This window comes from Eublepharis macularius, chromosome 5 (assembly GCF_028583425.1).
Source record: "Eublepharis macularius isolate TG4126 chromosome 5, MPM_Emac_v1.0, whole genome shotgun sequence".
In the NCBI taxonomy this organism is placed as follows: domain Eukaryota; kingdom Metazoa; phylum Chordata; class Lepidosauria; order Squamata; family Eublepharidae; genus Eublepharis; species Eublepharis macularius.
Window position 1 is genome coordinate 150,562,365 of NC_072794.1, and position 72,089 is coordinate 150,634,453.

The window sequence follows — 72,089 nt, forward strand, 5'->3', positions numbered from 1 at the left end:
TGCCACTGTCTCTGATGGAGGGTTGCCAGATCCTCCCAGCAAGTGGCAGGAGATTAACCTTTTGGGGTGCCCTTGCTATCAATGCCATGATGTCACTGGCGATGTGCTGATATCACCAGTGACATGCTGATGCCTGGAAGTGACCATGTGCCTGGAAATGACATCAGCATGTAGCCAGGGACACTGGCATTTTTTATAAACTCTATGGTTTTACCACAGAGTTTTTGTGAAATGCCTTGCCACTTTGGGTTTAAACCAGAAGTGATGCTGGCGTGCTGGCATGACACCACAGTGCCAGGCCTCCCCCTCCCAGTTTCTCCCACCAGTGCCTCAGGAACTGGTGAGTACTGAGGAGAATTGTTGGGAGATCTCCTGTGATACCAGGAGGCCGGAAAGATCCCTACTCTGATGACAGCTCATCAGGCTTAATGTCCTCCTGACGTTATCAACAGTCACCAATATTATTTCTTCAGTTAGTGAGTGATTAATTGTGAAATTCACTGCCAATGTACATAATGATGGCCACAAACATAGGTCTTTAACATCGTGCAGAATTGCACAAAACTCATGGAATGCGGGTGTCTTCATGGCAGAATTTCTGATGACATCATGCCACAAAAACGGAATCATGATGGGGTCAGAATTCATGGATCATGATAGTGTAATTAAATTTTGATATATATAGTATACAGTTGAGGGGTTCCTGGGAGTTTTCCCTTTGTATCTTGGTGTTTTGGAATCCATCCCATTTAGTATTGTAGTCAGAATTCATGCCATGAAGATGCCCTCCTTCCGTGAGTTTTGCATGATTTTGTGCGATGTTAAAGACGTGTGAAAATGAGCATAGATGGCTTAACGAGGGGATTGGAATGCCTGTGCTACATAGTAACACTAAGAAGCCTTGGCCTCTATGATAGGTTTGTTGCCCCTGTATGGAACTGGGTGCTGGAGGAAATGGACCACTAGCAGCCCCGATATCAGCATACTCTTTGGTGGGCTATCTGCCAAGGCCGATGGCATCTGCAGGGACCACTGCCATTGACCCCCCCCTCGCCTGTCTCCTCTGCTGTCCACTTGTGCAACTTTCCGCCATCCTCTTGTTGTAAGCATGCCACATCCTATGCTCCTGTTTGCCTTGGCTGTGCAGCACTACCCAGGGAAAGTATAAATGTGGTGCAAGCAGTGCTCCTGATGGTCACAGTGGTGGCATTCCCAGTTGCACACACTGCCCAGAGCTGTTGGGAAAAAGGGGGTGCATAAGACCGAGCATGGGCAGTGGGATGGGGTCCAGAGCAGGCCAGTGAAGGATACACAGGCAGGTGAGGAGCTAAGAAGGGAAGTGTGAATGGGGTGGGGGAGCCTTGACCTCTCTCTGCCCAGTGCTCCTCAGGTACTACAGTTTTTTGGATACTGAGTTATGTTATCTTCTCACATAATCAACTATTCTTTCGTAATTCCTGAAATCCTGTAACCTGAAGTTAATGCCAAGTGAGCTGAGTGAGAATCAGTCAGTCTGCAAAATATCAGTCCTCTTCTTTGTCTCTGGATAATTAAGGTATGCTTTACAAAATTCCCAAGCTGAAAATATTACACAAAAATTTCTGTTTTAGGTTGTTACTGGGATTTTCCTCAATGGTAACACAAGTCTGAGATTCTTGGGAACTATAAAAACCCCTCCCTGAAAAAAATCTGTGTTGTTTTTCAGGTTTGGGTGTTTACCATCAAGAATGCAGCAGGCATCTTTTTTTTCTTTGCTTCTTCGAACTTGTTAGATGGGGAAGGCAGCTCCCATCTGACAGAAGCCAGGTGCAGGTCCTGGCAGAGCTGTAGGTCTGCCTTGCTCCTTTTCTTCCCTCCCTCCTTTGTGGAGGCAAAGCCCTTTCCCCCTCTGCAAGTCAGATGGCTGGGGACATCTTGTGCATGGCCCTGTAGTCCAATTGGTCCAATGGTCCCTTGGTCCAATTGGCTTGAAATTTGGGGTTCTTTAGTGGCCAGGAAGCACTAGCTCCCCTGCAGTTTTGGGGTCATTTGGTTGAAAAATAGCCACTCCAGCTCCCCCCCCCCTGAAAAAGTCCCCCATAGGGAATGATGGCAGAGCTGTGGTCTCCTTCCCTCCCTCCCTCCTCACTTTGTGAAAGGAAACAAACAACAGACCTCAACAAAGAAGTTTTAAGCAGAAAGGTTAAAAAAAAATTGCCAGTCAATCTCTGTCGGAGTAAGAAATTAAATTAATCCAGACAGGTTTTTTGAATACTAGTGGCCAGCCTGCACTCTCCCACTAGGCTATTGCTTGACTGCCATTTTCCCTTCATAGGAATCAGTAGAGAAAAATGCTCCTGTGCTGAGAGGGATCTACTTTAGTGTTTGGTAAAATTGAACTCATTTGTTCAATCTGCTAGAATATTTGGTGGTCTTTAGATTAGAGGAGGGTTACCAGTCCCTTGCTGGGGGCAGGGCATCCCCTGTTCCCACCCTCCACCCATGACCCCTCTTACCTGACCAGTGGGGGAAAAGGCGGGGGAATGCACCTCTTGGGGTGCATTCCCGAGCCGTGCAACATGCTTCCACCTCCTACCCAGAGGGTAAAGGGATCTGGTAACCTTAAATTAGAGGGAAGATTATATTCATGATCCTTACAAACAGCTGATCCAGACCCTTGAATAGGTTTCCCATTGGAAATAATGGTCCCGAAACTTCAAAATCTGAAAAACCACGTGGATTTGAATCCTGAACTGATAATTAGTTTACTTTTATTTACTTCAATTATACTCCACCTTCCTTCTCAATGGGCACTCAAGGTGGCTTACATAATTCTCCTTTCCTCTATTTTATCCTCACAACAACCCTGTGAGGTAGGTTAGGCTGAGAGGATGAGACTGGCCCAAGGTCACCCAGCAAGCTTCCATGTCAGAGTGGGGATTCAAACCTGGTTATCCCAGATCCTAGTCCAACACTCTAAAAACTGAAACACTGGCTTTCTAATGTCCTACCCCAAAAGACAAACTTACCTGTGTAACAATGGAGATTTACAGCATTTTATTTAAACCTGGCTTACAGCTGCTACGCATGCAATGTTAGCTTACCAGCATATCATCCATCCGGGTGACAGATTTCTGGTATGCTAACATTGTACCCATAGTGGTTGAGAGCACATTTTATACATTGGATGTGTGCAAAATCACACGACCAAGTTCCTCTTATACAGGGCTTTTTTTCTGTGAAAAGAGGTGGTGGAACTCAGTGGTGGAACTCAGGACTGCACAATGATGTCACTTTGGGTCAGCTGGAACAAGGGGGGAGTTTTTTAAAGTTTAAATCACCCTCAGTGAAAATGGTCACATGGCCGGTGGCCCCGCCCCCTGATCTCCAGCCAGAGGGGAGTTTAGATTGCCCTCCGTGCTGCTCCAGCACCGTTGCCCTCCAGCCACGCGGAGGGCAATCTAAACTCCCCTCTGGCTGGAGATCAGGGGGCGGGGCCACCGGCCATGTGACCATTTTCAAGAGGTGCCGGAACTCCGTTCTATCGCGTTCCTGCTGAAAAAAAGCCCTGCTCTTATAACCCCCTCCCCATGTCACGTTTAAATCAAGCCTCGGACTACCTGAAGACACATTTTCAGTGCATGAGGCTATCCGAAAATGTTTTTCAGCAACTTCTGAAATCCAACAGTCATTGCTCTCCCTCTTTAAAACATATACATGCCTTTCATGAATAGAACCTTGCTTTTCCTCCCCAAATGAAAGTCAAGATTTCCAGCTGAATTCTGTGTCCATTACCCTGCTCTGTGTCCCCAAAGAATCACAGCCCTCATCTTGTTCTCCTCTTATTCCAGGATCTGAAGACTTTTGTAGACAAGAGTGGTAACCTTCTTACACAATCCTGCACAGAGTTACTTCATTCTAAGCCCACTGAAACAAGGAGCCTTAGTCCAGAGGAAGTCTGCTTAGCATTGCATAGTAACAAGACCTTTGCTCTCGTCAAGAAGGCAACTGTTTGGTTTCGCTTCTGATCGATGTGTCATCCTTCAGCTTTGTATATCAGAAGAAAGCTGTATGGCACAGACGTTGGTTTACCTTAGCTGGAATGACTCATCATTTCCCCACAATTAATTTTTGTGTGTGCTGTAATGCAAAACAGACTTATCTGCTTTGACAGAACACTACAGAATAAACAGAAAAGACTAAATTTGTATTGGCAGCTACCACTGTGTTGTAGTTATGAGTAATACAACATAACTAGAAAGGACACTGAGAAATCAAAATAGATTATGGTTGCTGGAGAACCAGAGAAAATATGAAGAAAAAATTATACTTAGTACTTCCTAGCAAATCTGATTTTTCTCTGCTTTACGAAGTCAACGGATGATAATGGTTTATAGCTATGCTTTCCCGAAATGATTCTTCATTTTATTAGTTTTATTTGACATGCGCTTGGGTTGTATTCATGCACAGTGAAATAACTGTACTGTTCCCTTAAGCACAGTTTAAACTCTTGGCTTCAACCCTCTTCCTCATCCTTCAGCTAAGATAATCTGCAAAAGTTTTCAGGCAGTGAATCCCAGCACAGGAACAGCTTGTTAACAGTACATCTCAGTTCAAATAGCTTTTGTGGGGCGCTGTAGCTCTTCAAAATGCTAGTGTGGTATAGTGGTTAGAGAGTCGGACTACCATCTCAGAGGCCCAGATTCAGGTCCCCGTTCTGTCATGCCCCTCATTCTGCAGAGTGACCTTAAGACAGTCAATCTCCCTGAGCATAACTGACCTCTGATGAAGAGAGCTGTGACTCTTGAAAGCTTATACCCTGAAAATCTTGTTGGTCTTTAAGGTGCTACTGAACTCAAATCTTGCTGTTCCACTGCAGACCAGCATGGGTACCCACCTGAAATTACCTCAATGGGAAGTTCTTGCAAGGATAAGATGGAGGAGGAGAGAACAACATTGTAAACTTTTTTTGATATTCATTGGGAGGAAAAGCGGTGTATAAAGCTCTAAACAAATAAAAGGTTCAACAGATGGCAGAGCCCAAATAGGAATGTAGCAGGAGCAAACTTTGGCGAAGAGCACCTTAGAATATGAAAAGGGTACTGTAGCCACAACCACCCCAAACCACTCCAAACTGTTTATGCAAGAGGTTCCTTTGGACACAGCTCTTTCAACATCAGGCCTGCTCAGTCCTTAGGCAGGATGAGGGTCCCACTTAAGGCCACCTGCTTGCTTTGGGAGAGGGCACTGGGCAAAATGTCTTCATTGGGTTACCCAGCTAGTGCATCTATTTCGAGTCCTATGGAGAATTTATCAAAAATATTTTAATACTACCTTTTCACCCAACTCAGGGTCTCCTTGTGTCTCATAAATCCTGCTGGCCCCAACAGGACTTAGAGGAGTGCAGAAGAGCCGCATTTCATCTTTGCTAAGCTGAGCTACTCCCTGAAACAAAGGCAGACCACCCTCTTTCTCAGGGTGGGAAGATCAGTCAAGACGAGTCTATAGTGAGCCCTCTGCTGGCCTGTGGATCTTAGTAGCTGCCAGATGATGCCTGCCTTTGATACTGGACTTGGGTTCTTTTCAGGTGACAGATTTTGAGGCACATGTAAAAAATGTCAAGGGGTCAATTATTTAGTTTACCTTTACGGGCACCCCATTTAAATTTCTACCTTAGGCACCCAAATGCCTTGATCAATTTGCAAGATAATTTGTTTTCACGAATTCTGTGAGTCCGCCTCCATTTTGTTTCTATCCCCCCCACTCACCCCGTCCTTCTTAGTCCTGACTCCTGAGCTAAGATTCCTTCTATGTTTGTATCTAAGCAAGTAAACACATCTCTGGCCATCACCACAAAACCACACGGCAGACAGCCAGCAGAAGAAGCAGGACTTAGCCTAATTGAATCACACTAAATGGAGTTGAATAGAAATTCCAGAGGGACACCAGGAAGAAGCCTCACTTCACCCACTGCATGACATTCAGACCATTAACCCAGGCCTCTGGTAATTCATCTGTGTGCCTTTAGACATTAGCAGAGCTTATCCATTATCTTGGTCTATCTCCATTTTATTTCAGCCTTGGACTATTTATCCAGCAGTTCTGAACTGGACGAATTGCCCATCGAATCCCATCTCTTTGCCCAGACTAAGCCTGCCTCCAAACAGCCTTCCTTCTTTGACCTTTGGAATTGTTCCCAGGACCCCTGGCCAGTCTCACTCGTCCTTTTGACTACACCTGATTCCTATTTACGCCAATCTCCCCCTTTCAAATCTGGAAACAAAAGATTCTTGGGGGAAGGCGTTTCTGCCACTTATCCTATAATTGTGGACCAAATGTGTGTGTGTGCGTGTGTGTGTGTGTATGTGTAGAGGTGTATTTGGGAATTTTTTGTATTTTGCAGGGGGTTGGACTAGATGACCCTAGAGGTCCCTTCTAACCCTGTAATTCTATGACTCATGACCACTGTGAAGACTCATGGTAGACAGGACGTGTTTCTTCCCTTGCTTCCTCATATTGGATTCATCCAGCAGCTTCATTGTTTTAGGAACACATGCCCTCAAGATGCAAAACTGCCATTTTTTAGTTCACAAATCACCTGTATTATATGGGAGGGCTGGTGGGGTGTCGTGGTGAGAGTGTTGGACTAGGATTTGGGAAACCCAGACCAAAATTTCCACTCTGATATGGAAACTCAGTAGGTGAACTTGGGCTTGTCACAGCCTAACCTACCTTACAGAGTTGCTGTAAGGAGAGAAAAGTAACCCCAACTGAGGAGAAAGGCAGGGTTAAAAAGTAAGTAAATACATAAATGTTATGCTATCCCATAATCCTTTGGAGCTAGCTCATGGTTTGTGGAGACATGTTGATCCCACTTGCTGAAGTCTCATCGCTGCTGGCTCTGGGAAGGGTCACCGCCTGAGGGATGAAGTACGTGGCATGCACAAATGCGTGCCTGGAAACCTCAATGGCCATTTTTAAAAGTGAATAACAGTTTCCATGCAATCAGCTCATGTCTCTACCTAAAGGTTCTGTAGCATATCTAGAGATTCTATTTATTTATTTAAAGCGTTTATTCACCGTCTTTCCTTCAAAGGTGCTGAAGGAGGCTTACAAAGTAAAATATAAACATAAACATGTCAACAAACCACAGTTAAAAACACAGTGAAAACAGAGTTCAACTCCAGCCCACATTTTGTCCTAAATGAAAAACTCTTCAGCTGCCTCCTGAAGCTAGAGCGTGAGGGGGCCAGGTGGACCTCCCTGGGGGGGGGGGTTGTTCCATAATCATGGGACTGCCACTAGAAACAAGGCCCTCTCCTGTGTACCCACCAATCAAGCCTCTTTAGTTGAAGGGACAGTCAGGAGGGCCTCTCCTTGTGATTGTAACTTCTAGGCAGGAACGTATAATAGACAAGATTATCCTGGTCCAAAGCTCTGTAGAACTTTAAAGAATAGAATCAGTGCCTTGAAATGGGTTCAGGAGTAGATCAGAAACCAGTGTAGTTGCTGAAATATTGGGGCCACATATTCCTGATAGGTGGCTCAGACCAGCAGTCTAGCTGCAGCTTCTGAACCATCTTCAAGGGTAGCCCCAAGTAGGGTATATTACAGTAGTCCAGTTGATATGTAACTAAGGCATGGAGAGCTGCTGTAGCATAGGGGTTAAGTGGTTAGGTTACAAACCAGTGATCTGCTAGTTTGAATCCCGCTACTACTATGAGCTCTGTAGGTGGCCTTGGGTCACCTTGGGCCACTCTTCTCAGCCTCAGCTCCCCAGCTGTATTGTGGGGATAATAATAACACTGACTATGTTCACTGCTCTAAGTAGGCGCTAATTTATGTAGAAGAGCAGTATATATGCACGTTGTTATTGTTATGGATCATTGTGGCTAGATCTGACTGAACCAGGAATGGACGTAGCTAACACACCAGTCAAAGCTAAGTAAATGCACTCTGAGCCATTGCAGCCGCCTGGCTTTCTAAGATAACCACTGTGTCCAACAAGCTGTGAACCTGACTTTTCAGGGGGCATGTAACCCCATCCAAACAAGGGGAGATCTCACATTGCTTGGTCAGCATTTCAGCTAATCCAGAGAACTTCTGTCTTGTCAAGATTAAGTCTCAGAATTTCTGTTTCAGGAATAATAATAATTGACATGATTATGTGAATGCAGGCAGAAGCCTGCACATAGCCAGAGGTTCTGCATTTTGAATTTTAGCCATTGGGTACCTATCTGACACTGCATCAGTTACATGTGCTTCTGCCTATTGTGGCTTTTGAGCCATTTTGCGCTTCTTATCATCAAGCGTCTCTAAGGCCATGAGGGAATTTGTACTTTTCAGCTGCAGCTGTATTTATGCAGAGTCTGCAATTGGAGGGGAAAAATATGACAGGCATTTTTAACAGCAGGTGACCAAGAACACATACCGAAGCAGCAAAATTGTAGGCAGCTAGAGAAACTGGGATGCAATAGAAAAGCAGTGGCCAAATACACACTCCTTTTGCAGAAACCTGAAAGGAGGTATTGCTGGAAAGCTACACGGAAATAGTTATCCTCAAATGCTAAGAAATAATCTAAATAGTGTCTAAAAAAGCAAAGCTCCTTTCTTTTTCAATGGCTTTCACAGCTGCTGCGAAGGAGAGCCATACATGTTACAATTACAGTGCAAACTGCTGGGGGTGGACAGGACAGGAGCCATGGTTCCTCGGTTGAGTACCTGCTTTACATGCGGAAGATCCCACTTTCAATCCATTAAAAGTTACCAGGTGACAGCTGTTAGAAAATATCTTCCTCTGCCTAGGATTTTAGACAGCTGCTGACAGAGTAGGCAATACTTACTGCTTTCCATTGCAAACACATGGAGGGTAGAAGTAATTTATGGGTAATAAACACATCTTTAAACTCCTGGGAAAGCTGCTGGGACTAGGTTTCCCCAAAGGAATGACATGGGTGTTCAGTTTCATGTGAGTTTTAGATATTTGTTGCAGAAAACACCAATGTGACCCTAGTGGTCGGGAACCTTAATGTAAGCAAAGCAGCACTTGAAGGGTGAACTTTCTTGCTTCTCCTTCCCCTCTGCGGCCTGCTGTGTCAGGCCAAAATCATGTACTAGGAGTGGGCCAAATCTGGAGACCCTTGCAAACAGTATAAGACAGGGGTCCCCAACATGGAGCCAATGGGCACCATCATGTCCACTGACACTTTTCCTGGTGCTCACCAAGTGTTTTTAGGAAATGGGTGGGGCAAAGTGGGGCTTTTGCCCAGCAAGGCTTCTGATTGGCCAGTGGAGATTTGCTTGACTATGCAGATTTTTTTCAGGAGCCTTGCCACCACAACACAAGGATCTTCACTGTGTGACTAAAGGTAAAATGCAGCAGCCATTATATGGCAGACTCCACTTTCTGCAGCAGCCATTTTGTATCTATGCTCACCATGCTGTGTCAGGATTCCAAAGGAGCTCACAGACTTCAAAAAGGTTGGGGACCCTGGTATAAGGGATGAAGTGGGATGTTGGCAGTGGGATGGGGGAACTGGCAAAATTGTTCTCTCTTTTCTGCATGTGGAAGTATGTTCAACCAACTGAAAACATGGTTAGAATCCACCCCAGTGTTTCCTGCAGCAATCACAATGGATGCTGCTCCCCTAAACAAACAGACACTTTCAGCCAGTTCACATGGATACATTTTCATGGTCTAATTTTTTCCACACAATCTCAGTTTGACCCAGTTGGATGCATATTGTGGTTTGATTCCTGCACAAAATCTTTGTTGCCAGAATGGATTTCCATCAACAGAGTATAATTTTCTGGCTCCCTCCCCTATTGCAGCCCAAACTGTCCCCTGAAATTCTGCTCCTGGAGGACAGAGGACCCTCAAGAACAGTATGGGAAAGAAATCGGAGCTCTGCTGTGGAAGGCAAGTATCAGCAAAACTAGACACTTGTTTTATCTGAAGAAGTGTGTGTGTGTGTGTGTGTGTGTGTGTGTGTGTGTGTGTGAGAGAGAGAGAGAGAGAGAGAGAGAGAGAGAGAGAGAGAGAGAGAGAGAGAGAGAGATCATGATTGCGATACATTTTATTGAGCAGAGTTGCCTGGGAAGTATCAATAGCCTAGCTGAAAAGTTATATAGAAATGGCCAAATTAGAACCAACATATGAGGCAACTCAAAGAATATAGATGAGCCTGAGTCCCTCTTGAAATTAGTAAATTAAAACCCATTTCCTACTGGTTTTCTGTGGAATTTAAGCTTGGATTATTTTCGCCAGGTATCATCTACAATAGACAAGATTGATCATCAGAGTTCACACATCTTCTCTGGTTTGCAACACTATTTGAAGGTTTGAAAGATTTGGGGAAAGATGTGATTTGTTTTAGGTCCCTTTGAGATATTTCACTGCACTTTTTTTTCCTGGATTGCCCCAATTCATTTCTTAGCTGATTGTATCACCGTAACCCAAGACAAGGCAATAGTATCCTGTACGAAAACTGCTGGATTACAAGTGTACTTACTTGTTTGCTATTACTTCTTCCTCCACTTATCATCCTCAGCTTCAGTTGGAAATGTCCATGAAGCACAAGGGGATGTGAGCCCCACTTTGAGAAGACAACAAGGCACATATGATGAATGATAGACACCAATATGACGAATGATAGACACCAATGTGGATGAGCAGACTCTCAAAAGATTCAACCAATCAGTTCATGGGGATTCAAATGAGCACTGCATTCTCATGGGGAAGCACACCCACAAACACAAAATGTTTGACGGCTCTGAACTTGGAAACGTTGAGTTCAAATCTACATAAAGCGGTACGTCATTTTGAGCGACGGCAATTAATAGGTTCTCAAATGCTTTTCAATAAACAAATAGTTCTAATAATAAAACCTCAGCATGCGTCTCATCTACAAAGTACTGCCTGAGTCAGGTTATAAGGCTTTGGAAGGTCAACGAAGTTCTCGATTGAGATACTTACCTATTCATCTTTGGAGATGAGCCATAATCACTTTGCGAGATAGGAAAGTCAACTCCTATTTTCATTTTTAAAAGGAGGTTGCTTCTGTTTTTGCTTTCAGAGTCTTTCTTAATAAGGAATAATGAACATCAACACCCAAGTTATTCAGTAAACCCCTGCATATAAGCAATTAAATTAAATTAAATTAAATTAGCACAGCCAAGCAAACAAAGAAGCAGTCGTTCACGTCTGCCATTTAAGCAGGAGACACAATAACAGAATAAAGGCTAACAATAGATCCTATGAAAAAACACAGTTAATATTAAATTTTTATTTTAGGAAGCTTTAAGCGCTCCACAAAACACTAATTTTGCTACAAAAGACTCTCTTCTTTATTGTTCGCCTTTCCCTTCTCAACATGACAAATCCATCTAGAATTAGCTTTTTATATGCTTTCTCTGATCAATGTAGATTCAGTGCTATCCTTTATATGAAATTTTAGTTTCTCACCTCCCAGGAATCCCCATTGCTTTCTCTGACTGTACTAACACAAGGATTGGCCAGTCCAGAATTGTAAAGGAGATGGTATTACAGAATGGTCTTGGGTCAAGAATTATGATTGCGAAAGGCCCACAAAACCTAGTTATAGGTTTCCACATGCCCTATGGGCTCTTATGATAATCTCTTTCTTCAGTATTATTGTTATCTGACATTAAATCAGTCAGATTCATGAGCAACAAGAGGTCAATGTCTGATTGAAATGCATGAGGTCAAAAAGGAAACTAAAAATCAATTTATAAGATATGAAGATTTAGGTTCAAACTATATCCACAAGCAATAAAATTTCACATCCATAACTGTAAGAAATCAGTTATTAAACTTGGATGGGGGAAAGTATGGGGGGAAAGAACGGGAAGGGAGGAGAGAGGAAGACTTATTAAGTTTTACGCACACATAAGGCAGCTAACACATAATTTTATCAGACATTACTGAAATCCTGTGTGTAATATAAGAGATGATGGGCTAAAATGCTAAATGGTTTAACACTAAATTATTAAGCGATGTATCCCCAAGGTATTGAAGAGATATGAAATGCAGAGCAGGTGTCTCTCCTTGCTGGAGCTTGATCACTAGTTTAAGTGCACATTGATAACAAATGCACTATGGAGACAAAATAGTATTAGTAATATTTTTGCTGTACGAAAGCTGCATGTCATAGTGACTAAAAGCTTTTACCTGACAATGAAATATTCCCTTCTTTGTTAAAATAGCATTTTAAAAGTTAGTTCCCTATGGGCCATAAGCATAGAAATAAGCACAGAAGCTGAGTATTATTTGTGTGTTGCGTGCGTGCGTGCGTGTGGAAAGAGAGAGAATTTAGACTTGAAATCAGAAGAACCCCATTTCCCCCACTGAAATGAATACAGTATGTTAGTACTAAATACTAATTGAATATCATGAAACCCTTGATAAGGAGACATAATAGTACACACAAGAGGCTCATACCGTGATAAAGTAGGCCTTTGAAGTAATTTAAAATATGGTTGATTGTCCTCAAACTTTCTAAGGATGGAGGCAGGCAGTAATGTTTAAGAGAGTTGAAAGCAGTTTCTTTTTTTTTTTTAATATATATTTTTATTCAATTTTAGAACTGTAACAATAATTAAACAACAAACCAATATAATACATTGCATTTACAAATATTAACACAGTGCTTCAACTTTAATACATTAACAATGAGTGGTGTGAAGAGGGAGGTTGCAGATCTCTTGCTTCTATGAATTCATAAAATGGGATCCATTTTTCCCAGAAGTTTGATCCCGAAGACTGATATTCCGTCTGATGTAGATTATCAGTTATTTTTTCCATTATCAAATGGTTCCAGATTTTTGTAAACCAAAGTTCTGTAGTAGGTGGAGATTGGTCTTTCCATTTGGTTGCTATTGCACTCCTAGCTGCCACCAGGAGAGAGTTGATAAGGTCTCTTCTAACATTTGGGATCGATGTCTGATCCCACAGTCCCAAGAAGATTACTTTTGGCGACATAGGGACACTGTACCCTGTTACTTCCTTAATAATATTTAGTATTTCTGACCAAAATCGAGATATCAAGGGACATTCCCACCAACAGTGAGCAAAATTACCCTCATTATTGCATTTCTTCCAACAAGAGGGCGATGCTGAAGAATAAATTAAGGAGATTGAGTTGAAAGCAGTTTCAAAGAGGCTTTGCAGATTATTGGAATAGCATTGAAAACTGCAATGACCCATTTATGCAATGCAGAAATAGGAGGAGTGGACTTAGCCATTCTCTTTCCGATGCCTCCACCTCTCTCTCTAGCCTACATCATGTCTAGCCTACATCATTGGAGGCAAATTTGAAATGAGAGGGAAACAAATGTTAAAAGAAGGAATACTGGCATTCTGCGTTCCTGCGTGGTCACTACAATCTTTCTTCAAACATAACTTTTACAGACTCCGGAGAGCTGACATATGAAACACTGATGTAACTTTGGGGGAAAACATGGAAGTAGCATCACCCATCTCTTGGAATCACCAAAAACTCTATAGTATTACCATAGAGATTGGGTCAATTTCTTGAGAGATGTGACTAGACATGGGCATGATCGGAATTACGGACTGAAAATTGCCCCGATTTTGGCGTTTGCGCCATCGGGACTGGGCTGATCAGTTCCGCCCACGGCTCCCGGTTCAGTGCTCGGGTGGGGCGCTCTATCAGGTCTCGATCGGATCGATTGGTTTACGTTCAGGATTGCAGTCTGCAGACAGTCTGGTGCCAGCCATCTGTTCCTGAGGGAATGGAGCCTGGGGAATGCCGGAGCTGTTTGCCCTCCTTCTGTCGCCCTGGAAACGCGAATGGAAGCCCAGCTTTCCTTGATCAGCAGGGCTTCCTTCCAACCACGGAGCAGCCAGAAAAGCGCGCACCCGTCTCGTCCATTTGGGAGAAAAGAGGGGGGGGGCGGGGAAAGGGGGTGTTCTTCTGTAGCCATGGGCACTCGAATCTCATCCCTGCAAAGCCTGAGTGGCAGCTCTTACAGCCAAACACAGCCTTCCTGTGTAGCAGACCCAGGCTTTATAAATAGCCATGTGCTGCGCAACAAAGTTTCACTTTCCGCTCGCGGGTGGAGTGGGACAGAGGCGAGCTCTTGCTTGCCGCTTTTCAAGAGAGAAAGTGCAAGGAGAGAGAGAGGGACCTTTATCTTTGGGCTTCAGTGGATAGAGAATTAGGGAATAGGGAGCTATCTCCTCTGGTTCCCTCCCCCCCCCGTGACAGTACTGGCACACTCCCGTGGGGACAGACCCCCCCCACTCCCTCAGGGGAGGTGGCTCGCCGCCGCCTTCATGGGCCTTCCGGGCCCGGCGGCTGCCATCCTCCTCACCCACCATTCCTTTAGCGCTGGAAACCGTGGGGCGCCCTCCCGCGTCAGCCTTCCTGATTCCCGATTCCCAATTCTGTATCGGAAACGGGACTTGATCGGTGAGGTTCGGGTACCTGGGTTCGGCGCCACCGCGGAATCACGATCAGCTAAATCGGGATTATTATTTGGATCGTGCCCATGTCTAGATGTGACATTGCTTTCTGGTTTTTCCAGCTGCTGGCCAGCGGTGGGAAACACCATCTGGGTGGGGAGATGCCCAACCCCCATTGAGGGGCAGGCAACTAAATAAAAAATCCCTAGACAGCTGCCATTTTAAAATTAACTTTTGGGAGAATTTGCTGCTGGCACACATACTCTGAACCTCAGCTTGCTCCTCATTATGGTATACCTTTTAGTGCTCAGCTTCTGTTTCTTCTCCCTGGCTCTCTTCGTTTGCCGCCAACAGTTTCAGCCCTGACAACAGTGAGGTCATAACTCTGCCCCCTTTTCCCAGTCACCTGATTCTTATGTCACATGACTTCCTATCACATGTTCACAGCACAATGGTTCTTAAGTCTGGAAAGACTGAAGACCGCTGCCCTAGTGCATGCCTGGGCACACTAACAAAATGGTTAAAAATGGCATCTACTCCCAAAGGTAAACATAGGGATATTCTTTTATTTTTTAAAAAGTATTCTCTAAACAGAGCTCCTATTCACATGGTGGCTAATTAGTTGCCCCAACAAAGAGATGCAGAGGCCAAGGTCTTCCCCTGATCTTGCCTCCTAGCTTTCAAGTGTCAAAGCAGGGAGCTTTAACTCTCAAAAACTCATGCCTCGGAAATTTAGTTGGTATTTAAGGTGCTATTGGATCCAGATCTCGCTCTTCAACTGCAGACCTAAAATTGCATCTGTCTGCATGGAGGTTCTCTTTAGTCACCATGTCTAATAGATACTGATGGACCTATCCTCCACAAATGTGTCTAATCTCCTTTTAAAACCTGTTATGTTCATTGCCTCCACTGGCAGTGAATTCCAGACAATAATTACCTTGTCTTTTTATCAAATGAACCTCAAAGTGACTTATAAACAACGATAATACCAAAAACAATCCCAGCACCCTTGGACTTTTGGCCCAATGGCTGAGGCCAGAATGTCCCTCCACTCAGATTAACAGATCCCATGTAACAGGTACTAGGAAATAGGGACCATACCTGGTAAATAGGGTCTTCTGAAGTGTATGAGTCTGAAGTGTGGGGAATACTCTAAGGCTGTGATTACAAAGCCTGTGAGGTTTTAACTGGGAGTTGCCCCCCTCCCCAGCCAATGATCCAGTATCTAGGAGCCTCAGCATTAAAAAGCTTCCTTTATATAATATCAGCAATCAGTCCAGTTCTTCCTGTCTTCCTTATTTGTATGTTTGACAGTTCCAAACTCTAAATGCCAAGTCAAGTCATTCTAAAGACTTTCAAACGTTGCTTAAACAGTACAGCTTTAGACTAGACCAAGCTTAACTAGAAAACAAATTACACCATGATTATCTAACTACACTGATGGAGTGCTAAGTCAGTCATATAAACCTATAATTCAATCTTTGAAATATATACCATCAGAAAATCATCAAACATCAAGCAGGTAAGAATCAAATGTACCATCAAAGAATCTAAATACAGTCATATTAACAGGTGGACCAATGCATACACTGGGGAGCTAAAGTCACAGCTTCCAGGTTTTTGGGCAATCACACAAAATCTCTTGTATATTATACCAAGAGGACAAACTCACCTATTAAACTGGAAATGATGTCATCAATGCTCTAGAATTTCAAAATTCTTGTAATTTGTGTAAATGCTAGAGCAACTAATGATATCACATCTGGTTTTTACCAGAAGGCATCTTTTAAAGTGGCAGAAGGTAAGATTTTATCTTGGTTTTAATTTGGAAATTTTAAAATCATTTTGTAAGCCACCTTGAACTATGTGGAAAGGTGGGATATAAATGCTTTAATAAATAAATGTCAGTATGCCAGTGCAACACTGGTGTGCCAGGCCCTGCCACCCAGTTTATCCAAGGGGCTGTAGCCTACTGAGAGACAAGCTACAAGTGACACCTTACACAGGTTGGACACTTGTCAGCTTCTCTCAAGTTTTGATGGGAAATGTAGGCGTCCTGGTTTTACAGCTTGGCTCTCCATTACAGCTGCAAGACCAGGATGCCGACATTTCCCAACAAAACTTGAGGGAAGCTGACAAGTGTCCAACCTGTGTCAGATGTCACTTGTAGCTTGGCTCTAACTCTACCACCTGTACATTTTAATGCAGGTTTCCATCATGGTGGGCAAAGCACTAGTCTATAAATAATGTTATGGCAACAGAACAAAGGGAAGCTCTGAGATTTCACTGGCAATATCCAGAGTGTTAATTTGATTTTTGATCCACCCTGAGGATGGGGGGTTTATAAATCAAAATAATAAATAAATAAATAAAAATTCAATCATTTATGTGTACAGTTGTGAATTGTCCAGAGTAACAAAAGAGTGGGATATGAAGGAAGGTTTACATGTATCTCAAAATACAAACTGCTGTATTCTTTTTCTTTAACTAAAACACACAAGAAGCTTTCAGTGATATGCTGCAACAAAAGAAAAGTTTGTTCTAAATCCAGCAACATGGTAATATACAAAGAAAGATGTTTTGATAAAAATTATTGAGAATTATGTGGCTGTTATTACATTATGTGCATTAGATTATATTAAAATATAATTTCCATTATGAAACCTATAAACTCTTATGGAAAATTATATGTAGTATAATTCACAGGAAAGCCAAATATAACTATTAAAAATGAAATAAAAATCTATTAATGCCATAAACCTACTTAATAAAAGTTGCTTTCACAGTTAAAAAAACCCAAAACAAAATATTAAACCATGTTCCGCATCTGAATGACAAGAAAAATGAAGGAATAAATTAACAAAGGTTAAGAACTTTGAAGCAGTGACTAGGGAAGCTCTGGGGGATTATAAAATTTCACGGTTTCACAAAAAAAGGATAAAAGATTGGATAGAAGACTAGAAAAAGTTAAAATAAATGAATATAAAGAAGCTGAAGAAGCTTGATGTGACAGAACTCACAACTGTGGAAAGACCAAAGACAAAGTTTTAAAGTGTGAGAAGCCCAAATTAAATGCAAAGTGAATATTATTTGTAGAATAACTGGAAATTACAAAGATAAACAAATTCTGTTTCATGGTTATTGAAAATATATTTAAAGAATATTATTTTCTCTCCTTGGTACTTGAAAATGTACAGTGAATATGACTTCAGCTCAGATATTATCCCAGTTTACAGACAGTCCCCGTATTGTTTCTTCAGAAAGAACCATAGCTCCAGAAATCCACGTATACTCGGGTGCACATATTGGTTGACTCTCCCTTCCAGCAGTGGGAACTGCTCCTGAAGATCCCATTCAGCAATGAGGATGGAACACCTCTGAGCATATACTGGCTGTCTTCTTTCTGACTATTGTGATTGGATATTTCTGATTATTGTGATTGGCTATTATAACTTTTGTATTGAATTTTGTATGCACTTTAAATAGTTTTGATTTTTTTAAAAATAAAAATTCATTATATTTCTAGTTCTATCTCCTTGGATTTGTAGTTGGTTTAGCTTGTCTTCTTTCTGACGGCAACAAATATACATTTTCCATATGCATTGGCCCGTTTCCTCCAAAGGGAACAAACTCTGGTTTTTAAAAAGTGGATCAAAGGATACACTACCCCTGAGTATGCACAGAGGTCTCTTGCTCTCCCACAATTTTGAGAACATTGAAAACATTTGAGTCCGTACAATTGAGAAATTGATCGCCCCCTTAAAACATTTCTAAAGCCCTTTCACACAATCCCACATAATTTATCCTAAGCACAATGTTTCTTAGCATAATTCTAATGGTAAAGCCCCATTCTAATTGTAAAGCCCCTTATGATGAGTCTCCCTACACAAGACATCTTATATGGGAACTCTCAAGTGAAAGATCTTACACTTGGTCTCCCATTGTAGATACTAGGGATGGGCATGAATTGCAAGACGAACTGAAGCCCATTTTCAATGAACTTCCACGAACTGGTCTGCTAGTTCGTTGGGTTCGTGTTAAACCCCAGATCAGCTGCTTGTCGGGGATCTCTTCGACAAGCAGCTGATCCAAGCCAGCTGGGGTGAAATGCCCCTTTCCCTACCACTTCAAAACAGCAGAGAAAGAGGCATTTAAACCCCCGGATCACCTGCTTGTCTGGGATCTCTCCAAAAAGCAGCTAATCCAAGCTGGCTGGGGTGAAATGCCCCTTTCCCTGCCACTTCAAAACAGCAGGAAAAGAGGCATTTAAACCCCTGGATCAGCTGTCTGTCAGGGATCTCCCCAACAAGCAGCTGATCCTTTTGTAATAGTAGAGTTTGTCTTAGATGGTTTATAGTTTGCATTGCTCTCTAATTCTATAATCCTATTTCCACTGCATTGTTCATTGGCTGTTTTATGCTGTGTGATGGTATTATTTCCTGTAGTCCACCTTGCATCCATGGTTCAGTATTAACTTGAAAAGTTAAAACACACAATCTATGATTCAACCAAAAGTTTAGCAATAACTGGGGAAGATTTAAGATACACTGAACATTGAGAATCACATTGTAACAAATGCCTCATAAAATATTTCATATAACATTAGTTTGTTAAAGGATTATTGTCACTTCCCTCTGATCAACGTCTGAAATACAGTATTAATAAAGGCCAATGGAGTGTAGGGATTAGCTGCCGTGGTAGGAACAGAGAAATCTAGGTTCAAATCGCCAATCAGACGTGAAGTTCATTGGAAAGCTTGGTGGCATTCACCATCTTTCAGTCTAACTGCCTCACAGGGCCATAATGAGGAGAACGTGGAAGAAGAGGCTATTACGTTGTCCGGTGCTCCTGAGAAGGAGGGCGAGTTAGAAATCATATGAAGTTCATAGAGAGCATTTCATCTTAATACATGAATAAAACAGCTGCCACCTTATACATTAGCCTGTAATCTTGATCTCTCATATTTAGTTGTTACCAAAACGGCCTTCTACTGTGGAATTCCGTTCCCAAGTAGTCTCATCTAGTCTCAGAACTGATCAGGACTAGATTAGATTTATGTTTCTTTTCTATTCTTTCTTGTAACCTTTTACAGTCTGAAATCCAGACTATACATAAAGTAAATAAATAAGTAAAAAGAAAGTGAGACGTGCAAAAAATTGCACTCGGCCAAACCTGTGCCTTTTAATGCAACCTCCTGTGCTCAAACCACAGTATCAATCCCCCTACAAAAATGCCTTCTAGAACATTTCCTGAACAAAGAATCCCTCCCAAATAACCTAATCTAATGTCTTCAGAAAAAAGAGGCTGCTTCCAAAAGGGTTAAACAAAGATTTATTGTAACTTCATGGTTAACAGGACAAACCAACAACTGCAGTTGCACAGAGAATAAGCAAAAACTCTAGAACAGAGATAAGGCCTAGGAGAGTGGCTCAGAGCCAAGCTACAAGAGATGAACTACATGAGGAGGAGCACATGAAGGGAGTTACGTTAGCTGGGAAGCTGAGTTTTAAAAGAGATTGGAAAGTTTTGTGAATTTCCCCTCTCTACAGAGACAGGGAGATCTCTGCTGAGATGGTTTGTTAATTTCCTCTTTGCCTCCCAAAGGCTCTGTCAAGGCTCTGTCTTCTAGGAGGCAAAGAGGAAATAAACAAACCTTCTGAGCAGCCATCTCCCTGGCTCTGTAGAGAAGGGAAATTGACAAAGCCTTCCGATCTCTTTTAAAACTCAGCTTCCCGGCTAACATTATGGCTCCCTTCATGTGCTCCTCCTTGTGTAATTCATCTCTTGTAGCTTGGCTCTCAGCCTAACTAAAGTTGAGCTCCACCCCACCACCTATGGTGAGCCAAGAGGACCAATACGCTATACCTAACAAAGGCATAATATGCTCCAGGAGGCATTGAATGATGGCAGCAGCTGAGAGTCAGTGAAAGGAAATAGTGAGAAGTAAATTTACACAGACATGCCACCAGGGAGACCACTGCCCCTGTTTCCCCTTCTAAAGGCTCTTTCCTAGTCACAGGGGGCTCTTTTATTGTTAATTTGCACTTCTTAAATTGCAGCAGCAGCAAATGCAATGGGACAGATAATGTAGCAAAGAGAAACGGTAAGGGGGAGAGGTCCAATTATGCAAAGTAATACTAGGATTTATCTTTACACCTTAACAAAGGAAACCATTCCATATCCTTTAGTTACAGAGTGATCAAATCTGACCCCAAGGACTTGTGTGCAGAGGAAGGTCTTGAGAAATTAGGGTCCCTGTTAATATAAGCAGTAAAATAATGCCATTTTATTTGAAAAGCATTTGGCTTGACTAGGCCCTTTTAATTGAAACATTAATTTTTCCATAAGGGCAAAATCCCAAAGGCTTAGAGACTAGGAACTGAGCAATCTCCATTCAAGTCACAGTGATGACTGAAGGCCAAACTAGATGAGAAGCTAGGCAATCCATGAACAGATTTGTTTTCAAGTAATTTGCAGTTATGGAGTGAGAGTGGATTCAGATCAGAGTTATAATACAGGAGGAGAGTTTTACACTTGCTCCCCAAATGGTTTTGTCAGTTAGGGTTGCCAATCTCCAGGTGGGGCCTGGCCTTCTCTCAGAATTATGACTAATCTCAGACTACATTAGGGCTGCCAGTCTCCCAGTGGGATAGGGTGGGACCTAGCCCGGTGGGAGGGGGGACCTAGCACTTACCTTGTGTCACTTGCATGGTCATTCTTCGTGCTTGCGCAAAGTACGTATGCACTCTGGTGCATGTGCAATGACCTCACTTCCAGAAATGAAGTCATCACGTCACCCAACATGCTTCCATGTTCTGCATGGGATCAATCCAGCTCATCTATCAAGTAGCTCCAAAAAAAGTGTGGGAATGCTCCTGTGGATGGTGCAATGATGTCACTTCGGGAAGTGACATCGCCATATCCTCTGGGAACACACACACCCCTGCAGGAGGCGGGCAGCCTCCGGGGGGCATACCACCTCCTGCCGATTGCTGGCAGATCAGCAGGTGAGGGGGCAAATCCCTGGGAGTTTGCTCACCACCGGCAGGCACCTGGGAACCCTACAGTGGGAACAGAGCATCCCCCATTCCCAGCCTCCGGCCTGGCCTGCAGTCGGAAAAGGCATAGGGAATGGGCCCAGGAGCTCCGAAGCATGATCCCACATGCTCTGGAGCCTCCCTTGTCATGCCAGGACTGATGTCATTCCTGGCACAACAAGAAAGTTAAGGCCAAATTGCCCTTCGCAGGGGACGTCACTTCTTTTGTCGTGCTGGGAGTGATGTAGATTGTTGCGATTACTAATAAAGAATTTGCAAGAAAATTTCAATTTGTAGGCCTTTTTGGGGAAACCATGCCCTTTAAACTATTTTCAAATGCTTCCAGTGCAGTTGTGCCCTCAGAAGACTAATAACACAATCTATCCAGAATTATACCCTCCTAAACCCATTGAAGTCAATTGGTTAAGAAGGGTGTAACTTTTCTTAGGACTGTACTGTAAGAGAGCTCAGACTCTACTCAGAATCTTACTTAGATCTATTGAGAAGGGCTTAGCCTAAGAAGGTGTTTTTTTGGTGGTGGTGGTGGGGAGGGAGATTAAACCATTACTGATTTCTTTTAATTTTTAAGGAGCTTTCTGTGGCAAGATTTGAAAATTCCTCTTCTAAGGGCTTAATCTTTCATAATGGGCTCATCTATCAAATAGAAAATGCAGGGGCAGGGGCTGAACTATACCAATGGGAATGGACACAGTACCCGTGTCCGAGACTGCCAGGGTATAGCAAGACTACCGAGTACTCATCATTAATAAAATCCACACACATCCTTTCCTGAGTCCAAAGCTAACACATCAATCTGGCCATTTCTAATGAGATATAGGATAATACTGCATGGTCCAGACTTGCTGTCAGCCACTGCCTAATGGGTTTAGAGTAAGAAACGATCCTTCATTAATTAACCTTCAGTTTCTATGTAGATTCACTCATTGAGATGCAGGTAATTAAACCAAGGTCATTTCAAGGACTGACACGGGGGAAAGCAGCAGTGCAAAGGAAGCTCAGTTCTTTGGCTGGAGAGGACTTTTAGTACCATTTTAAGTGAAATCTGGTAGGCAGCTGTTAAGAAAATCAGTTCTTGTTTTAATGACATACCTTGTCTCTCTTTGGTGCCATGCCGTTTTCTAAGCTGGAGAAGTAACAAGAAGGCAGAGCCTGATTTGGGTTGATTTTTGATTGCCCTCTTGTGTAATCCTGATGGTGATGATACATCGTATGTCAGAATTTGGGGTCAAAACAGACAGGAGATCAAGAGATACGTGAAAGGATTTTCCATGGGTTTATTTAGGCTTAATAGCAGACTTGGGGATAAAAAAAAATCCAGATTCAGGCTTCAGTGCCAGGGAATGGCAAGCAATTAACCCTTTCTTAATTTAATCTCCAAAGTGTCTACATTCTCTGCCATAGAGGATACCTACATGTTTTTCCCCCATGGGGCAAATAGCAGGCGATTGAGGTCAGAAGCCAACATGGGAGGGGTCAGACTTAAGCCCTCTCTCCTATACTACAGCTCTAAAATGAATGAGACTCCCTTGAAGCTGTTAAATCCCAAAAAACCTACATCTTCATTGGACCGTTGTACTCCCAAAGAAGACTTGGGGTGATGGCTGTGAATAAAATCCGTAACATAAGACCTGAGATTTCATTAGCTTTTATATATATATTGCCAGCACGATGACATCACTTCCAGGAAGTGACTTCTGTTTGGGGCCCAAATCAGCCTGCTGCAAAGCATGGGAGTTCTCTCAGGGCGGCACGTTGATGTCAGTGATGTCATCGTGTGGCCCCGGGAGTGTGTCTGAGAGGCCTGTTCTTTGCCTTCCTCCTCCCTTGCTCTCACCAGGAGAATGGGAACCCTATATGCAAATGGAACTACAGTTAGGTCACTGGCAGTGCAATCCTAAGAACACTTTTTTGGGAGTAAACCCCATTGAACAGACTTGAGCAGGATTCTGTGTATGATGACACTATAAATGCTCTACACAGTATCCATGCCATAAGATGCAGCTTTTTGGAGGGGGAAGAAGGACTTGAATCAACAATAGAATGTCCTCAGAATCCTACTTCTAGAACATTTCTTAATGCGTTTACTATTTAAGAATGCCTATAACAATTTCACTAGCCATTTAAAAACAGAAATTGATTTTATATATTGCAAAAAAACCCTTCAAAAGCACGAAGATTCTACCCCCCCCATGCCTAAGCATTATAGAATACTTGGACATGCATGGATACTTGCATAACATGCACATGCCCAATGCTGGTGTGTGTATACCAACATATATTTCATACCTATTTAAAGACAAACACTTGCAAGTTACTTGTATTTGGCAAATCTACTGGGATATCCAGTTGACCTCCAAATGTGATCTAGTCCTATTAGAACCATATGAATTCTCTGAGTAAGCTGTTCCACAGTTTTTAAAAATTGCTATGGTGGCAAAGTTTCAGTTGAGTACGTGTGTTGGTCTATAACAGAAGAACAAGATTTAGGTCTAGCAGCATCTTAAAGACCAATTAGATTTCCAGGTTATCACCTTGCAAGAGTCAGAGCTCCTGTTGTCAGATACGAGGAGTGAAAAAAAGAAGTAGTTCTTATAATGCAGGCAGAGGGTGGAAGAGGTATTGTAAATTAGAGTGTCAGGAAGCTAGCTATAATACATGTTGTAATTAGAGATGGGCACAAACAGAAAAAAACCCGAACATGATATTAGTTGTTTGTTGCCATCCACGAACAGGGACTCATGAACAACCACAAACATGGCCCTGTTCATGAACATGTTCGTGGTTGGCTGTTCGTGGGGGCCAGCAGGCTCTCCTCCAGCCATCATCCAAGTCAAGATCCCTACTGCACCATTCCCAGAAACCTGACCTGAGCAGGCAGCAGGAAAGGTACCAATAATAAATAATAGCTTGGCAGCAGCCCTGGAACTTGAAGGGGTAGATCCCTATCCCACCACACGCAAAGAAAATTCAAGATCCAATGCGCACTCTCTATCAAAATGCCAACAGCAACTGTCTCTCCACTGTCTGCAGAGTCAGAGCTGGGAGCCCCCCTCCCCCCTGGTCTTTGCTCTCTTGTAACAAATTTGGAGCTCCACACTTGAAAAGAAGACTTGCCTATCAAGCGAAATTGGGCTTAGATTGGGGTTTCCAGGCCAACAGCAGGAGTTCAGACAGAGTTCAGGCAGTCCCTGCCTCTGGTTGCCAAGGGAATTGATTGCAGGTGCCAGATTGTCTGGCTTCATGAACAGCAATGAACAAGGCTTGTGACAACCACCTGTTCATTTAGAATGGGGCCTCATGAACAACTTGTTCATGAACACCTGATTGGGCTGTTCGTGGCTTTTTTTTGTTTGTATTGCTGTTAGTGCCCATCTCTAGTTGTAATTCGCTTAATATCCAGTCTTTTACATTTGATAAAAAAGTTATATCAATCTGTACCTGTGCAAATTTTTTTGTAAGGTTGATGGATTTCCACTCTAGGTGGCTGAATGTGGTACCTTCCATACAGATAATTACAGGTGGATAACCTTTTTAGTATGTAGTAGAAGAGCTAGATTTGGATCCAGTAGCACCTTAAAGATCAAGTAGATTTCCAGGGTATGAGCTTTTGAGGATCAGAGCTCTTTTTGTCAGATACAAGGGGAATGGAAAAAGGAAGGAGTCCTTTTAATCCAGTCAGAGGGTGGGAGAGGTAGTGTAAATTAGAAGTGTCAGAAAGGATGGTGAAGTGTTTTTTTGCTTCCGTGCTCAGAAACAAAACATGCAATCCATTCACATCTGAACTAGAATGGAGCTCCAATTACTCCCAAGATTTCCCCCCCTCAACCTGCCAAAAGTGTTTGTGCTTAATTAGGTTAAGCCATTTCAAAGTGTGCACAGTTGTAATTTGTTTATGATACAGAGCAGTTCTTTGATCACGCGAGCACTCACTTTTTAGAGCAACCCCGTCACTGGGATGAGAACTAACATGAATTAGGAAATGAGAAAAGTGCATTGACAATCTGGATTTTTTTTTAAAAAAAAGCCACGCTGTTTATGTTTTTCAGGTCACAATGGATTGCAAAAGGTAAAAAAAATTAAAACTTAAGATGGTCATCCAGTTAAAGAAATCTTAGACAATCATCAAGATGCCACTGGACTCAAATCCTGCTGTTAGACAATCAAGACAAGAGACATTCAGAGGTGGTTTGCCATTTCCTGCCTCTGCACAGCAACCCTAAACTGGTCTCTCATCCTTGCTTAGCTTCCAAATCTGATGAGATCAAGCCTAGCCTGGGCTACCTAGGTCAGGGAATGCATATATCTGAACGGAAGTAAGGGTTACTCAGCCCTGCTTCTTCCTATTCTTTACCTTGCTGTGCTTTACTGATTGAAGCATTTTATCTCAGCTCACTGTCAATATGTGAATTGGACTGGGAGAAAAATAATATGAATAACAGAGTGCACACAGTAAAGGAGGAAGAGGAAGAAACTTTTAGTTTTCTTCACCCCCATGTTTAGTTTCTGGCTAAAAATTCACCCTCCCACCTTTACTTTATACACATGAATATGTGAATACATACAAGTAGATGTCACCAACACCTCTAGTTTGTGATTGAAGCCTGTCTTCTAAGATGGTGCCAGACAAGGGTTGCCAGCCCGCATTAACGCCCTGGTGGGAGGGGGGAGACCCAGTGTTTATCTTTTCGGCAGTGCTCATATGACCCCACATCAATGTGATGACGTCACTTCTGGGAAGATTACATCACTTCCAGGAAGTTGCAAAGTGCGAGTGAGATCTCAGGGTGGTACAATGACGTCAGTGATGTTATCACGCCAGCCCTGGGAGTGCACCCAGGAGGCTTGTTCCCTGCCTTTACCCCCACCAGCCAGCGAAGTGGTGGCAGGGGGCAAGAGGTGGGTGCATGGGATCTTCCGTAGGGATCGCTATGCAAAGCATCTGCAGTTCTCATGTCATTTGATTATTTGTTTAGTTGTATTTCAAAAAGACGAAGTATTTTTAAAAAAATACCTTGGTACAATTGCTATTTATGCTGAGACATCAATTAAGATCAGGAGGTATTATTAACTATTTTCTGTGCAATCCTAAACAGAGTTATTCTAAGCATTAATGGGCTTAGACAGGTGTAACTGGGCTTAGCACTGCATGGTTAGTTTTTTTTTTTAATTCATAATCTGATGAGTACTATTTTCTGAGCTGAAGGGAAAATGCATGAGTTCACAAGAAGAAAATTAAACATGTGAGAGAGATCCCTTAGGAATTAACATTGGGTATCAGTGCAGACCCCATATGACTTCCCTGTATAATTGTACTCTTTACTTCACAAATAATCCTTAATTCAATTTCATAGGAGTTTTAAAAAAAATATTAACTTGGAGTCATTGTTAAATACAGTTCATTAATTTTTTTTGAGAAGTCTGACTTAATTAAAGTCTATGTGACCTTAACATCAGATGAAAAAAAAATTCCCCCCAATTGTAGGAGGGCTAAATAAAAGAAATGATTTAATGGCATTGGGTCAAGAATGACTTGGATTTCTCAGAAGTCAGGGACTTGCTTTAGGAAAAAAAAGAAGCTAGGAGTCACATTTGTCTTTGAAAATATGTTTATCACCTCTCGGCAAGAATTCTCCCAGTCCTTGGGAAAAAACACACATAATATTCACTGACATCTCCTACTCTTACAGAGCCTACTATTAATTCTGCTCGAAATAAAGGAGCTCACCCATTGTGATATTTCTATGTCAAGGGCTGCAAACATACAATATGTAAGTGGACATAAGATAGCACTCGGATTCTTCATTGCAAAGCAAACAACAAAAAATCCCCAGATGTTGGTACAATTGGTTATTGATTTATATATTCGTAAGAGGTATGAATCAAGGTTTAAAGTTTTAGCCCAGGACTTGGGTCTTATCTCCTGTTCATTTCTTCTTCCCCCTCCCACACTCTAAATCATTCTCATGATAAGAATGGGTGCCATTAGCCACATAGTCTTCTATTTCCTGCTGAAGAGAACCCAGAATTAATGAAGGCATTTGGGCCTCTGGGAAGGGCTTGCATTTACAGTACCCTGAAATGAGGTTTTTGAAATATGGCATCAAGATGGATTTGGGGATGGAAAAAAGAATAGGGCAGTTCTTCATAAGATACACTAGAGCCACAGAAATATTATTCAGCTGTAATAGTATGGAAGACAAGATAGAGAGAAAGAGAGAGAGAGACCCAAGAAAAGCTCTGATCTGAGGAGTTTCTGGGTGGCCCTGGGTGAATTAAAAATTTGGTTCTCTTTCCCCCATGTTTCTTATTTTATGCCATGGGATGTAACAGGAGCACACTGATAGTGCAAATCGAGCAAAGGTAAAGGTAGTCCCTTGTGCAAGTACCAAGTCATTACTGACCCATGGGAGGATGTCACATCACAACATTTTCTTGGCAGACTTTTTGTTATGGGGTTGTTTGCCATTGCCCTCCCCAGTCATCTACACTTTACCCCCAGGAAACTGGGTACTCATTTTACTGACCTCGGAAGGATAGAAGGCTGAGGGCCAAGCTACAAGTGACGAATGACACTTGAACGGCAAGTGGATTGAGTGGAGGGCAAGTGAACAGGGAGAAATACACTTGCTGTTCAAGTGTCATTCGTCACTTGTAGCTTGGCCCTGAGTCAACCTTGAGCTGGCTACATGAACCCAGCTTCCGCCAGGATCGAATTCAGGTGAGTAGAGATGGGCACGAACAGCAATACAAACTAAAAAAAAGCCATGAACAGTCCAACCAGCTGTTCGCAAACAAGCTGTTCATGAGGCCCCATTCTAAATAAACAGGTGGTCGTTGCAAGCCTTGTTCGTTGCTGTTCGTCAAGCCTGACAATCTGGCACCTGCAATCAATTCCTTTGGCAACCGGAGGCATGGACTACCTGAACTCTGTCTGAACTCCTGCTGTTGCCCTGCAAACCCCAATCTAAGCCCAATTTAGCTTGATAGGCAGGTCTTCCTTTCAAGTGTGGTACTCCAAATTTGTTACAACAAGGGAGCAAAGTGCAGGGGGCAGGGAAGCTCCCAGCTCTAGTTCTGCAGACAGTGAGGGAGAGACAGTTGCTGTTGGCATTTTGAGAGAGAGACAGGAAGAGTGCATTGGAGCTTGAATTTTCTTTCTGTGTGGTGGGATAGGGATCTACCTCTTCAAGTTCCAGGGCTGCTGCCAGGCTCTGGACAAAGCTATTATTTATTACTGGTACCTTTCCTGCTGCCTGCTCAGGTCAGGTTTCTGGGAGTGGTGTGGTAGGGATCTACCCCTTCAGGTTCCAAGGCTGCTGCCAGGCTCTGGGGCCAAGCTATTATGTATTATTGGTACATTTCCTGCTGCCTGCTCAGGTAGGGGTTCTGGGAGTGGTGTGGTAGGGATCCTGATGGCTGGAGGAGAGCCTGCTGGCCCCCACGAACAACAAACATGTTCGTGAACAGGATCATGTTCATCAATGTTTGTTGTTCGTGGATGGCAACGAACAACAAACACCATGTTCATGTTTTTTTTCTGTTCGTGCCCATGTCTAGTTGTGAGCAGAGCTTGGACTGCAGTACTACAGCTTACCAAATTGGGCTTAAAAAGATGTAGTGTGGTTAGGGCTGCACTGTGGCAGGTCAATTCTGTGGTGAGTGACTTCAGTCTAAGTCCATCAATTTCAAGTGATACTTGAGCAAACTCTGCACTGTAAACAATCAAACATTTAACTGATTACTATTGCCTCATTTTCACCATTAATTTTTGCATCTTCTTACCTTTCTTCCTTTTACCACAATGTCACATCCAGAGGGGCTGGAGGAGTTGAAAGGTTGTATGTGTCCTTGTCATGACTCAAGGGCTGTTTTCACACGTCTAATTTTTCTGCTAATTTTCTGCTGTGATCCTGTTTGTTGTGATCCCGCTATCATGGCACACCGTTCACATTGCCTTGACTTATGCCGCTTCGTTGAACTTCCAGAAGTTCACATTCTGTAGAAAAAGTGCAATTTTGGGCAGTGGATTTTGGGCTTACATCACAGTTGGGGAAAGCACCTTCCTGCCTATTTTGCCATTTTTTTTTGCTTCGCTGTTGCCATGAGCCCACAAAGGCTTCCGGGATTCCTGGTTGTGGGTGGGAAAATCTCTTCCTAGAGTGCAGAAAATGAAAAAGGAGAAGGGGTTAAGTGGGTGGTCTCTGGAGAAGTATTTCCAAGTGTTCTCATGCAGATGAAAAAAGCTCTAAAGAAGCGTTACACAGTGGAATAAACAGGAAATCTGTGTTCTCAAAGAAAGTGCAACAATTATGGGAGGATGATGGGTTTTCACGGGTGGATTACGAGGATGTGTGTACAACTGTCAGTATAGCGGAACAATTGAGATAGTATGGCACTACAATAAGGACGTGTGAAAACAGCCAAGATTCAACCCTTCTCTATTAGAGGGTATGTCCAAAGAGAGCTGTAGAGATTGTGGTAGCAAATTAATAATGTGGGGTTTCTTTGTTTTATTGTACCAATCATTTTGACACCCAAGACAGCCATTGTTAGTATTCTGGTGGGGGAATCCATTCCACAGAGCAGCTAGAAATTTATTTTGTCATATAGCCAAAGCCTGTCATAGACAGCCTCTATAAAAGTCAGAGAGTTGGACCAAAACTGGGTTCAAATCCCCACTCAGGGCCAAACTAAAGAAGACAGTAGCCCTGTTCACATGTTACGGTGAACACATGTACACCTACATATATGCAGTACATCTGTTTGTAAGAAACAGCCAATAAGTGTCCACTTTACAAATGCAACTGGAGACCAGTACCTGAATAAGTACAGGGGTTGTCACACATTCGGCCTCACATGAGTTGAACGTAACATGAGATTTACACAACAAATGTATAAAGAAAAATCAAGTGTATGTTATACACAGATGGTACATGAATTCTCTGTAAATTGTGAACAAGGCTAGTGAGAGCTAATTTCATGGCACTAGATGGGTACTTGTGCGTTTTCCTCCTAAAATCCAAATAACAGTTCCAGAGGAACCATTTCCATGGGTGAAAAAGAAACAGGTAGAAAAGGCTAAACCAACCTCAATACCACAGTCCCCATTTCTCCTTCCCCACAGCTGTGTTTAAAAATCTATAGATTACTCCTTCATAAATCTCCCTATAGTACATTTATTTTGGAGATGAAGCTCAGTGAGATACCTGAGGCCCATCTCTTAGCCCAACGTCACTCCTAGAGTTGATGTAAGAATAAAGATAGAAAGGAGAACCGTGGGTGTCACAGTGAGTTTCTTGGAGGAAAGGAAGGTTACAGATTTAGAAATTAAATGTGTGTGTGTATTATGTGCCATCAAGTCGCCTCCAACATATATATGACCATGCAGTTCCAAAGACTTAATGCTACTTAAGTCTTCAGAAGTGGTGGCGGTGTTTTCCTCCAATTCTCCCCTCCTACACAGACCTCAACATTGTTGCAGATGCTGCACCTGAGGGTAGAAGACCACCAGGAACAAAATTGCATGCAGCTTCAAAGCCTGCAACAAAAGGAGAAAACTAGGGATGCCAAGCTGACCTGGCAACCAGTGAGAGGGCTGGGGCAGGCTAGGACAAGGGGGCATGCATGTGATGTCACCAATGTTGCCAATGTCATTACATCTTGGAAGTGACTAAGAGTAACTCTAGGAATTTCCAGAAATTCTGTGGCAAAGCCGTGTTTTATATTTTATTTTTCTTCTGCCACTGATCTGAGCAGCAGGCTGCAATATGACTTGCCAGCAGGAGGCCTTCCACCATAGCGGGCAGCCTGGCAAGCCATTCCACAAGGTTCATGGATGACTGGACAAACCCTGTGTCTCCAAGTAGTTGTTGGCCAAAGTATTATATATGAAATACTAAAGGAAGTCTACATTTTCCACAGCTTTTGAAAAACCATTTTCTAATCCTTAAATGTCAATTCATTGATGAATTTTGCATTGCACCTGGATTACTATTTGGCAAAGCGTCTGGGGGCTGGATAAAAACACTACACAGGCCAAAGTTCACCCAAGGCTATCCTTGCTTTAAACACAAACCTAGTGTCTATGAACCTAACAGAACTCTCCCAAAGTCTGTATATAGTCTGTGCTATTCTTCCTATTAAAAAGCACCTTTAGCATTTTTGGCCTCTCTCTGTATGTATTTGCATAATGACTTTTCACATCTGGTTGCGGGGAGTTAAATATCCAGGATGTCTCCCTTGCCCCGCTCTAGCTGCCTAAGGGGAAAACCAGCCCTTTAGGAATTAACTTAATATGCTAGTATAATGTTACTGTTTGCGCAAATATGCTTTCCAAGCTCCTGTGCCGTTGATTGTTTTGAGTGGGATTACAACTGCCTTAAATAAATTACTCCCCAAAGTACAGATTATGATCCTATACCATGTTGAGTTTCACACCAGCATTTTGCAATTGACTTGCAAGTGCAGTATTCATTGAAGAAGATTGATAGGCCCCAACACCAAAATCAGCTATGGGGGTGCTACTTCCACTGAGTTGCACCTTGTAATTGAAAGCATAATTGAGCCAATTTTCTATAATCTACCATACATAGCAAAGTAAATTCTCAGGTGCTCCACGGGAGCTTTGGGGTAAAATGTTTCTCTATGTTTTTTTTCTTCACAAATGCTTTCATTCTGGAGTTCAGTTTACAGGGGTGCCATTAGAAAGTTCTGCCACTTTCAAGATCTGTTTTAGAAATATTTTCATTGAACATGTAATTGGGGCATTGCAAAATCCAATTACTAGCTGCTTTCCCCACCCTGTTTGCAATATTAACGTTATCATAAATCATCCCCAATGATTTTTGTTAGCAATGTAAGATTGTAACACTTGTTTGGCTGGGATAACAAGAGTTCATTTTCCATGAAAAGAGCTCAACAGAAGAACATGAGCCACTGGAATGTAGTCCAAAGGAAACCCCTTTTGAAATTAATGGTGTGGCTCAAGAAAATGGTGGATCACTTGCAAAATCCCATTCAATTCAACACAGTGAGAGCAGGAAAAGTTCTTGGTAGAGACCACCCATAATTGCCAGACTGTTTAAAGTATGGCTCAGATCAGACAAAATTCAAAGCCATGATTTAATTAAACTACATATGGTGAGTGGGATCATCTGAGCTTAGGCCGCTACTCTAGCAATGATTAATTAGGGTACAACATCAAGCCAATATTTATAACTTTGATCTGAAGTTGATAGGTTAACTATGGTTTTGCAAGACATACAAACATGGATATTCTGATTTATCCAAGAACTGAACTAGATGAAATGAAATACACGAGTCTATGTGAGTGTCTAGAATTGTGTCTGTTCCTACTTGCCAGTGTCCATTTTGACCAAGGTGACCACGTGTCCTGTAGTCCCAGTCCGCTATATGTATGGTCGTATTGGCAAGTGTCTGTGGACCGTATCATTGAGTCGCTGTTGCAGAGTGGTGATTCTGTTTTGCTTCTGCTTCCCTCTTCCTGCATATAAAGGCAATAGGGGACAGGGGACGGTTTAAGCATGCGCAAACTAGTGGTGCATGATGGGATACCATTCCTGCTTGGAGGAACACAGAAGAAACCTGTGCCAGCACAAACATGGGATCAAGAGCAATCTGGCCATGCTGGTGAGTGTACAGGAAAGCAATAGGGAGAGACATGTAAGTCTGTTCGCGTGTCAGTCACGACTAATTCATCTCGTGTAGTTGGGCTCCAAGATTTCTTCTCCAGAACTGTCCTTACCAGTATGCAAATTAACCATGGTTAAAATAAACTAGAGTTTCATATTATGTTTGAACTGAACAATATAACATTCTAGGTATTGAACTCAGAGGTCCAAATTAATATGCTGCCTTTGAAGTATGATGATTCAGATTCTTATCAGGGATCACTGATTACTCGCCAGGCTAGCAATCATATTCCTCACCGGATATATTTATTTATTTATTTATTTATTCAATTTATATACTGCCCATCCCCAGGGGCTCTGGGCGGTGAACAGTTAAAATCGATAAAAACAAGAACTAAAATCAATATACAAATAATAAAACAAATTAACAAAGTGCAGTGGTGGGGAGAACCACCACTGCAATTGGTATAGGAAGTATACCAATTGTTCTAAAGGCTGTGCATCTGAACAGTTTGGATATATGCTTTTGCATGTTTACAGACTGATTTCTTGTAGTTTCCTTCCTCTGCTGCTATTGCCTCCTCTAATTGTTAAAAGCCCTGACCTGGATAGCTCAGGTGATCCTGATCTCATCATATCTCAGAAGCTAAGTAGGGTCGGACTTGGTTAGTAATTGGATGGGAGACCTCCAGCCAAGATTGAGGTTGCAGAGCCAGGCAATGGCAAAACCACCTCTGTTAGTCTCTTGCCATGAAAACTACACCAGGGGTTGCCATAAGTCAACTCTGACTTGAGGGCAGTCTCCTCTCCAATTGTTAAAAAGGCTCATTGCTAAAAGTATGCTTGATGTTTTACTATTTAAGTGACTCTGTAATGCTTCTGATACTTAGAAATGCCCACTCAATCTCTGCCCATTGCATTAGGTAACTAACCTTTCAATCAGTTCTTGCAAGCATTTTACTATAGATGCTGACTGTACAGGTGCAAAAAGCAGGCAGTGTATCCTCTGGAGGGTTATTTAAAGGATTGTTAGGGTGTGTATACAAAAAGAGGAAATGAATTGGAACTGATTCTGCCCTCAATAAGGAGGTCACTTTAATGACCTGACTATACATGCTTGTTCCTTGGTGACTGAGAAGATCTAGTTTGTTGATTGTGCAAGCACAAAAGGTGCCACCAGCTGCAACACAAATTTGTTACTTATTACAAGAGATAAGCAGCACCTTGTAGCACAAGCTGGCACTTCTCAGGCACAAAGCTGTTCAGCAGGGTGCGCAAGAGGAATTCTGATAAAAATCAGCGAGACAATCCACTAACAAGCTTACTTTGCTTATAATTTATGGAGTTCAGTCAACGTATGTTCAACTGGGGAATATTTTTTTTTGAAAAGGGGCTTATAATTATATGTGTCTTTTGTAAAATTCAAAACAGTAATCAATGCAATAAAAATGAAATAAAACCAATTTTGAGTGGCACTGAAGAAGAAAAAAGAAAAAGAATGAAGAGGACAGGAGTGAGAGCAAGGGGGGCCGGTGGTAGTAAATATAAAAGAAGAACATCCCCAACTGTATTGTGGGTAAGTCTTTATTTCTCTTTGATAACATACATTACCAACCTAGTCTCAGTTTGGCAACTGCTTTCCCCAGAGCAGGCTGCAGCTGAGAAGAAAAGCTGTAATCACATGTTCTGGAGTTGTTTGGAGCTCTTGAAATATTGAACTATGAAATACTTTGTCATCTTACTATAGAATAATTAGTTAAAAGGAGCATGCAGGTTATATAGCATCATTCAAAGGCTAACCAACAGCTGATGTGGCCCAGAACCCCCATCAAATAGCTGTTGGAGCAAGATCTGTCAAGCGCTACGCAGCTTTTTAGAACATAGGATCTGCCATAACAGGTCTGACAAATGGTCTACTCAGAGCATACAAATTCCTTGCTGGTTTCAACCACTGGTTTATTTCATCAAACATCCTGTCACCTCTGCTAATCAGCCAGATGCCTCTGGGAAGTGGGGCATGATGCTAATATCCATTCCTTGTGTTTTGTGCCCAGCACCTGCTAATCAAAGATATATTTCCTTTGAACATAGAGATTTTCTCAAGTTATTGTCTTGGTCATTGGTGGGATAGGGGGCTCCCTGCCCCCAGGGCCCATTGCCTACCTCATCTCAAAGTGGTGATGAGAGAATTTTTTTAATGCAGCCTTGTGTATTTACCAGAAGTGACAAAGGGTAGCTCTAGGAATCTCTGGAAACTCTATGGGCTTACCATGAAGTTTCTGGCAATTCTGGTTAAGACACGTATTAATGATGCAGAACAATCTGGACTGAGATGCAAGGGACACTTAACATGGCAGGTGTCTGTGAGAGAGGCACACCTTTGCCATCTGAGCTTTCTTACCATACAGAGTGTGAAGCCAATGTTTACCAAAATATGGCAATCTACATGGAAAGCCATTGGCCAGGAAGTAACATTTAAGCTGCCTCTGGTCTGCTTGAACTAACAGCTTGAAGCAGGCAGCCCCTTTCTCTAAGGTTCAGTGACAGGCTGAACATTTTTAACAATACTGCGGTTGATTAATAAACTTGTGACATTCTGCAAAACCCAAAACTAGTATCCTCCCAGGGGCCAAGAGGCACAGTCAGTTCAATAATAAGTGGCTGCTGTGAGCTAACTGGTTATGTGAAGAAGCCACATACATGAAGTTAATGGGTTTGTGAAACTGAATCAATGGTTAATGCTAACACTATGTGTGCCTTTGAAAAACAGTCTCAAACAAAGGCAAATTTTAACAACAACAACATTTGATTTACATACTGCCCTTCAGGACTACGGAATGCCCACTCAGAGTGGTTTACAAAGTATGTCATTATTATCCTCACAACGTTCACCCTGTGAGGTGGGTGGGGCTGAGAAAGTCACCCAGCTGGCTTCAATTGGAGGAGTGGGGAATCAAGCCTAGTTCTTCAGATTAGAGTCCCACGCTCTTAACCACTACACCAAACTGGCTCTCGTACCAGTTTGTACCAGTGCAGTGACTGATGATGAGCTGTCTTTATAGCTTCATAATTGGTTCAAACTTTTATGTTCCTTCTTTGATGACTAGAATATTCTTGTTTTTACTTGCTTATCTGAGAGCAAATGTGTTGCAAAATGGTTAGTGTGTTGGACAAGGACATGGGAGACCCATGTCCATTACTATTCAGCCATGAAGTTCATCGAGTGAACATTCACTCTCTTTTCCAGCTTAAATTACCTTACAGATTGTTGTGAAAGTAAGATTGAGCAGGGGAGAACTATACATGGTGCCCTGGACTCTTGTAAGAGGATGGGATAAAAATGTAATAGATATTGAATGAGTAGGTATCAGCCCCAAATGGAAATGCTGTTTTTATTTTATATATATATTATGGAATGAAAAGTAATCCAAAATGGATGTGGTAACAAACTACTTAGTGCTTCCACCATTTTTGATATACCACCAAGGTAATGACAGGGTCTGTTTTTCTATTGATAGTTTAATCAATATATACTTTCTAAAGCATAACTTCCAACAAAAGTTTATGGACAAACTGGAGCCAGTAATGTAGTACACCAATCCAAAATGTTTTGTGACAAACAGAGACTGTCATGGTTAATAGGGTAGTAGATGGGAAGAGATACAAATGTAACAGATGAATTGATAGGCAGCTCTGTGTATCTCTCCGCCTATACCTCTTTGATCTTCTGGTACCCTTGTCCTCCTCATTGCCCCTTACCATTGGAACTCTTACAATGAAACTCTCCTCCAGCCAGACATGAACTTGGCTGCCTGTTGGACACCCCCTTCCACCCCCAGGTTATTCAGGTAGAGAATGGAACAGCCTGATAAAAAGACTCACCTTTCACTTCAGTGATTTTGAATTAACATCACACACCAGTCGTGGTGCTGCAGCAACCATCAGTGCCATTCTCATTTACATAAAAGAAGGTGCCTCTGTAAAAATGTAGGAAGGGCCCTATTGGACCAGACCAAAGGTCCATTTAACCCAGTTTTCATAGTGCCCCATGAGGTGCCTCCAAGAAGACCCCAAGCAAGGCGAGAAGGCAACTGGTATTCAGGTTCATACAACTTCTGATCATGGAGGCTCTCCTCAGCCATCATGTTTAATATAAATGGCCTCTGTGGTTCTTATAAATCCGTGTATTAAAACTAATTCATACAAAAAGAATTAATAATCTGCTACCCTCTTAACAGATGACATGTCTTTAGTTGATGAGAATGTTTGAGTGGCTTGTTTTAATCGACCCCCAATCAAATAATCAAATGGTTTGGTGTGTACATGAGCCATCACAGACAACCTGTATTTTCCTTTACTTCAACTCCAACACTTACAAGAATGATGTTTAGATATTCAGAGCCAGGTTACACAATAGACTTACCATTTACTCACTGATGGCGGGCCAATTCCTGGGGATTTGATCCATTGCTTGCCATGGCTCCAAGCAGCAGCAGAGGAAAAATAAAGGGGAGGAAAAGGTTCCAGCCTAGTTGCTGGCACATCACTTACATGTAAAACCCAGAAGTGACAATGACCATGCTAGGAATCACTGGAAACTCTAAGCTAAAACCATAGAGTTTTACCATAGAGTTGTGATACCTAGAGTTTACTATAGAGTTGTGGTGATTCCTAGAATTACTCTAGATTCCTAGTGTTATCCTAGAGAGCTACAGCCTCAAGCCCCAAACCTTCTCTTTGGTAGTCAGGCTCAGCTGCTAACCCTAGTACACTTTACTCCTGTAAAATGGTGCTCCAGATAGTGTTTTTTTGGTGGTCATTCTCTCTTCCTTGCTGTAACTTTGAGGATACAGCATTGTCAGATTGTGAGTTTCCATCATCTCCATACCACTGGTTGGCAGGGGTGGAAAAACTTGCTGTGGCTCTCTGGTAGAGCATCTGCTTTGCATGTAAAAGGTCACAGGTTGAATCCCTGGCATCTCCAGTTAAAATGATCAGGTAGGACATGATGTGAAAGACCTCATCCTGAGACCCTGGAAAGCTGTTATCAATCAGAATAGACAATACTGATCTTGATAGATCAATGGTCTGACTAGATAGAAGTATTTATTGTTCACATGGGAAGTACTGCTAGATGTTATGTCAAGGAGCCACGGCTCCTTTTAACAGCTGGCTTACAGCAGTAAGTCCTCTAATGCTGAGCCATTGAGTTCTGATTAATGGAGTGATGTATTTATTTATTTATTTATTAGATTAGATTTTTAGTCCGCCTTCCCCGCTGAGCGGGCTCAGGGCAGAGAGCCCTGCATATATGCATCCTAACTGAAATGGCTTGGGAGATATTTTCAGAAGTTATAGTCCCATGTACTTGTAGCCATGTACCATATTGCAAGAAACATCAATGAATGCTGAGTAACTCACCCAATGTGCATGGTCAGCAGATTGTGAGAATAGGGACAATGGACATATATACGATGCATGCACAGCCTCAGTATGTGCAAACGGATTACTGGATTTTTTCAGTGTTCAAGTTCCGGTGTATCAAGGCTCTAAGTAAATACTCAGATCGCCCCCTTTCATACAACATGCCTCTTGGTAGGTTTGCAGGTAGCAAATGTACAGTTGGTGGTACTGTCCAAAATGAATTGTGGTCAAGAACACAATATGGCTGCCATTGGCTGAGAACCAAAGCTGACTCCAAATGCCTATAGTATCAGTTTTCAGTCCAGGTTAGCTCTTTACTGACTATTGGGACTTTTGAATGGTATCCATAAAGCATGTCCATAAAGAGTATCTCTATCCATAAAGGATACCATGGACACCATTGGCATCTATGGTTGCCATTGTTTTTGAAAATGCTAATATAAAATTGTCCCAGTATTACTGGCCCATTGCTTTTTCCTGCTCATGTTCCTCCTGCCACAAGCCCTAACAGTTCTTGACAAAGCTCCAGTTTGCCTGGATCTGATGGGATTTGCTAAGAATGGAATGGTTTGGGTAAGAATGAAGGGTGCTATCAAACCCGAAGCCGTAATTATTACGATCACTAGAACAGGATAGCCTCCTCTTTTTGTTCCATTGGCAATAACACTGCTCAGTAGTAGGGATAAACTATGAAGTCAAAGTGAGCCAGGTTATTGCCTCATAAAAAGGGGACACCTGCCCTATTATCCCTTCAATAATAAGTACATAAAACAAATTTGACTGTAATAATAAACTATAATGGTGAAATGTTTATGGGTAATTTTTCAGTGCAGCCTGGGAGGATTAAGCCATGCAATTCCTGTTGGCATTTTCTAGTGTCTTACAGCTAAATCCTTTTTTGTTTTTTTTGTCTTTTGCGTGCCACTAGAAATTGATCAGTAGGCTTCAGATGAATGTCTAGTGGGCCGTGCTAAATATCATAACGCTATTTCCAAGTGCCAACTCGACCACCCCCTTTTTATCATAGATTCCAAAGAGCTCTTGCAAAGACGGGAAGGGGCAATGCCTTTCCAAGGATTCAGACAAGGGAAGTGAAGGGATGCATGGCACAGGGGGAGGGGGATTGCCATGTTGTTCATAAAGAAAACACTTTAGGGGTCCCCTTTTCAGATTCGCCCAAGCAGTCATTATGAATCTTGGTGGCTAATTACATACTCACAATGTAGATTAGACAGGATTTCAAAGTGCAATTAATTATGACTGCATGCCAGCACAACAAATGAATACCAGAGCACTGAATACTAGAGGTGCAAACTGCACATTCATGCATCCATCCATTCATTCAAACACTGATTTACAGTTGTGGGGTGCACCTCCTTTCCCATTAAAAACGATAGGGGTTTTGTCACTGACTCTAATGGGAGCTTTGCCACTTAAGAATTCAGGCTTCTTTGGGGTAAATGCAGGACAATTGTAAGAGCAAGGATTCTTGGTTAGACATTCAGGGGTTAGGAAGAATTTTTCATCCTTGAAAAAGGCTGATTTCCCCTTCCCTCCCACCCCGTGTATCATATTTGGCCATAAATGGAAATGAAAATGAAATGCTTTGAATCTCGAACATTTCCTTTCATAGGTCTGTTAAATATAGGGCAGGAGTGCAAAAAAATCTTACCATCTGGTTGCTAATGACAATTTAAAAATTGAGCACAGTGCCTAGATTCCTGAAGAGAGCAGGAAGCAGGTTTTGACTTCTCTTGTGTGCCAGGCCAAACCACAGAAGGTGTAGGAAAGGGTACGTGGTTTACCAGTCCATAGGAGTCTAGGGGGGCTTGGCCCAGGCGTAAGCCCACTACCATGATGTGGTCATTCCCTCTATATTTTTGATGAAATAAAAGTGACTTTTTTCATTCATGTGCATCGGGATGACATGTACAACGGGCACTCAACAAGTTTGCACTCAGCTCACAAAAAGGTAGATCCTGGCCTCCTTCAGCCCTCTCGTGTTCAGGCCAGCCACATGAATAACCATCAGAGGAGAAAAAGAGAGAGAAACTGCACAAGCTGGTGAGAGGGGAGGTTGAGTGCTCACATTTTGCTTATTTAGTCTTAACATGGAGGGCTAAAATAATGCTAATGTGTACCAGCATGATGTGATAGTTAGTGTTGGACTAGGATTTGGAAGACACGTTTGAGTCCATTCTCAACCATGGAAGCTTGCTGGGTGACTTTGGGCCAGTCACTTGCTCTCACCCCTTTGAAGTTTAAAGGACCAATGGTCTGCAACCAGCTAGGGTACACACTGTGCTCCCTCTTCCATTGGCCCTCCTGCTGCCCCCCTAAACCCTCCCTAAATTCCAGGAGATAAATTATTGTTACTTCAGGAATTTCAAGAGTGTTTGGGGGTTGTTTTGGATGTCTCCATGCTGAAATGAAACTGGGAAATTCAGGTTTAATTTCTGCTTGGGGAATATCCAATTGTACACCCCTAAAAGTCATATTTTTATGTATTTATTTATGACATTTATAGTCTGCCCTTGTCACTGAGACTCAAGGCGGATTACACAGTGTGAGATTAGCACAGTCAATATCAAGAACATTTCCATAAATGATGCCATAGGGTAAATAGATACAAGTTCACAAAGGGCCAAGCTACACATGACAAATGACACTTGAACGGCAAGTGGATTGAGTGGAGGGCAAGTGAACAGGGAGAAATACACTTGCCATTCAAGTGTCATTCGTCATGTGTAGCTTGGCCCAAAGACATAGCATTAGCAGGAATCTAATACAACATAGTGGTGAAGCCTGTGTGTGTCATAACTCATTAGCGGATCATCTGAGATCTCCTCCCTACAATACAGCCCTCCTATGCAGTCCTCTTATCTGAAAACTAAAAAGCCAAATTGAATAATTTAGTTTTGCATTGTTTGTAGAGGTCAGGAGAGTGGGAGCTCTCCTGATCTCCTCAGACAGTTCATTCCACAGTGTAGGGGCCACCACAGAGAAAGCCCATGAATGCACTGCTATTGATCTCACCCACGTGCAGGGTGGCACCTGCAGGAGACCCTGTCCAGAAGAGCAAAACTGCTGTGGAGGCACATAGGGAGGGAGGTGGTATGCTGGACCAAGGCCATGAAGAGCTTTGTAAGTGATAACCAATACCTTGAACTGAGCACTTTAACTAATGAGCAGCAAATGGAGTGACTGTAGGATGAGAGTAATGTTGATGCTCTTGCTCACTCCTGATAACAGTCGAGCTATAGCCTTTTATACAAATTGAAGTCTCCTAGTTAGTTTAGATGGAAGATCTATGTACAGTGCATTGCAATAGTCAAGTCTTGATGTTGCCGTAGCATGGATCCAGGTGGCCAGGTCAGCCTGGTCAAGGTAAGAAGCCATTTTTCAGGCTAGGAGAGGTTGTAGAAAGCATTTTTTGCAGCTGCCTTAACTTGTTTTTCTAGTAATAGTGCTAGATCCAGTATAATCCCTAGGTTCTTAACAGAGGGCCAAGCTACAAGTGACGAATGACACTTGAACAGCAAGTGGATTGAGTGGAGGGCAAGTGAACAGGGAGAAATACACTTGCTGTTCAAGTGTCATTAGTCACTTGTAGCTTGGCCCAGAGTCTGCAAGGATCAGACAATCTCCATCAAAAGTGAGGAGTACAATGTCCCTCAGGATCCCTGCCTTCCCAACAAGCATCACTTCCATCTTGTCTGGGTTTAATTTCAATTTGTTCGTTTTTAGCCATTTCACCACAACTGTCAGGCAGCGATCCACGATTTCTACTGAATCTTGTGGGGACCTGGGTAGCGAGATATAGAGTTGGGTGTCCTCTGCATATTGATGACATCCCACTCCTTAGCTGCGAATGAGTTCTCCTAAAGGTTTTACATGTGTGTGTGTTATGTGCCGTCAAGTCGTCTCCAACCTATGGCGACCCTATGACCACCAAAACGAATGATTCTCTTAAAAGCTTTATGTAGAGGTTGAATAAGGTGAGAAAGGTGAGATTCAAATGAAGCAAATAAACAAGCAAGCAAGCAAACAAACAAACAACTAATAGCCACTATGATATTTTTAAAACTGGAAAAAAGTTATGTAATAGTGTGGGGAGCCACCCTCCCCCTTGTATGGGTGTTCTATTGTGAAGACCACAACAGTTGTGGGGGTAATAATAACATACTCTGAGTGGGTGTTAAGTTGTCCTGAAGAGCGGTATATAAATTGAACATTGTTGTTGTTGTTAAGGCATTTGCAGCAGCAATAAGTACACAACAAAGAATGGCCTCCATATGAAGGAAGCAGCCTCCCTTTTTCTGGACTGTATCTATAATCTGTAAGTGAAATCCAAGTTATTTAACAACAACAACAACATTTGATTTATATACCACCCTTCAGGACAACTTAATACTGACTCAGAGCGGTTTACAAAGTCTGTTGTTATTATCCTCACGACAATCACCCTGTAAGGTAGGTGAGTCTGAGAGAGCTCTGGGAGAGCTGTGACTGACACAAGGTCACCTAGCTGGCTTCAAGTGGAGGAGTGAGAATTAAACCTGATTCTCCAGATTAGAGTCCTGCTGCTCTTAACTAGAGATGGGCACAAACAGCAATACAAACCAAAAAAAAGCCACGACCAGCCCAATCTGCTGTTCATGAACAAGCTGTTTGTGAGGCCCCATTCTAAATGAACAAGTGGTCATTACAAGCCTCGTTTGTTGCATTTGTCAGCTGTTGGTCAAGCCAGACAGTCTGGCACCTGCAATCAATTCCTTTGGCAACTTAGGCAGGGATTGTCTGAACTCTTTCTGAACTCCTGCTGTTGCCCTGGAAACCCCAATCTAAGCCCAATTTAGCTTGATAGGCAGGTCTTCCTTTCAAGTGTGGAGCTCCAAATTTGTTACAAGGGAGCAAGGGAGGGAGGGGGGCTCCCAGCTCTGGCTTTGCAGACAGTGGAGAGGGAGAGACAGTTGCTGTTGACATTTTGATAGAGTACATTGGAGCTTGAATTTTCTTTGTGTGTGGTGCGGTAGGGATCTACCCCTTCAAGTTCCAGGGCTGCTGCCAGGCTCTGGGCCAAGCTATTATTATTATTGGTACCTTTCCTGCTGCCAGCTCAGGTCAGGTTTCTGGGAGTGGTGCAGTAGGGATCTTGACCAAGCTTGGATGATGGCTGGAGGAGAGCCTGCTGGCCCTCATGAACAGCCATCCACAAACATGTTCGTGAACAGGGCCATGTTCATGGTTGTTCGTGAGTCCCTGTTTGTGGATGGCAATGAACAACGAACATGTTCATTTTTTTTTTGTTCGTGCCCATCTCTACTCTTAACCACTACACCTAACTAGTATTTGAATGCACTGTTTATGGTTTTTTTTTAATATGCATTCCTTTTCATGCATTCAGTAGGATTGGATTGGACTATGGATCAGATACTTACATGTTAGGACTGCAATCCAGCATCCAAAGTTGCAGGGAGCTGCCATTGTCAGATTGGACAGGCTAACTCTGTGGTGGCAGGTTTTGCCAACAGTCCCATTTTCATGCAGGGGGCCACATTGTGGGTTCAAAATATCTGATTTTTATAACAGGCAACACAAAAAATAAACATGCCTCTGAAGCATAATGCCTTTAACAAGTCTTTCTTTCATTGAACTCCAAATTGTTGTATTCAAAAACATCCATTAATTGTCCTTTTATTAGTTCCTTTACTACAGCCACAGTAAAAAAAAATCCAATGAAGAGCTGAACAGTAACTCAAGATGGGAAAATGAAGTTATGTTTCACACTTGATTGTTTGCCTTAACTCTCCCCAATCCCCATTCTTTCTCTCACACACAAACAAATAGGAGTATGCATACAATTGCTATTTAATCTATCAGACTTGAAAACTATGAGCCAGAAATTTGTGCATGTGGTTAGCTTAAATAAGCCAACTGCAACATCTGAACAGCAACATTGCACATGCATTTCTTTCATGTTACACAAAGGTGTATGTACCTACAAGAGCGCCCCTTTACATAAGTTCCCATGCACCAGTTGCCACCTACTAGTTGTCTGCATGCTTAGGGGAGCCTTTCTGGCATCAACTAGGGCTCATTCTTTTCCTATCATAGTTCCTACCCTATGGAATGGGCCTCTTGAGGAGGCAAGGGGGACACCATCTCCAGAGGGATTTGGGAGGCACTGCAAAGCTGCTCCAGTCAACAACATGGCTGTAGCATTTTGCACCAAATTAAGTTTCTGAAAGTTTATCAAGGGGAGCGCCACTTATAGTATAATCTAATCTAGATATAATGTGGGTATGCATCATATTGGCCAGATCTTTCCTGCCCAGGGAAGGCCAAAGTAGGCTAACCAGTCAAAACTGGGTCCTTTTCTCACTGCTTATCTGGACTCGCAACGACGCGGAACATCGCACTAAAAATGTGTAACATCGCGTTTAATCATGCAAGATTTGCGCGACGTCACGTAAATCTCACGCGAGAAAACGTGATGTTATGTGTTTTTAGCGCGATGTTCCGTGTCATTGCGAGTCCAGGTAAGCAGTATGAAAAGTGCCCTGATAAAGGGTACCCCTGACCTCAGCTAGCACATGCTTATCTTGCAGTAGGCCTGGTTCGAAGAGCACCACCAAACTCTGGACCTATTCCTTCAAGGGAAGTGCAACTCTATGTAGAAGAACTGATACTTTAAGTCTGGGTCAGACTTTCCACTCACCAGAAGCATTTCTAGCTTGTCAGGATTAAACTTCAGTTTATTAGCCCACATCAAAATTGACTCCAAGCATCAGTTCAGGGTTTCTACTATGAGCGTACATTGCAGAATTGCTGAGGTGAAAATATACATGAAAACTGCTGTTTCAGGTGGTTACCACAATTTTTCAAAATGGTCACAGAAATCCAGGATGCTGGGGAATTACAAAACCCACTCCCTGAAAAATCTGTGTTGTTTCTTGTGTTTTTACTGTTAGCAATGCAGCAGGCATCTTGTTTTTCCTTGATTCTACTGATTTCCCAGGCAGTGGCCTGTAGAAGGCAAGCTTGGCAGAACTTTGCTTCTGGCTCACTCCTCCTTCCCTCCCTTTTTTGTAGGAGTGGGTCCCTTTTTTCCTCTGTAAGTACTATGGCTGAGGGCACTTTTTGCAGGAGCCCATAGAACTGGGCTCCTTGGTCCAATTTGTGTGAAACTTTCTGGTTCTTTAGTGGAGAGGCTCTAGGAGCGCTGCTGCAATTTTGGTGTCGTTCAGCTGAAAAACAGCCTTTCCAGACTCCCATGTTCCCAGCCCTACATCCAGGCTTCAACCCGGAGGTGGAGACAAATGCCGTTAGACAGCATCTCTGCCCCCATCTCGTCAGTTGTTCCATGAGATCAGCCCACCCTCCTCACCCTGTTTCAGTGCAGGATTAGCCGGTTGCTGTCCCAGAGCCAGGTAGGAAGTTTTCCCCAAACTCCTAATTGGCTAAATGGGGTTGGGTTTTTCACCCACCTTATAATGCAGTGGGAGTTTGAGGGGTTTTTCTTCTTTTTTTTCTTGGTGACTATCAGTGTCAGCCCCTGATAGTCACCAACACTCAGTAGGGTGGTGGGGAAATATGAACCTTAGATCACGATTGCATCAACTACATAATGCCATTCCCAGGGTGAAGTGATGCAATACTCCAGCATTCTCCTTTAACTATACAGTAAATTGCTAGAGCGTTTTGTGACGGCATGATGTCACCTCCAGGGTCATCTCAAAAATGACATCATGACATCGCCAGGACTGTGCCCCTCATGTCCCCACCCACAGTCTCTCACAGAGTGCCATCCACCTGCTGGCAACCTTACTAACACAATATTTGGGTATCTGAGTGCCCCTCGGGTACATGTGCTGTTTTTCATGCAGCCCTCACCACTGACATTTGCATATTCAGAAAGGTAGAATCCTCCTCCTCATTCCTATCTATAAAAGGCACATGGATGCATTCTACACGAGTCCCTTTCCTTTTGCCTGCTTCCTTCCTGCACAATGAGTTTCCCGTGTTTCTCTTTGTATCGTTCCGGCTCTTAGTGCTAGAAGCCACATCCTGTTATGTTTGGTTGCTAGGTGGAGAAATGTTATCATGGGCTTCAGCAATAATTTATCCATAGAGCTAGAGGAACTGTCATGTACTTCTGACAGTGAGCTGCAGCACTTTATCAGCTTGCCTGTAAATCAACCGTGTGTGGGTGAAGATGCCAGCAATGTTTGATCTCTCTCAGACACTCTAATAATCTGCTTTTGTCTGATTGATTCCTTCATATCACCGGGCGCATTGCAACTGGAGAGTGAAGTGCCCTCTGTTTATCTCTCTTGGTCATCTGCTGGAGGGCAGCAGGGCAGAAAATGCTGTTCTCCACGAGCGGTAAGGAGGTTCCCCCCTCCTTCTATTGGAATAAGGGGCTTTACATCATATCCTGGAGCAGGTTGGGTCCAGTAAATCAATGATAGCAGAATTGAATGCACCGTAAATACCTCAAACCATATCTCTTACAAGAATGTAAGAGTAATTCATAGAAACAGGAAAGGTAACTTTGCTGGAAAGAATTACGACCCTCTACAAGCTGGAGACATGCAGGTCTTTTACGGCCTGTGTTTGCAAATACCCTCTTGAACTCTGAGAAGCAAGGCGCTGCTCACTGGCATTTGGTTGGAGGCGGTTCAGAAATAATCTCCAGTTGAAGAGAATGCTGTCGGAAACGATCACCACATTTCAGTCTACAAGCAACTTTTCGTATATTTCTGTCCATGGCTCTGACCCAAGGCAGAAGCATATGCACCACGCGCCATGCCATCCATGCACTCTGCAGTAATGTTCAGGTTGGTGTGTCATTCCACATGCTAGTTTCCCCCTAAAAAGAAAAAAAAAAGAGTATAACATTAGTGAGCTGAATTTCCTTTAGATTAGGTAAACGTCTCCTCTTAGTATCAGGGCCTGAATTAACATGGTATTTTCTTCAGGCCATTTGCTACCTTCCAAAGTAAGAAAGAGATAGTGGGTGGAGTGGGAGGGAGGAGGAAAATCAAGAGTTTATTATTGGCTAGAGTGTTACAACAGCTCTCATTGGTTAATGACTGAGGCTGCAAGCAGTCTTCAGTGGTCAAAAAACCGAAGTCCTGAGGTACCATAGATGAGATTGGCTAAATCTTGTCAAGGTAGTGTTTGGATGTGACTCAATCTTCCTTGTTAAGAGAAGGACAGGAGGGAAGATGAATTGCTGCTGAAATACTGCCCTCATGCAATGTAAGCAGAGCAAGCATATCTCAAAATGTTGCTAACAGAGGGTGAAAGTAATAGCTTTGGTATACAGATGGCCCTTCTTGACCCCCTGCATCTATGGCCTGTCCTCAATAGCTCCTAACTGCCTGACAAAAATGAACCTGTGGATGGTAGTACAACGAAGAGAGTACTGGTGTTGTCCCATGGAGTCTAGAGTTCAAAGTCCCACTCAGCCATGAAATTCACTTGGCAATTATTGCTCAGCCTAATTTAAATCACAGGGCGATGACTGTAAAAAAAATAAAAATATAAAGGAACCCCCAGGTACACTACTATGAATTTATTGGGGGACATAATGAATGCAAACGCAAGAGATAAATAAAAATGTTATTTTTACTAGAGCATTCATCATGGTATCTGTTTCTTCTTGCTTTATCAAAGGAGAGGGGAGTCTTAAGAGTTCTAACTCATAAGGGAATGAGTCCTCCAAAACTGGATGGAGGGTGGTGGGAATTGCCACTCTAATCTATGTTTATCTAAACTCTTTTTCTTTCTTAAATTTCCAAACTTCTTTGCGACCAATTGTCTCGGAGCATCTCACAGCAGCATTGTTACCTGGACAGAATATGACACATTATTTGTTTCAGAATGTTCAGAAACCTGTTGGGTTTGACCATCATAGGCAGATCTGAACTACAGATCTTGCAGAAGTTGGGTTGAAGACCTTCTCCTTATTGTAGAATACCACTGGCCTTTTGGGTCCCATTTGCTACACCCACCACTCTGTAATTGGCCCCTGCCTTGAGAGATTTTCTCCTTGCTATCTGCAGAACTGGGCCTTCTCCAGATGCGCCACCACCAGTGTGAGAGCAACTTTTGATCTGCAATGGCTTAGCACAACAAACAGCAGATCACAGGTCTGAAGGCTTCCTCATCTGAATCTGGCAGTTCCCAACCCCACAGTTGTTGCTTTGCCTCTAAATTTTCCTTCCCTTTGCCTCACCCTTTGCTTAGAAGCCTTGGCCTCTTTCCAACCATGCCGCTCCTCCAACTGAGTGGAATTTCCATTTGCAGAGTTTGATTTCCATGACCTCCCCCCTTCTGCTGCAGACCCCCAATTTGTTGCCCATGCTGTTTCTGAGGCTCTACTAAACACAAGAACAATGGATGAAGGGGACTCAGTGGGTGGCAAAAGAGGGTGATAGCAAGAAAGGCCTGCTCCTTGAAGTCTGCAGATGTTTGAATACACAGCCTTTGCCTGCTCCTGCAGTGAGGTCTTCACCTCTCTGATGCCCAATGTCCGGTCCTGCTTTTTAAACATTCTCCTGAGCAGTTGTTTCGGAAGGAAGGAGTCAGTGGTATGTATTCCTTTTCTGAGAGGAATATATAGTTCTGCTGTCCTTTCACCTTCGCTTTGCTGCTATTTCAATTTCCACGGAGAAGGAGGTTTTGAGGTTAAGTTAAACCTCTGGGGAAAATTTCCTAACTGTTAACAGCAGATCAGTAGTGGAACAAGTTGCTTGGAGAGGCGCTGGAATTGCCATCCTTAAAGGTTCTTTTTTCTTTCTTTCCAGCAAACTGATACAGAAACATTTGTTAGGAATGTTTTCTGTATATTTAGTTATTTAGCATTTTATATATTATCTCAGTTGAAGGATATATTATCAAAAATATTTAGAAAAATGCTGTTAAGAGTTTTTTTTTGAAGAGCTTTGAATAATAGCTGGAAAAAAATTTAGACAAATTAGTATTCTATGTAAGGATCCTATTTCTCTCATGGGACAAGGGAACCCACCCACTTCTGTTGCCGACCACTGCTCTGCATAATGGCAGGAGAAATTTTTTAAAAATTCTGCAATGTTGTGTGTAGCATCATGTCAGTTCCAGTAAAGAAAACCTAGAAGTGACATAGGTTAGGTCTAGAAATTGCTGAAAACTCTCAGGTAAAATCATAAAGCCTCCAGCAATTCCTAGAGCTAGCTTTAGGAATTGTCAGAAACCATAGAGTTTCCAGGTCTTCTTAGATCAACCTTTGTCACTTACTTTCAAAAATCCAAAGTGAAATGATGCCACAGCCAATGCCATGCCCCCCATATCCCCATCGATAGCCCTCCCAACAGTTGCTTGGCAACCTTAGTTTCACAGGAGATGACAGGTCTACAGTGCCACATTCAAGTTTCTTCAAAGGTATCATCTGCACACAGGATTTTATTCAGGTTGGGTCTTGTTGAGACTAGGGATGTGCACTTCGGGTTTCCAGTTTGGGTTTTTAACCCAAATTGGACCCGATGTGGAAAGATTTGGGATTTCTTAATTGTCCCCAGCATTGCTGATTCACATCATTTTGGAAAGCTTTGGGCAAAGCGGCAGCAGCTGCTGCACTTTTCTAGCTGTTGCATTTGCAAACAGCAAGAAAAGTTTCAGACTTCTTGCCCGGCCACATTTTTCATCTGAGGGGAGGGGGATAAGGGAACCTCCTCCCCCTCCCATCGAATGAAAAAAGCAGCATGGTGGGAAGTTTAAAGTTACACTTCTTTTGCCGCTTGCAAGCGGAAAGAAAAGTGTAGCTTTAAACTTACTGCCCTGCTGCTTTTTCACCTCATGGGAGAGGAAGGGGGGGGGTTCCCTCCTCCCCCTCCCATTAGGTGAAAAAAACAGCGGGGTGGGAAGTTTGAACTTTGAAAGCTACACTTTTCATTTTGCAAGCAGCAAGAAAAAGTGTTTCTTTGAGCTTTAGTGTGCTTCGTAAAGATACCCGAATCTTTGTAGAGCATACTGAAGTGGTTTAAACATTCGAATCCAGAAGTGGCTTGACACTTTGGGATTCGGGTTATTTCGAATTGGTTTCCCAAACACCTTTCCCAAACAGCCTCCCTCGCCCGAGCCTTCCGCCTTGCTGTTGGCTCAAGAGGCTTGGATCTCTGGGGTGCCACTTCCTCCTCTTCTCTGCACGACCCCTCACCCTCGCCAGCTTCCAGAGGGTCCTGGTTGCCAGTCGCTTGATGGCCCCTCTGGCACCATAGGCGGATCTCCTGCTGGCTCCACTGACTTTTCTAGCCCCTCATCCTCTGAGGAGGACTTTCCAGCAGGCAGGGAGCCCAACCGAGGCTGACCCACGACAAAAGCAATGGAGGGCTGACCCAAACATGTCCCTGATGTCTTAGAGCTCTTGTTTATTTAGAGCTCTTGTTTATTTAAATGTCTATGAAAGGTCTTATATGGATTCTGGATCTATCTAATCCATTATTTTGGCAGAGACTCTCATGGCTCTGAGGCAGAGAAAGTCTTTCCCCAGATCTCCCACTTGATATACTTTAACAGGAGATACCTAGAGTGGCCTTCATGTAAAGTGTATGCTCCATCTCTGAGCTATGACCCTTTCCTTGATTCACATGGGTAGCCCCAAAACACCTAATTGATGTGTGAGCAGTCAACCCTGGCCACTGTCATGTTTAATAACAGCCTGTGATATAAAAATAACAGGGCCCCTGAATTAATGCAGCTTGATAAGCATTAGGGAAATTCCAGGCTGGGCAGAGTATTGCTGTCCTGCCCGGGAAAGTGAGTCATGAATGAATGTTCATGCAAATGCCGAGGACTGGGCATGATTGGTTAAGATCACCAGTCTCGTTTATTTCCTTGGGGAGGGGATCCCATAAAAATTGGTGGAGTATCCCAATGTTACCCCTCTCACATAGCCTCCCTCCTTGCTGCTAATTCCCCCTTCTTACTCGCAAGGAGACCCATTCTGGTAACAGATGGGCCACAGATTCACAAAAGGGAAAAGGAAGTTCTTCTTTATTCAACAAGCAGTTAAACTGTGGGATTTGATGCCAATGGATGGCCATGAACATCAATGTCTTTAAAAGGGGATTAGACAGATTCATGATTCATCACTAGCCTCTAGCCATAGTGACTAAAAGGAAACTCCATATTTCAAGTCAGTAAGCCTCTGAAACCCAGGGCTAGGAGGCAACATCGGAAGAAGGCCTTGGCATCTACTCTCTCTCTGTTTTCCTCCAGGGCAACAAGTTGGTCGCTGTGTGGGATGGGATGCTGGATTAGAAGGATCATAACTGGGGTTGCAAACTATAAGTTAGAAAATTCCTGGAGATTTGGGGTGGAGCCTAGGGAGGGACAAGTTTGGGGAGAGGAAGGACCTCAGCAGGGTATAATGTCATAAAGTCCCCCCTCCAAAGGAGTTATTTTTCTCTAAGGGAACTGATATCTGAAGATCAATTCTAATTCTAGGAGATCTCCAGGCCCCACCTGGGGGTTGGCAACCCTCCACTGATCTGATGCAGCTGGGCTGTTCTTATGCCCTTATCAGAGTCTCCCGTGATTCAGTGCACTCCAGCTTTACACCACGGAGATTAATCACTTTTCAAGAACAGGAGCACTCAGCCCCAAGCAGCAGCCCAAACAAAGAAGGACTTGCATTACCAGGCCATATCTGTAAATCTTTCAGTTGTATCACTCAACGTCATCGAGGCATTTTTATCAAAATGCATTTCCACTATTTATGAGTTTATAAATGTGGAACACATTTTTATAACCCACATTTAGAATCGAGTAGCGGATGCAACTCTTTCTTTTCTCCCCTCCCCTCTTTCCTGTTTTGAAAAATTATTTTGTCCCTACTTTATCATCTCCCTCTCTCTTCCTCCCTCCCTCTTTCTTCTTGTTTTTTTTTCCTTGGGTGACCACAATGGTAGTTTCAGTAAATAAAGTTAGTGCTTGATAATCTGGAACGGCCTAGAGCTTAACTCTGCCCTTGGAGATCACTTACATCAAACCTGCGATCAAAAAGTGGTGCAGCTAAAATTTGTCATCAGGGATTTCCTACAAAAGAATTACAGTGGAGAAATGGCCTGATCGATACTATGGATTTTCACTGCAGGGGCTGATAGTCCAATTGCTGTGAAACACTCGCACAGATAAAAGGGCACAGCTGCTACTTTGTTACAGACTGCTGACTCAGCGCAAAGCCTGTCAGGTATTTATAGGCCGAAGTGATACAGAATTATCACCTTGCAGTGCCCGGCTCTTGTTAGTTCTAAGATTGCCTCCCTTTATGGGACTGCTAAATGCAGGTGAATGGAAAAATGATGGCTAACAGCTGTCAAAATGCAACAGAATGAAGTACTTAAATCTTTTTTTTTAATCCATTAAAAGGGTAACAATCAAACGTATATATCAAAGTGCAGACATTGTAATGATATCAGGGCTAGTAAACTGGAGGGGTGGGGGTGTTATAAACAAGAGACCTTCCAATCTGAGCCCCCCCGCCCCCCAATAATCAACTGTATTATTAAAATTGTAATTATAATAGCCTGCCTAAGAGGTTAATTCATTTCATCATCACCATGCTTTTTAAAATAAACACAGATCTTTCCTAGAAACCCTCCAAGCAACTGGCCAGGGCGAAATGTAACTAAGAAAGCAGCACAGTAGATGGTTGCTCATATGCAAAGAACCAGGTTTAAGATTTTTTGGGTGGTGAGTGAGAAGCTATCAACAGGCCCTTTTATCCAATGAGAGTCAGTGTGAGGAAGAAGGTGCATCCTGAAGGCACATCTGAGTAGGCTGGTTCCACGGGAAGAGTTCGCAGAAGGAGCTCATGAAGCAGATCTCCCCCCACTTTCCTCTCCCCCAACCGGCTTGCCAGTTGTCCTGACTTCTCTCTGAGTTTTGGAAGATAGGAGGGGGTGCAATGCTGAGGGGGAATTGAATAAAATTACTAGGGACGTGCATCTAGAAAATTCATGTTGTGGTTTCTATGTCTGCGGGTGTTGAGTGAAACGTTTAACATGATTGGGTAGTTTTCCACTGGGGTGTTGCCAGGCCAAGATCGAAATCTGCCAACCTTTTTTTCTGTTCTCATGATTTTCATGGCCTTTCTGTTCAATGGGGAAGGGGAGGAGGACCAACTGGAGGCTCTGAGGAGACTGTTTTTGCACTCAATAACACCAAAATTACAGAGAACTCAGTCTTCCATATAACAACAACAACAACAATAACAACAACAATAATAATAAAATAAAAAGTTAATAAACATTCGATTTATATACTGCCCTTCATGACAACACCCATTCAGAGTGGTTTACAAAGTATGTTATTATTATCCCCACAACAAACACCCTGTGAGGTGGGTGGGGCTGAGAGAGCTCCAGAGCGCCCTGACTAGCCCAAGGTCACCCAGCTGGCTTCAAGCGGAGGAGTGGGGAATCAAACCCGGCTCTCCAGATTAGAGTCCCGCGATCTTAACCACTACACCAAACTGGCTCTGAATCTAATCTAAATAACCCCTATGTTTAGGGATTCTGGGTCCCCTGAAGCCCAAGTTGGGGGACGGGGGGGATTGGAAGTGCACACGCTGGGAGACCTTACTTCTCATTCATGCAGAATGCGTGTGTTCTCCAGAGCACTTCCACATCGCACTAGGAATGACATCATGGAACACACTGTGGGATTCTCAGGCCTGTTCCCAATACTTCCCTCCCTGCCAGCCAGGTGAGAGGTGGCAGGGGCAGAGGCTGGGAATGGGGATCCCCTGCCACCACTGGGAGAATGGAATCCCTATCAAAGTCTCAATCAGATTGAACAGAGGGAAGCAATTTTACACACTCCCAAAGTACATCTCTCTCTCTCTAGGTCTGCTCTAGCCGTGTTAGTCTGTCTGTAGCAGTGGAAAAGAGCAAGAGTCCAATACCACCTATAAGACTAACAGAATTAGCGGTATGGTATGAATTTTACCCTACCACTAATTTTGTTAGTCTTATAGGTGCTACTGGACTCTTGCTCTTTTCCACTCTCTCTCTGTAGCCACACTAAATTCTCTTTATTAATTCTTAAAATGGCTGTCAAGGAGCAGCCAGCCAGCAAGAGAGCTTCAGCTATCTACCAACATTTTAAATAAACAAAGCCCTGTCTGCTTTCATTTTTTTTTATACTCTTACAGTGACTTACAGTGACTCTTACATTATTCCCTATGGGTGACTTCTGAGGGGGCTGGAGTCACTGTTTTTCAACCCAAATGTCACCAAAATTTCAGCAGTGTCTTTTGCCTCTCCTTCAAAGAATCCCTATGTTTCATGCAAATTAGGCAAAGTGTTTGAATTCTATGGGCCCCTGAGTAAGCCAAGGCTTTTCTACTTTTACAAGAAGAAAAAACTGTCTCCAGCCCATACACAAGGAGAGGTAAAGGGGGAAGGTGGAGGGAGTGAGGAAGGAGAATGCCCGCTCTCAGCAGCTTGGAATTGGCCAGGAGTGCTCTTTGCTCCTCCCTTACAATGATCTGATTGGAAGGGAGCAATTGTCCTGAAAATCAGTACAAATTCCAAGTGAAATGAGAGCTTATGCTGCGTTGCTGGTAAATGCTGGAACTTGAGGGGGCGGGGCGGGAAATATGTGTGTTTGTTTTTTAATCAAGGAAGGGTCTCGTGACTACCAAGCAGCCAGAAGTAGCATTTATGTTCTGGAGAGTCACAAGTAAGACCTGTAAACAGTTATTTTTGTGGTTTTTACAGCTCATGATTTTCATTACACATACTCCTAAAAAGTATCTCTCCTGTTGATGTGAGCCATTAGTACAATATGGAGAAAGGAGCCATTTTACTTTGTTTTCTCTCTCTGCTGCAGCCCTCTCTCCCATGGTGCATCAAGCAGAGCCCAGTCCTTTACCATTCTAGCCTCCATTTTGAGGTATGGGCTCCATGAGGAGGTGAGGGGACCACCATCATTAGAAATTATTAGAAGGTGCTGCCAAGTCATTTTTTTCACCAAGGCTTTGAATGAGGTATAAACTGCAAGTGTCTTTTGTGGGGAGGGGTATCAGGAGTTTTATAATAATTCCAAATATCCCTTCCTTGCAAAAGATGCCCACAGTTTCTACCCCATTCAAACCCTTGGTTTTAAATTGTAAAGTTTTAGCTGTGACTTGTAAATTGCTTTGAGCCACAAGGAGCATTGGATTATAAATATTTTAAAACATAATTAAATGAGCTCTGGCAACTCATGAGAGCCAATGTGGGTTAGTGGTTAGAGTGCTGGAATAGGGTGCAGAAGACCCAGGTTCAAATCCCAACTCTGCCACAGAAGTTCACTTGATGACCTTGAGGCAGTCATGCGCTCTCAGCCTTATTGTTGTGTGAGAGTAAAATGGAGGAGTGGAGAATGGTGTAAGCCACTTGGCATCCCCACTAGGGAAGAAAAGCAGAGTATATATATATATATATTTTAAAAAATCTCAGTGTTACACTGCATGGGTGCCCCTGGTCCAACCTGTGCACTGTAATGTGTGAATCATTGCAGCAAGCCTGGCCTTGAAGGAGGTCACTGAGGGCCAAGCTACACATGACAAATGACACTTGAACGGCAAGTGGATTTAGTGGAGGGCAAGTGAACAGGGAGAAATACACTTGCTGTTCAAGTGTCATTCGTCATTTGTAGCTTGGCCCTGAGACTCCTCCTTAAGAGAGACACCCTAAATCCAAATGATTTCAGTAACTCTGCTGGTGTCAGATATCACCAGGTGGAAATACATGTTACTAAGTACCTAGGGATGCTAATGTGCAGCATTGTATGTGTAGTCCTCATTTCACATGCAGGCTGTTTTTGCTTGGCGCACATACATGCTACTTTCACGGGAGCTCCCTTTGTGTGATTGCATCTGCAAGTGATTCCAGAGGACAGAGCATCAGTTCAGTTCTGGTTTTGCTGCGGGAACACCCTTCAGGACAACACCCACTCAGAGCAGTTTACAAAGTATGTTATTATTATCTCCACAACAATCACCCTGTGAGGTGGGTGGGGCTGAGAGAGCTTCAGGAAGCTGTGACTGACCCAAGGTCATCCAACTGGCTTCAAGCGGAGGAGTGGGGAATCAAACCTGGTTCTCCAGATTAGAGTCCCGACACTCTTAACCACTACACCAAACTGGCTGTCCAGTTTGGTGTAGCAGTTTGGTGTAGCAGTTAAGGAGGAATTGATATCAAACATGAGAATGTGTTCATGCAGAGCAAATTGAAGTGTGACTGTGTGAGTGAGTGCATAGAAAATTGGAGGGAGGAGGACACGTAAAATGTTCACTTGAGTGTCCCTCAGTACTTAGTAATGTGTATTTCTACCCTCCATTTGGGGACAAGATGCTTGCATGAATGGTGGCTGAGCAGTTCCACGTTCTGTTCCTTAAAAGAGAACATCTGGACCCATTTCCAATCTGGTTTTGAAAGTGGCTGAAGCTGCTTTGATCATCCTGACTTTGCAAGGAGACAGACAGAAAGTAAGACCCTGTCGTTTCTCCTGGACCATATCAAATCTAGCATCCTTGTGGAGGAAGGCTGAGATGGTTATTGAGAGACCACGGTCTGGTGGCTCCTTTCCTGTGTGGCTGACTGAAGGAGCTGCTGCCTGACCCAAGAAACTTAGAATACAGGGTCCTTTAGGGTTCTTTCTTGTCTCATAGGCTGTTCAACATCTATGTGAAACTGGGGGGGGGGGATGTGTCATCTAGGAGTTTCAAGTGAGTCTTCTGTATGCTCAGTTCTATTTCTTCTCTTCAGCCAAGTCTTCAGCTAAGTCAGGATGCTTTTAACCAGTGTTTGGACACTATTAGGGGCTAGATGAGTGTCAACAAACTGAAAGCCAGTCCAGATAAGTCTGAGATGCTATCACTTGACAGCAAGGCCAGTCAAGGATCATGGATTCAATGTCTTCTGGATGGGTTTGTACTATCTTTTTAAGGGCAGGTTCACAGCTCAGGAGGTACTCTTCGATCCATGCCTTCAGACAGAGGATTTGCTGTCTTTAATGGTATACATATCTTTAATTGACTTTACCTACAGCCATCCATGCTCAGATTACATCCAGGTTAGGCTACTGTGATGTGTCTTACATGGGGCTGCCCTTGAAGACTGAAACTGCTGCTTGTCCAGCAACTCACTTGTATGAGTTAAAGGGATCACATCTCAACAGTTTATGTGTATGTGTGTGTGTGATTTCCATTTTTTGTTGTCGGTATTCTGCTGCAGCAGAATCAGATATTGTTGTTTTTTGGAGGGAGATTCTGCCCGCAGTATGAAACATGAATGTGGTAGAGGAAGTTGGCATGCGAGAAAGGCTGCATGAACATTGGACTTCCCTTTAAGGTGCCCTTTGAATAAGAGAGAATGGCACACTCCAGTCCACAGACAGTCCATGTTTCAGAATGCTGCCTTCTCCTACTGTCCCTATCCTTCTTCCAGTTGATATTGCCAGACCCTGCTCACTCACTCAGCTGTGTTGTGTCCAATGTTAAAAGCAATCAAGTCCCTAGGTTTCTCCCATCTCTTGTTTAGACACATTAAAATCAGGGAGAATATATATTCTCAGAAATGGACTGCTTGAACTTAGGCATTTAGGGTCTCACCACACGAGACAAAATATATTCGAATTACACAGGTAATTGAAGTGTATTTTGTAATTCGAGTGTATTTGAGTGTAAATGGAGTGTAATTCAAGTGTATTTTGTCTCTTGTGATTTGACCCTTAGAGTTTGATCCAACCAGCTTTTCCTCAGGTCAAAAAGGAAGGAGAAGGAATTCCCTTTGACCACATAGACACCCTTGGTGTTTTTGTGTGTGTGTGCATCTTCCATGATGATAATTTTAGATGGGTAGCTGTGTTTGTCTGTAGCAGCAAAACAGAACATGAGTCAAGCAGCACTTTGAAGACTAACAAAATTTATTCCAGCACAAGTTTTTGTCAACTGGTGCTCACTTTATCCAATGCATGGGACTGCACATCGATGAGGCCAATGCATTCACATTAAAAGTAAGCTTGGTTGCTTCTATTCCTGTGGCATTCTGTGGGGGATGAAGGTCTAATACTGATAGAAACATAGCTGTTATCATTATAGTTGCATTGGATGGAAGTTTACTGTCAGTAGAAATAGGTGGAAGATAAAAGGAGAAGGGGATAAGAAAACAAAAGGGAAACAGGACGAAAAGAGCCAAAAAAAATCACATTTTTTTAAAGAAAGAAAAGATATACATAAACTACTTGTTTTTGTCTTTCTAGTTGCAATGATCTGCAGAAAGGAAATAGACTGTATAAAATCACATCTCAGGAACACCAGCATAAATTCCCCCTTGCTTTGACAAGTACGTAATTTTGTGCAGTGATGCTCTTCACGTCTGGAGAGTTATGAGGCAATTTCATTCCCATCTGACAAATTTACAAAGAAACATTAGAGAGAAGGGATTAGAAAAGCGAGAAATCTTTATAGACTTTTTCCTCGGGCGGTATTTTCCTTCCATCTTTTGGCTCTTCCTGGAGGAACGTGTAACAAGCGGCTCAATGCGGTTTGAACGGCACAACGATGAACCACTAAGCAGATAAGCAGCTCAGGAAATGTGCTTTAAATCAACTAATTGTATTTACATTATTGGAGTGAGACAATCTAGTTTAGCTAAAGTTGTCCTTGTATGTGTTGGGATAATTTAAAACAGGATGTTCTCAACATCCCTTCTCTATAGATGTCCACTGAATAGCAGAAATTTGAATGCTAGCTTCTTCTTAATGCTGGGGTTTTTCCAGTGGGTAATTTCATTTGACAGTGGCTGTAGTACATGGAATTCTCACTTGCTCCAATTTGTTATGAAAGTGACTGAGGGCCATGTGGTTGTATGAAAAAAAGCAGTTCTGAGGAACACTACCAAGCAAGGAACAAAAACCTAGAGCAATGGCCATTTTATTACTTTGTAACACCTTTCCAGTAGAGTTGCCAGCTTGTGACTGCTATAATTTGGGTACTTGGAAGTACAGTCCAACAGGCTGCAGCAACAATAAGAATAACAAATTATATATCACCTCTCTAGAGACCTGCTTGAGGTGGCTCACAAAAGTAAAACAAAATGCAGCCAGTAGGATGTAATGGAACCAGTGTGAGGTAGTGGTTTGAGTAATGGACTAATATCTGGGAGATCCAGGTTTGAATCCTCAGTCTGCCATGGAAATCTAACCTACCCCACAGAGTTGTTGTTGAGTAGAGATGGGCATGAACAGAAAAAAAAATGAACATGATGTTTGTTGTTCATTGCCATCCACGAACAGGGACTCACAAACAACCGTGAACATGACCCTGTTCATGACCCTGTTCATGGATGGCTGTTCATGGGGGCTAGCAGGCTCTCCTCCAGCCATCATCCAAGTTTGGTCAAGATCCCTACCGCAACACTCCCAGAAACCCTACCTGAGCAGGCAGCAGGAAAGGTACCAATAGTAAATAATAGCTTGGCCCAGAGCCTGGCAGCAGCCCTGGATCCTGAAGGGGTAGATCCCTAGCCCACCACACACAAAGAAAAGTCAAGCTCCAATGCACTCTCCCTGTCTCTCTATCAAAATGCCATCAGCAGCTGTCTCTGCCTCTCCAAAGACTAGCCAGAGCTGGGAGACCCTCTCCCCCCTGGTCTTTGCTCTCTTGTAACAAATTTGGAGCTCCACACTTGGAAGGAAGACCTGCCTATCAAGCTAAATTGGGTTTAGATTGGGATTTCCAGGGCAACAGCAGGAGTTCAGACAAAGTTCAGACAATCCCTGCCTATGTTGCCAAGGGAATTGATTGCAGGTGCCAGACTGTTTGGCTGACAGTCTGGCACCTGACGAATGCAATGAACGAGGCTTGCAATGGGCTGATGAATGCAATGAATGAGGCTTGCAACGACCACTTGTTCATTTAGAATGGGGCCTCACGAACAGCTTGTTTGCGAACAGCAGATTGGGCTGTTCGTGGCTTTTTTTGTTTGTATTGCTGTTCGTGCCCATCTCTATTGTTGCGTCTAAAATGTAGATTAAGGTAGTAAGCTGCATTCAGTAGTCCAGTATGTATTCAAGTAACAAAATAAACACAGTACAATAAAATAATTAATCAAACAATTATTAAAAACAGACACACCACAAAAATAATAAGCACATCACAACCATGAGCAAGAAGCCGCATACAAAAGCATTCATCAGCCTACCATGATATCTACAAAACAGTTCTCAGGCTAAAACTAAAACAAAAACAGCTAGAAAACAATGGAGCAGGATGTCAGGAACTAGAGCTCTTCTGCATTCCCCCCTATCCCCCCAATAAGTACTAGCAGTTCCATCCCAGTGACTAGTGCTTTACTATGTAGGCAGGCAGCCTTGCAGCTCAGTTTCCTCAGACTGCATGGAAGTTGGTAAGCTGCACATGCAATGCCACAGTCCTTTGGAGGAGCAAAAGTGGCTCCCACGAAGGGGCAGCTATCTCTATGGCCAGCACAACTCTATGCTCCCTGGTAAGAGAAATTCTCTACATTTCTCATTACCCAATTTCTCCCTGAAACTCAATCCAATCCATTTATTTCCCCCTTTTTAGGAATCGGGACTCTTTCTAATCAATTCTATTTTGATCAAAGAGAAATTTGAAGGAAGGAAGGAACATTCTGCAAAAGTTCAGAATTTTACTCTCCAGATACTCAGAAGCAGGCGATGTCTTCAAAATGTCTTCCAAATGTCTTCCTAGTGCCTCTTCGAGAGCACCACCATGTGATGTGTAACAAAAAATGACAACAAGGGCTGAAGTGACAAAAAGGTGCATTGATTTCCCTTCAAATATATATGCAAGAGAAACAAATGAGAAATCCGTCTCTTTTAAAAAAGGGGAGAGAATAAGGGGAATCAATGGCTACATCTAAAAAAGTGAATTTCAGAAAGAAATCCCCTTCCCCATAACAATGTTATTAGTTGTAGGCATTGCATTTTGTGTGGCACCTGGGCCAAACCTACTGTCTCTCTTGGCAGAATTTGTGGTAAGGTGGTCGTGCTGTGGAAGAACCTCGCAAGCATGCACGTTAAGTTGTGTTCAATGAAGTGTGCAATTCAGTCACGTGTGTATACTGTGTGCAGAAAAAAAATGCTGCTTTTACTTTTAAAAAATCTGGCAGACCAGATTCCTGGCTTCTGCACAAAACAATACAAAAACATTCTGGCAAGTAGCCTAGAGGTTTTTTAAAAAATGGAAGCACCGAGCCATTTTTTTCCTGGTCGTTTGGCAGTGCTAAGTTCCTTTGTTGTACGTGCCAGAGTCCTGATGCATCATTTATAAAGTCTGCGGCAGCAGCAAAATGATAATGCCTATCCGTAATAATATAGGCAGTGTGGCTATTTCTGATCTTTGTAACTCAAACCAAAATTAGTATTCACTAAATGCAGGGCCTTTTTTGTAGGGGTGCCTATTATGTTGTGGGAACAGCATAACAACACATGGCACTTTTGTGCTTAAGTAGGAACTATTTATTTACAAAGTGATCTGCATTCTCCAAGAAACGAACTTTAGACTACAATCAAATTACAAAAGTCATCCAACATATCCTTTTCATCCCTAGCTCCTCCTATTTTTATAATACACCAAGTACAAATTGTCTTCAGTTAGGGTTGCCAGCCTCCAGGTGGTGGCTGGAGATCTCCCGGAACTACAACTGATCTCCAGGTGACAAAGATCAGTTCCTCTGGAGAAAATGGCTGCTTTGGTTGGTGAACTCCATGGCATTATACCCCATTGAGGCCCCTCCCCTCCCCAAATCCTGCCCTCTCCAGGCTCCTACCCCCAAATTTCCAGGAATTTCCCAACCTGGACCTGGCAACCCTATCTTCAGTAGAAATAATAACAACAACAACATTTGATTTACATACCACTGTTCAGGACAACTTAATGCCCACTCAGAGCGGTTTACAAAGTATGTAATTATTATTCTCACGACAATCACCCTGTGAGGTGGGTGGGGTGGAGAGATCTCCAAGAAGCTGCAACTGACCCAAGGTCACCCAGCTGGCTTCAAGCGGAGGAGTGGGGAATCAAACCTGGCTCTCCAGATTAGAGTCCTGCCACTCCTAACCACTACACCAAACTGGCAGTTTGCTTTATGCTGATGCACTGTGCAGCAAAATGACTGTAAATTAGCCATAAAGCATCATTCTGGGACATGCAGTGAAAGAGCAGTGCCCTCCTTCGGAACACTCCCGTGGATAACCCTGAGGCTTATTCTATTGGAATTTTAGGAGAGTGAAAATACTTTATTCTGCTGTGCATTTGGAGGTTTGAACTGTTGGGCTGTATTCGCTGCAGTTACATCTGCTGCATTTCTTTACAAGTGGTCACATTTTGTTATAATATTTGATGAAATGGTTTATCAATTTATCTGTTTATCAGTTTGAAGCATAACATTTCTTGTTTTTTATGGTTTGTTATTATGATTTTCTAAATTGTGAGGCTCTAGAGGGCTTTGAAGCCGAGTGGCTGAGAATAAGTTTGAAATATAAAAACAATTTTTAAAAAACCCTCCCCTTCCCAGTTTGGCAGGTGAACAAACAAAGCAGTACAGTTAAGTGATTTGCTTTGCCTAAAGTGAGAAAGGATACACTAGTCTGAAGGAAGACATAGATATTGGAGCTGGGCTAATCCCAGGGGAAATACCTATGCTACAAATTTAAACCAGATTCAAACTTGCATAACACACTTGTTCAAGGAAACAAAACTTTTATAAAGGTTTTTAAGCAATTTACTGCACAGCCTCCAGCACAGATCTTGAAAAAGTCTAACAGTCAACTTACCTCAGAAGCAATATAGAACCAAATCAAATACTTATATGCTCAACCCATTGGTATGAAGTGAGAGTCAGTGTAGAGTAGTGGTTAAAGTGTCAGACTAGGATATGGGTGACCCAGGTTTAATTCCCATTCTGGGGAGCTCGCTGGCTGACCTTGGGCCAGTCACACTCTCTCAGCCTTATCTACCTCACAGGGTTGTTGTGAGGATAAAATAGAGGAGAAGAGAATGATATAAGCCACTTGGTGTCCCCAATGGGTGGTATAAATGAAGTAAAATAAATGCAATAAATAAATAATATATCCCTTATACTTGCTTGACTGTCTTGGCTCTCAAAGCAACTCTCAGAGACACTCTGCAGCATTACAAAGCTCCAAAATTCTAATTGTTCCACTGGTGAGACCGTGAATAATATTATACTAGAGTCAAACTGGTTTAAATTTGTGAGGGAGCACAGCAAAGGACAAATTCACACAAACAGAACAAGGCTGGGATTAGGATTCCCAGCCCTTTATAAGAAAACGCCAGGAGATTTGGGGGGCAGTGCCTCGAGAGGATGGAGTTTCAGGAGGAAGTGACGTCACTTCAAGTGGTACTCTAGGAATTTACTGTCATCTTTACGGTTAGGACCATTAATATTAGGAGAAACTTCTAGAGTGTCACATACTGACAGCACCCCCTCCCCATTTTATTTTGCTTCTTAAATTATCAAAGACAGGGGATTGCCCACTGATAATCAGAGAGTGTCATACTCTAGAAAAAGCCACCGTTTCTCTCAATGAATGTGTTTTGGGCAGCACAGAAAGGAGGATTCCTGGATGCTTTCAGTTCCTTACCTGCTAAACAGGTGCTTTGTGGTAGAGCACAAACAGAAGGTCCTAGGATCAATCACTAGCATTTTTTAGGAAAAATGTTTCAGGTCGATGTGCCAGGAAGGTTTTATACTACAGCAATGATTGACAACATCGTACCCCTATGGAGTCCATTTTTCTTCTTCCTCAAGGAAAACAGCCTGTTCTGGCTTTCTTTTACCTCGTTGGAGCAGGATGTGCTTCAGAAGAGCCAGTCAGGCATCACATTTGTGCTTGCCCTGAAAGCACCTATTCAGAAACAACTGCCTCCATTGCAGAAGGACTTGGAAGTTCCCAACATTTTATGATTAGCCCAATCCCTGGTGGCCTTTTGTGATGACATTAACTCAAATTTCCTGAATTGCACACAGGCGTAACAATGATGGGGTCTCTTTTGCAAAGCAATTATTGGTCAGCAATAATAGGAATAAATTGTCCAGTGGTCTAACTCACTGTAAAGGACTTCATATGTCAGGATGCCCATCCATTTGGAAATACACCTATGGTGCTGGTACATCATATGCATGCAGCTCCATTTCCCCATAAACAGAAGCAATCTATGCACATGCTTCCAGGAGAGGAGATCCTAAAGGTGGTCTTCATGCAGAAACCTAGCTCAGTACATGAGCCACTTATTGGGATCAAATGAATATTACTTTAGGGGTACGCACTGAAAAAATTTCCATTCCTGGTTTCGAAAACAGGGTTTCCGAATGAAAAACACTGTATTATTTGTTTTTTTCCAGGTGGGATGTTGCCAACCTGGATCTAATCTGAGGGGTTTTTTTGTTGTTAACATGAGTTTCAACCATGTTCTTTACAATGCGGGCTTCCAGGCTTTTTGGTGAAAAACTGGCTGGCAAAGGGATAGCAGGATCATAGAATCACAGAGTTGGAAGGTGCCTTACAAACCATCTAGTTCCACCTCCGCCCAACGCAGGAACAGCCTAAAGAATCCCCAACAAGTATTTGTCCAGCTGCTCCAATGAGGGGCAACCCACCATATCCTTTAACAACCAGTTCCACTGCTGAAATACTCTTAATCTGAAGAAGTTTTTCCTGCATCCAGCTGGTACCTTCCTTCATGTAGTTTAAACCCATTGTTTTGAGTCCTATCCCCTGTTGCCAACAAGAACAGTTCCCTTACTTCTTCTAAGCAACAACCTTTTAAATACTTCAAGAGAGCAATCATGTCTCCCCTCAACTTCCTCTTCTCCAAACTGAACGTTCCCAGGGCCCTCAGTCTTTCCTCATAGAGGCTTGGTCTCCAGGTCCCTGATCATCCTGGTTGCTCTCTCCTGCACCGGTTCCAATTTGTCCTTTTTGAAGTGAGGCCTCTAGAACTGAACACAATACTCCAGGTGGGACCTTATTCCAACATGGTATATAGTGGGATAATGACATCCTGTGATTTGAATGTTTGTTAATGCACCCCAAGCTTGTCTTCACCTTTTTTGCTGCTGCATCGCATTGACTGCTCATATTTAGCTTCCTATCCACCCATATCATACACACTGCTTCCAAGAAGTGTATCCCTCATCTAGTATGCATACTTTGAATTTTTGTTACTAACATGTAGAACACGGCACTTATCTATGTTAAATTGCACTTGTGTTCAGATCCCATTGAATTCTATCTCTATCTTCAAGGGTGTTTGCTATTCCTCCCAGTTTGGTGTCATCTACAAATTTAATGAATAATCCCTTCACATCTTTGTCTAGATCATTTATAAAAAAATATTGAAAAGCACTGGGCCCAGGATTGAGCCCTGGGCCATCAATTGAGTCCAGAATCGACTTAACTCCACTGGACACCTCCCTCCAATCAGATGTAATTCCATTGACAATAACTCTTTGGGTACGGTTATCTAGCCAGTTTCCTATCCATCTAACCATCCTAGAGTCCATTCCACAGTCCACCAGGATCATGGAGGCATTTAAAACAATCCTGTTTTGTGTTCACTTTTTTCTTTTTCTGTACTGCCAATAAATTATAGCCTTTGCATCCTGCTGGTGCCATGTTTCTTTGTGCTTTGCAGTTTTGCTCCCACGATGAAGGGCAAATCTTTCCTTTGAAGCTCAGTGTTGTATTGCAAAACAGGATGTTCTCTCATTAACTGCCACCCATTTCCATCACCCAAGTGCAGGCAGGCTTCATGATTGTCTGAAAACCTCTCCACCAGCCTAAAGACAGCTATATTTTTTCCATAAGTTTTCCATTCGTTGTGAACAGACAGGATTGTTTTTGAAAAGGCTGAGAAGTTGAATGGCTTAAGTTTGATGTGAAGAATTTGTTTTTAAATAATGTGGTGGAGGGGAAGAAATCCTAAACAGGTCTACTCAGATGTAAATCCCATGTTATTGAATAGTGCTTACTCCCAGGGAACTGTCGTTTGACTTGCAGCCTGCAATTGAAGTCTTCCAGAGCTTTTATCGTTTGATTGATTGAATGGAACACTTGCACCCCCAGTAGCACTTTTCTTCACAGCAACTGCTTGTCCAAGTGCCCTGATGTGGGTGGGTGAGACAGATCAGTGCCCTGGTATTGCCTCAAATCAAACCAAGATATACCTATGATAGAACTCTGCACATTCTTCTTTCCAAATGTTTCCAAAGCCAGTAAGTGGGGTGGGGTCTCCCCTTGCAAGGACCCAATTGTCATGGAGACAACACCATTGCCTGGGTAGTGATGGGAAAAAAGATGTACCCATGGATATTGCACACATTCCCCCTTTCAGCTAACATAAGGGCCCTTGCCCTTGGGATCCAATCAGCCATTAAGGAAAACAAGATGCTGCCGCCACTGCGAGATAAGAACTGAAACAAAAAGCATTAACTTTTTGGTGATAAGGCGTCAGTATAATTTGGTTGCCCAGATTTGGTTCACTGTTCTGAAAGCTGCTTTAATAAAATGAAACTGTGATTTCTGGGTGTATTTCTGACTCGTTTGTTTCATTTTGCCCACCCCTATATCATTTGTTCGTATGAAGTTTCCAACATGTCCATTTTTTCTATTTAAGGCCATAGCAACTGATAGATGTTACGAGTTCTCATTCTTTTCTTCTTCTTCCTTTTTTCATTAATGAAAACTACATGATAGTTCTTGGAAGATCGAAAACACATTATTTTCTTGGCTCAAAGGTGAAATATAACACAATGCAGATGTTTTCAGATACAGAGCACAGATGAAAATGTTTTATAACCCCGGTCTGATTATGGAACAGAAAAGGCACAGGGGGACAGGGTTTCCAGGCCCCCTGTTTGAAACCCCCAAAGCAATCACTGCAATATCTATACAATGACAAGAAAAAGTACAGGGAGGAGATATTTATTATCTTTTTCATTGGACCCAGGTGGGACTGTTGGCAGCCGTGCTTATGACTCAAGTCTTCATTTTAAAATACCAAAATATTATAAATTGGAACTCCTACAAGGCAGCCAATCTGGACTTTACTGCTGCTATGTTTTTAGTGGTGTCTGCATTTGCAATCATTTCTTCTCAAGTAGCGTCTGATTTCTTAATCACTTTCACAGGGCGGTTTTGCTATCTTTATTAACATGTCTCGAAGTTCTACGACTGCTTCTGTCTTCTTTCAAAATGACTGAGGCTAGTTGAAGACAATTGTGGCTGGATGTCATATTTCAATGGCTGTGAGAAGCAAAACTGGTTTTGAAAAGGCTTTTGCTTACTTTGGCCCGCTGCAGTCATGGATTGTGTGTGGGCAAGTGGATCAAAGGCGGATGCAGACAACACGGAATAAATGACGACCGGCAGGTCTTTGACCCTAGGCAGAGGGAGGACAGGAAGACTGGAAAAATGCATCACTGATGGAGCACGGGTTCTTCTTTTTGCAGACTCCACATAGAAGTTTTAATGCAGCCCAGCAGACAAGGATGGTAGCCTATCAAGGGATTTGTAAAAGTTCTTGAGTTTTTTCTGCCTGAAATTACATAACAGGAATGAGTTGGTTTGATTTGATTGGTCCAAAGTTGTTGGGGGCCAACAAACTTGTTGCTTCAATTGGTTCCCAAGGGTGGCTTTCTTGGAATTATGAGTTCATCTCAAGCATAAGAACATTCACATATAGCTTCTCACCAGGGGGATCCAACTTGCTGGGAGTGAGTGAATCTCATTTGTTCACATGAATTTTCCTGCATGTCTCCCTCCCCACATTCAAGGCTTCAGCAGAGTGCTAGAGGTGGGTTTCCCCATTGCTTCTTTTTTATTATTGGTTGTCCGTAGCAAGCCGCTGCTTACAAGTGGTTAGCTATAGACTGACGTCACAAGATAGCATTAACTGTGCTCTCCAAATGGTGGCCATTTCATATGACTTGAAATTATTGGTCACCTGTGGATTTACTTCTGGAACATGGAACTTCATTTTGCACCAGTGATGGGGGATGATGCCACCTTGCCTGCAGTCTACATGGGTTCCAAGACCCCAGGAATATTTTTTTAAAATTTATTATTCCTGGAAAAGACTTCTGGGGAAGAGGAATGTAGGAAAGAGCAGTGACCCTATTGTCTGGGAATTACTGGATCCACCTCATAGCTGTGAGTGACAGTTATTAATGTATTTTTTTTATTTTATAGATATGTACTACAGTTTTATAGTTTTAAAGGGGAACAAAGTCCAAATGCCCAGAAAAGATAGTAGACAATGCTGCTGCTAGAGTAGCCATTGTGTCTGCAATTAATTTTTTTAAAAGGCTAATGAAAATAGAAAACATATCTTCATGACTTAGTTCAGGCAGCACAAAGCTTCAGTCACCAGGCAAATTCAACTTTCAACTTCAAAGCAAACATCAACAAAAAGTAATGTTAGAACTTCGGGATTGATGAGGATTTAGTTTATAGCCTGCATCTGCCAAAGCAACTGAACAGAGGCTGATCTGGGTTTCATACAGAGCACTATGGAGCCCTGCCTGACAACGCTACCATCTACTGGAAAGCCAGGCAGCTGACCTACAAGAAGCAGAAGATGCAATCAACAAATCTGATGGATCTGATCTTGATTTCAAGTCATATTCACCTGTAACCTGAACTGAGATCACTAAGATCTTTCAAGCCAAGCCCGTAGTCTGAATTGTGCCTTGATATTCCTTGGCCGATATTGCAGATAACCAAGATCTAGTTAATTAATTACTTAAATAAAATATATGTATGTTTAGAGCCACATCTATTATTATGTAATACTGCCAACACGGACACTGAACTTGACCTGGACCGAAAGAACTCTACATGGCTCTGATATCAGAGCTCCTGACTTTGCTCCTATAATGTGCCACAAGGTCAGAAAGTGATAAATAAGTAGATGAGCTCCTTGCTGTGATCTTATTTGCAACACTATGGTGTTTGAATAAAAAGATGTGTGGTTACTCTGAACTGCTCGGTTCTGGTTATTTAAATTAAAAAAAAAATTGCAAGAACTTGAACGCCTATTTCATTGGAGCCAAGAAATTACTCTAGAAAACATGGGAGAGAAGGTTTGCTTTATGATATTCTCAGGCATGAAACAATCAGGTCATCACAGAGATCCATAGAGGTACAGGTGACTCCCAGCTTTTGAGACCACCAAGGCATAATAAAAATAATAAAACAACTCAACAACATACGATGCACATAAAAACAAGTTGCTAAACTTACCAAATTATCAATTAACAAACCAAAAATTATCAAATGATAAAAAAATGAAGATTCCAAAACTGAGGACCTCTTTTTTCTTGAGGACCCCCCCCCAAATGGCCATGGAAACAATCCCCCAACCCAACCTTTGCTACCATATTGCCACTGTACAGGGCCATTTCCAGACGGCTTACCTGCCTCTCGAACGTTGCGCCATCTTGCGGGGAAAACGTGAAATATCACGTTTTCTCGTGCAAGTTTTGTGCGATGTCGCGCAACGCCGCGCAAAACTCACGCGAGAAAACACGATATTTCGTGTTTTCCCCGCAAGATGGCGCAACGTTCCGGAGGCAGGTAAGCCGTTTGGAAACGGCCCAGATCTGTGGTGAGTCCTCATTTGCAATACTGTGTGCAGTTCTGTTCACCATATCTCAAAAAGGACATTGCAGAGCTGGAGAAAGAACAGAAGAGGGAAACCAAGATGAATAAGGGTTATGGATCTCCATAAATCAATTGTGACTTGACAGCCCATGTACACACGTCTATCAGAGGCTGCCAGCCATGGTAACTATAGGGAACCTACAGAGGCAGTAAACCAGGAGGCAACATCAGGGGAAGGCCTTAGCCTCTATGCCCTATTGTTCTTTCAGAGGAACTGGTTGGTCACCGTGTGAGACAAGATACCAGACTAAATGTACCACTGGTCTTATCCAGCAGGGCTCTTCTTACGTTTTTAGAGTCAGGATCACAGGTGATCAAACCATCATCCACTTGAATCGATTTAAGATGTGTTTTCCTGAGGCTTCTTGGAAGTGAACGAGAGATTCAGGAATGGTGGCAAGGTTCTCTGCAAGATTCTCTGCAAGGCAGATTGTTTTACAAAGGGGAGCATTCAGTGTGCCTTAGAGTTCTCTTTCCGTTCATGTGGGATTACGCAGAAATTCAACAGGTTTGGCTAGCACACTGAAAGCCAAGCTACAAGTGACGCCTTACACTGGTTGGACACTTGTCAGCTTATCTCAAGTTTTGATGGGAAATGTAGGCATCCTGGTTTTACAGCTTGGCTCTCCATTTCAGCTGCAAGACCAGGATGCCTACATTTCCCATAAGAACTTGAAGGAAGCTGTCAAATGTCCAACCTGTGTCAGGCGTCACTTGTAGCTTGGCTCTCAGTGTGCTAAGAATCCTCTGCTGCAGGCAAGGGGTCAGTGGCAGGTATGCACAGATGACTCGGCAGACAGTATGACAAGGAAAGAGTTCCATGCAGATGTGAAATTTTTAAAACACTGATCTACTTCACAGCATGAATCAGGAATCCTGAAACACCAGGAATTAAAGCTAATCTCTTTATTCTTTACTTGCCAGAAAAGCAGCCCATAAAAATGAAGTCACAATTGTAAAGTGCAATTTAATACTTAACTCTGAAAGAGCTTTCTACTTAGTTCCACAAGACAATATCCTAAATCAAGAAAGTTGGGAATTAAGTTGCTGGACTGTGATAGGAGCAGAAGAGAATAAAAACTAACCTCTAAACCTCAGCTTTATCAAAACCCTCTCTGCAAACTAAATGATGGTTTCCAAATCTTTGGAGGGCAGCTTCAAGGAACAAACATGACCGTATAAATAGTAAGGTTTCTTTTTTAAATGATTAGTAGTGCAATGCTAAGGACACTTTCCTGGGAGCAAGCCTCAGTATCAGACATGGGGCTTAATTTACATGGGGATTCTTTAGTAGACCTGTTCAGGATTGCATTAATCAGACCATCTCATGCAGAAATACTGTTGTCAATAGGCTTAGTCTGGAGTAACAGCAACACTGTTGCAAATTGTGCCATTAGAGATTGTCTGTCTGTCGGTCGGTCGGTCGGTCGGTCGGTCCGTCCGACTGAGAGCTAAGGCAGATTACACAGTGCAAATGAAAATACAATATAATCAACAGCTAGGACATCAACTGAGCAAAGCACAATAATGAACTAGTTAAGTCTTTCAATTAAAGAGATACAATAGGGTATGGTAGCAGAAGTGGAAGAACAAGTGAGGGTTAATGCCTCATAGAATTAGAGAGCTTTGAGTGGCAGGCTACTCCAAGGAGTCTGATTGAGTGACGTGAGTTGGAAAGAGGAGGGTATTTTTTTCTGTCCCAGCAGAGAGAGGAATCCAGCATGAAGGACTGGGAGACAGAGTCCTAATGGAGAACAG